General features: G+C 40.6%; 1 protein-coding gene across 1 annotated transcript; it reads right to left on the minus strand.

Annotated features, from left to right (window-relative positions):
- Positions 1–2,423: 2,423 nt before the first annotated feature.
- On the minus strand, positions 2,424–40,506 carry LOC136876911 (MAD2L1-binding protein). The gene is made up of 4 exons (XM_067150665.2): positions 39,959–40,506; positions 27,957–28,040; positions 20,778–20,947; positions 2,424–3,111 (listed from the first exon to the last, which is right to left on the minus strand). The coding sequence occupies exons 1-4, from the start codon at positions 40,136–40,138 to the stop codon at positions 2,694–2,696; spliced, it is 852 nt and encodes a 283-aa protein (XP_067006766.1). The 5' UTR covers positions 40,139–40,506; the 3' UTR covers positions 2,424–2,693.
- Positions 40,507–72,089: the final 31,583 nt, after the last annotated feature.

The following is a 72,089-nucleotide window of genomic DNA, read 5'->3' on the forward strand; positions in this document are numbered from 1 at the left end:
CGAGTCCCGTTCATAGTTTTTTTAACAATGGTCATATTCTTTCATATATACACCATTCAAAAAAATTAGGGGAACATGTTTTTGAATGTATGCCATGCTCCACAAAACAATACCTTACACACAGGTATATTACCAACCAAAGCTTTATTCTTTACCGTTGAATTATATGAGAGAACATCAATGGATTTGCGTTCATTTTCAGAACACAAACGGAAATATCCAAATAAGGGCGAAAACAAAGTGGTAACAGTCCTCCAGGGTGGATTTTTATCACTGTTGGACAGCTGCAGTATGGTGTATGTCCTCCATGAGCATTTATCACAGCTAGGCACCAACGTGGCATGTTCCGTATAAGTCGACAGAGGTCACGTTGCGGTATCAGGTCCCATTCTTCCATGAGAGCCAGTTCGAGGTCTTGGAGAGTCTGTGGTGGAACAGGATGCCTACGAACACGTCTGTCAAGCCTATCCCACACATGCTCGATGGGATCAAGATCGGGACTCACTGCTGGCCATTCCATCTCTTGAATGTCCAGTTCTCGCAAGACAGCTCTGGTGATGAGTGCTACATGAGCCCTGGCATTGTCGTGCATGAGTACGAATTCAGAGCCAACACCGTATGCAGCAACCAACACATGCTGTAGCAGTATCTGCTCGATGTACCCCGCAGCGGTAAGATTACCACGGACGATGCCAAGATCCGTACGGCCATCAATACTGATGCAACCCCTCACCATCAGAGAACCTTGTCCGAATCGGTCGCCTTCCTGGATAACATTTGGCAGGTACTGCCTACCACAGCATCTCCATACACGTTGATGTCTATTACGTTGTGTCAGGGGAAATCTGAACTCGTCTGTGAACAACAAAGGTCTCCATTGGCGAAGTTGCCAGCTGACGTGGGTACGGGCAAACAGAAGGCGAGTTGCGCGATGTTGCTGGACTAAACGAGGCACTCGAAGAGGACGTCTGGGTCATAATGACACTTCTCTTAATCTGTTCCTTACTGTCTGGTCAGACATCGTTACTTCAGTGACCCTCCTGAGGTCTTGTTGCAGTTCTCTGTCAGTTGCTGAACGACGCCGCAATGCACAGATGGTCAGATATTGGTCAACCTGTGGGGTTGTCATGCGTCCATGACCTTGTCCAAACCTCCTTGTGAACTGGCCTATCTCACTGTAGCGATTCCACAAGCGGCGAATAACTGAAGGAGATACATTGACATCCAGAGCAACACAACGTGAAGTCCACCCTTCCTGGGTCGGTGACGGCCCTTGTGACTTGAACCTCATTAAGATGTCTCATTGGATGTGCTGGTTGACGTACAATGTGCTCAAATGGCCGCAGTAGTCTGTGTACCTCACAATTACACACTGCTATTCACTTTGTTTTGAGTGGTCACCTGACAGTTTAAAGCATGGCTACGCCTACAGATGGAGTATAACTTCGATTTGACATACCTGAGTAGCTTAGGTCTCAAGGTATGCTGTACAACCATTGGAACCCCATCTACCAAATTAACGTTCACATACCAAACGTTACAAAACATGTTTCCCTAATTTTTTTGAACTGTGTATTATGTGTATTTGCATGAATTTCCAATTTTATGTGGCTATTTACCAATTTTTTTTCTCTCTTTCTTAATCCGTTTACCCTCCAGGTTGGATTTTCCCTCAGACTCAGCGAGGAATCCCACCTCTGCAACCTTAAGGGCACTGTCATGGATCGTGCATCATGACATTTGACCTCAATTTTTTTGAAAACGAAAGTGTATTGACTTAAACCCTTATTACACAAGTTACTTTTGAGTGTTCCCCAATAGGTACACTGATGCTCATTGAAATCGGTTGGATGCAGTGTCTGGCCTCTCCTCATTAGATAGCATACTCTCACATTTCGTGATCATACTACCAAAGCCAGTTGATTGGTTTCTTCCTTTCTTCTTTCTAAATACAGCTGTCCCCATCTCCTCACTACAGCATTAGACATAGCATGAAATGACTTTGATCTGAAAAATACAGATCCTATTCTCACTCCAGTCACATTCCATTTTCAGTTCTGAATTCTTCAAAACTGCTATACAGTAGGCTATTTTGCTCCTTTCTTTTCCACAAAATATCAGCAAATGCCTGCAACGTTTCCATCACAATGAATTGCTCCCCGTCATTTCATGTCTTTTAGTCTTGGAGATACTGATTATCATACCATACATACTGCATTTAAAGGTCAAATGTATTACAACACGAAGTTTCAACAAAGTTTGTTGTTATACCCAATTCATTAACAAGTCTACAGTATTTCCATCTAACTGAGTCCTTCTCCTCAGTTTCATAGCTTTTAGTAAAAATTCATGTTAACCATAAACAATAAGGGAGTAGGATTATAGGATTCTTTAACTTCTCTCCCACATGGGTTTAAAAATTGTATTCTGATGCTTCTGTCAATTTAATTTACACATAATAGGGAAAACAGAAGTGTGCCTAAAATATACATATGAATTAGTAACATCTATATATTGTACAATTTCATATAAAGTGAATTATTTAATGAATCATCCTCATAAAAAGTATTAAAAAGTACCAATTGCTGATCATCAAACTGAATTGTTTACATTCTGTTTTACATAATAAAATAGAGTGGATTTAGTTTCTTTAAAACATATATTGATCATTTCATCAACCATTGTTTAATGAATTAACAGTTTTTGAATCCTTTAAAGTTTATTTTTGCTTGATACCACTGCATATTATCACCAGGTTCCTGAACAGAACATTTGCCTTCATTTGGTGCAGTATCAAGGTCACTTGAATCATTATAAACATCAAAACATGTACTGTCACTCACTGTATTGCTGTTTTCACAAGAATCGTCATAAATACGGAAACAATGACTTTCACTCACTTGACACTTCCCGCTGCACGACATTCTTCGAGGCATATTATGAGTGAAAGAGAATACAGCCTGAGAACTATGAGGAGGTATACTGTACTGATCCTTGGGAAGGAGCCATTCTGATTTCCGACCAGCTGGTTTCTTTACAAATAGAAACACATTAGTTGGACCTAAAGGCCGACTAATAAGATCATGAAATTCTTCTGACTTCAGTAAATGCCTGAAACAAATCAAAACACAAACCTTTAATAGAAGAAAACTAATGAACACAAAATTTGTACTCTTGTCCTAGAGGAAGAATGAAGAAGAGTTTGATAATTATGCTTGATCCAACAATAAAGACTGCTATTTTCCAATGAAATACATCAAATGCATCTACATGTTAAATTACAATCTAACAACATTATGTCAAACTTACTTCAAAAGTTTCCTAAACATTTTAAGCAATGGCGTTACAATCTATCAAGTATCATATGACAGATAGGATTAATGTAAATACATTTTCACATAACTTTACAGGAGTTGGTTCATCTTTTCCGTCCCTATGTCTCTCCAAAACAAACTACAACACATGAAGTAAACTTTCAATATATTCAGCCGTGTTTAGTCCATATAGTACATACAGTACCAAAGAAATGTTAAGTACAGAACAAAATGGCAATCCTGACACAAGTGGTATTCGAAATTACAACCTTCCGATTTCGCGTTGGATGCTCTTACCAAATGAGCTATAGTAGCCTAGGTCAAATTTTTTCTGTACTTAATACTTCGATACATCCTATATCTACTGAACATGACCTAACATGTGAGAAAAAAATGGAAGAGATCCGACACTTCGATAAATGAAGTACCGGACAAAGGAAAATGAGGGCCATGAAGGGCGTGAAAATAAAAGACTCCTCAGGCCTCGAATGCTCTAATACTGCCAGGGTCAGAAAAGAACAAGAGCTGACCAAGGGAGGTTGGACAGGATGGATGAATGTGAGGAGCCTGGCACAAGTAAGTGGAAGCACTGCCAGAACTCGGCTAAGAGCTCCGTGGTCACTAAGCCACGCTCCCAAATTGAGAGTCCCTGGGCCCCTTTTCCACCTCTAATGATAAGCAAGGGATACCATGGGTGTATTCTATCAGCATTTTGGCTATTTTCATAGGTGGATAGTGGGATTTTAGCCTATGTCTCCAAAGATCAACAACATTTCTGTGGGTGGGGAAGAGCTGGGTTTGACATAATCTTACCAAACTTTCAGAGTATCCAATGAAATGCCTCACAGTTCAAGTTGAATATTATTGCACGCAGGATGATGTGTAGTCAGGAGTCATCCCGAGATACTTTAGGTATGGCTTATGTTTAAGGATTGTGTGATTAAGACGCTGAGTTTGCTAGCTTATTGCTAAGACAGAAACAAGTATAGCTATGCTGTCTATTGACCTGAGGACACTTTGCTCCTACTTCTATAGCTGGAGATTATAGACTAACTTGAATAAGACAGAATCTGCTTGTTGCCATCCTCATCTGAAAGTCATTCAGTCCCAAAAACTTACTTTTTGGAAAACTGATACTACGCTCTCAAAACCTAATGAAATGACAAAATCTGTGAATCAAGAGTCAATTATATCATAGCTGGCATTTACTGCAACCGCAGTATTTTCCTGCTCTAGTATCAACTACCATATACGATCAATGAACTGGAGAGGATAGAGAAACTTGGCTGGGAGATGTTTGAAGGAAAAGAGCATTATTATGGTATATGCCACGAACAATGTCTATGTGATAAACCAACTTGTAGACAGTGGAACAGTTGACTAGGAAAGCTCTGTTACACCGAGCTCGATAGCTGCAGTCGCTTAAGTGCAGCCAGTATCCAGTATTCAGGAGATAGTGAGTTCGAACCCCACTGTCGGCAGCCCTGAAGGTGGTTTTCCATGGTTTCCCATTTTCACTCCAGGCAAATGCTGGGACTTCATCTTAATTAAGGCCATGGCCACTTCCTTCCACTCCTAGTCCTTTCCTGTCCCATTGTCGCCATAAGATGTATCTGTGTCGATGCGACGTAAAAACCTTGTTAAAAAAAAAGCTCTGTTACAAAAGCATGGTCAATCATTTGCATAAGGTAAAACGTATGCTGCAGAAAACAATATGGTAAATATTTAATAAACGCAGGTTTTTGTGGCTCACAGTCACTTATTACAATAAGTATTACATGCAGATTAAAGCCACTTTATATTGAGTCTTAAAAAAAAAAGCCGAGCTTTCAGTCAAGTTTCATTCGCTTTAGTCATAGGTAATAAATTTCATATTATTCCGTATGATGATGATGATGCTTGTTGTTTTAAGGGGCCTAACATCGAAGGTTATCGGCCCCAATTATTCCGTATTGAGGAGCAACATAATGTAAAACAAAAGCAAAAGGACCGAGCTTGATAGCTCCATTCGCTAAGTGCGGCCAGTATCCAGTATTCGGGAGATAGTGGGATCGAACCCCACTGTCTCCAGCCCTGAAGATTGCATTCCATGGTTTCCCATTTTCACACCAGGCAAAGCGGGGGGCTGTACCTTAATTAGGGCAACGGACGCTTCCTTCCCACTCCTAGCCCTTTCCTGTCACATCGTCGCCATAAGACCTATCTGTGTCAGTACGATGTAAAGCACGTTGCAAAAAAAAAAAAAACCTAAAGGTTTCCACCTAGATTCACAATTAAGTATTTATTATTTTCCACCTATTCAATACAATTTATTAAAACCTTACAAAAAGTTACATATATTTGTTGAAACCAGTTTCGGTCTTGCTACAGACCATCATCAGTCAAAATTAGTAAAAGCTAAGGCAGGACATGAATTACAGATAAAATTTATGAAGCAAGCATGTGTGTTGAAATTCAGTGCAAGACAAGTAAAGATTTGGATTTTAAACACTCATCACAATCACATGTCTTTTGTAAGTACTCAGTTTTCTTCTAATTTGAAGAATGCACTTCACAGAAGACCAGGTGAAACACTTAAAGTACTAGCACTTGAAGAATCTTCTAGAATTCAGTTCAGCTGAAACAAGTATGAACAGAATGATGTTGATGGGAAAGTGATGAGGTGTTCATTTGTTTCCAATATGGATCATGGAAAAAGATGAAACAAATTAGAAAACCTCCTTAAACCATTACATAATGATAATTCTATTCATCTTAATTATAACCATATGGCCTTAATTAAGGCATTCACCTGATGTGAAAATGGGAAAACAAGGAAAACCATCTTCAGGGCTGCCGACAGTGGGGCTCGAACCCAATATCTCCCACATGCAAGCTCACAGCGCCGAGCCCCTAACCCCATGGCCAACTGGTGAGACCCAGTCCTTTATATAGAAAATCGCAGTCCATTCAGAGATTCTTAAAAGGAAATTACCATTTTCTAGCCAACAAATTTATTACAAATGCAGAAGAACTAGTTGACAAAATCAACCTTTTTAAAATTAAACCTAACCCCTCCATCCATTCATTCAATATCGTTAGCATGTATCCCAGCATCCCCATATCAAGTCTGTAGAACAGTACCATGGGATGTTCGATCACTTAATAAATGGACTGGAAAACTGGAAGATGTCAAAAAAGGAAATGGATAGGCTTGAGATTGACATACTAGGACCACTGTTAAAAGAAGTAAAAAAAACACAATGGTTCCACCTGATTGATACAGTTTATTTGCTTCAGGCAATAATTATACAATATGCCTAAACATATGTAGCTGAAGATGTTTGCAAAGTAGACGAAACATGTTCTACAGTTTTTAATTTGCCTTAGGCAAATAAACAGAATGGATCAGGTGGAACCGTTGTGTTTTTTTACTTCTTTTAACAGTGTGCAACATCGATATGGAAAATGTGGATGATTCCTTGCAACTTAAATGCCAACTGGCTGGAAAGGATGCTAACAATTACTTGAAATCAAAGGTGAAATCAGCTAGGATTTAGTTTCTTAAAGACTGCCTTTATATTAATTTATATGTACATTTTATATTAATACCAAAATTTTTACGTAGTACTCAAACGAAAAATATTTGTTCAGACCACCAATATACTACTCAGAGAAAGGTTAACCAAATCTGGCTTAAAAGGGAAATTAAGTTTATGTATCGAAAACAATTTCTGAACCACAAAATATATTTGGCCCACCTTTTTGTTTCTTCCTCAATGTTACCCTTAGAATGGGTATCTTAAGGCATTACTACGTACAATTAATGGAAAAGAAACATATCACACTGAATAACAAATTAATGTGGTTGATGAATAGTACAGATAATTGAAAATAAAAGGGGATGCCACCTCCTAGTATAACTTTGGATCTCAACAGTTATCCTTCATCCGTAAGAAAACTTACTAAGTAAGGTCACTTTGACAGAAGAAGAAACCCAAACACTCGAGCAAGGTCCCAATTATAATTGGCCAAATATTAATAGTGATACAGAGCTCATCACAACTTCAGTAGAAGCAGGAACAGTAATTCAAACTCTTCCACTTGAGTCCCAAGACGATATGTGACACAAAGTTAAAAAGAAAATTCCAACTCTCTTTAAAGGTTTTAAATCTTCTCCGAAAAAAACTAAGACCAAACAGAATTACTTAATAGTAACAAAGGCGGATAAAGGGGGATCATTAGTAATTATGGACAAAGCCGCATACATAGAAAGAAAAACAGACTTTTTAATAGCAACAAATTTAAAATTGTAGACAGACCGCATCTCATATATGCAAAAAGATCTAGAAGAGCTTCTCAAGAAAGCTTCTTTTATTTTTAATGAGCAAGAGATAAAAAAAAGTGGTTTGTATGAATCCGAAGCTCCCAACAGGTAAGGCACTACTGAAATTGCATAAAGAAAATATCCCCATTAGACCCATTACAAATTATTGAGACAGTCCTACACAGACAGTTTAACCTTTAATTATTCTCACCACAACAAGAATCCCATTAAAAATTCAGTTGATTTCTGCAAAAGAAATTTAAGATTTCAAAGTAACTCCCTTTCATACCACTTGCACCTTTAATATCAAGGACATGTATACCAACGTTCCCGTTGAAGGAATGATTAACATTTTATAGAAGAATTTGCAGGAACACAATAGGGTCAGCAAACAAGAAATTGAAGAATGTAAACATCCTTAAATTTGTACTCAAACATAACTATTTTTCTTTTAATGATGAAATTTATTGCCAAAAAACCTCCCAGTGGGAGCACCGGCTTCCGGTATCTTGGCAAATATTTATCTTGATTATCTCAGACATGCTCACATTATTGGAAAGATAGAAGGACACATTATGTGGATGATGTCCATACAGTAACAGACAGTAGAATTAATGATAGCAACAAAATCATAAACATAATATAGGTTTTTGGGCTTATGCTGTGTCAAGAAAATAAGGTGAATTTCAGGGGCTGTGAAAGCATCAATGGCAAAATCATAAATGTCATCAATTTAGATCAGAACATTAAATTCACATTAGAGAACGAAGAGGAGAGTTCCCTTAATTTTCTAGATGTAACTGTGAAAAGGGAAAGTTATAACTTTTCCTTTAAGACTGATTAAAAAAACCATGTTTGATTTAAATACCATCAAAAGATATGTTCCTTGGACCCTAAAGCTACAAAAAAAAAAAAAAATCGACCTACTTCAATTTGTTAACGGAGCATTCATGATTCCTCTCTCGAAACATGAACGGGAGAAAGAACTCAATTTCATCCGCCAACAAGCCCTTTTCAACGGATTCAATCTTAAGGATGTTAGTAAAATAATTAGTAGATTTACTATTAAACAGCAAACAAATCTTATTGTTGAATCAAAACCAACTAAGAAGTATGTGAAATTTCCTTGCAACAATCCCAATATACATGCAGTAACAAACCTGTTTAATAAACATAATTATAAAGTTGCAATTTTGACCAATGACAATACAAAACATAGGTTTTTTCAATCACAATTAGGTTAATAATTCTAAGAACGAAAAATTTCTCAACTCAGGAACCTACAGATTAACGTGCTTACGTGCGAAAAGTCATACAATGGGCAGTCTGGATGCAGCTTTATGATTAGATACCAAGAGCATGTCAATGCAACAACGCATAGTAGATTTTCTGCAATGGGAGCTCATAAAACGCAAAAGGTCACAAATTCGTTAGTACTAAGCAAAATCTCTAAATTAAAAAAAGCCTGAATAAGGGCAGGCTAATGAATAATTATGAGAGTTTCCACATACATTTAGATAAACTTTTCAATTTATTTATCGTATCATAAGCACTAATATACACATATAAATACAAACTGCACAACCAAAAGACAAACATATAAAAACATAACATAAATGAAAAAATGTGAGATCTGAACTATACTGGTGACTTCCTGTCGAGTACGGTGTTTATAAAAGTAGACGCTGCATTGGTTCCTTAATACGAAGACCTTCTTTAGAAATGACGACCCACAATGGAAGGGTGTAAGAAGACCACAGAGCCAGAAGAAAAAACTTATATGGTTGCTGACCAATAGTCAGCCACTTTCAGGGACTCAGGTGTTGCTTGCATGAGGTCTTCAACAGTACATGAAGTTGGACACAATTTGCATTGGAGAAGATGAGGCATTGCCTGTGGAGAACCACAATCACATAACGGTGAGTCTACATAAAACCCCACTTCAACAGGTTAGATTTGCATCTTATAACACCTGAGCACAATCTATTGAGAGATCTCCATGTTAGCCAACCTTCTGTATGACCAGGAAGGAGTTCTTCAATTGGAGTCAGCCATTCTTCTGAGCATTTGAACTTCCCTCCCCATTTATAAATTTGGGCTTGGTGTGCAGGCCCAAAGAGAGCCTCCATTGTTCTGAGCAAATTTTTTCTTGAAGTCAAACGTGGACAAGCTGGCTGGTGACCATACAAAGGGTGAGATTCCGATATATCAATTTTTTTCTTCTCGCTCTTTGCCAGTATTTCCCGACAGATGTCAGGAGGTGCAATCCCAGCAAGGCAGTCCAATTTTTCCAAACAAGTAGGGCGTAGGCAAGCAGTGATAATTCGACAAGTCTTGTTAAGAGCGACGTCCCCCTGTTTGGTATGACCAGATCTATAACCACACTGAGCACGCATATTCGGCAGCAGAATAACACAACGTGACGGAAAATGTCCTCAGGGTGCTTGGCTATGCACCCCTTGTGGTACTTGTCAGCTTCCGCACCATATTGTTCCGAGCTGACACCTTCTGCTTGATATTAAGCAGTGCTTCTAAACGGTGCGAGCACGATCTAAGCTCACTTCCAAGTATGGGTATTTAGGGATTGCACAGTGATCAAGAGTGACTCCTTCCCAGGAGATATGGAGTGGTGGTATAGTACCTCTCTGTTCTAAGATGAAAAACACAGACTTGAGTCTTGTTAGGATCTGGATTCAACTGATTCTCCCTGTATAGTAAGTTCTTCCAGAGCATCAGACAGCTTTTGCTCAACAATCTCAAACTAGCTAGCTTGTGCAGTAATAGCATGATCATCTGCACAGATGAAACGTTACCTCCTTTTTTTTTTTTTTTTTTTTTTTTTTTTTTTTTTTTTTTTTTTGGATAGAGGCTGGTCATTGGTGCAAACATTAAATAGGAATGGTGCACGGACAATTCCTTGAGGTAACCCATTCTTCTGGAATCTCCATTTACTTCCTTTCCCCTGAAATTCAACAAAATGTCTTCTATTTTGAAAAAGATTCCGTACCATGCAGGTGAATTGATAATCTCTAGTGATATCATAGAGTTTTTGGAGGAGAAGTCTGTAGTTGACTAAACCATAAGCCGCAGACAAGTCGACGAATATCACCTCCGTGATTTGTCGCCTCTCAAAACCGTCTCCAATGTGTTGTGTCAGTTTCAGGACTTGTGATGTGCAGCTTTCTCCCTGTCCTGAATCGAACTTGCTGAGGTGTAACAAAGAGGCACTAGTATTCCTGTTAGTCAGTGAAGTCCCTCTAGCACCCTAAAGAGATGGCATAACAAGGATATACTGTAGATTGATAACCTTTACGGTCATCCTGATCTTTGCCTGGTTTATTAACGGCAATGACTCTAGGGTAACTCCAGATTTTCAGAAGTTTATGGGACTGAACAGAATTATTCATTAGCTCAGTTAGCATATAATTGTTACAGGGCCAAAGTTCTTAATTTGTTTAACTCTTATATCATCCAAACCAGCTGCTTTACCATTCATACACATCCGCAATGCTGTTTCTAATTCCAAACCAGTGAAAGGTACGGACAGAATACTCCTTTCTTGATCTAACTGTCGGACTATTTTCTTCTTCCCAGACTTACAGTAACATACCGAGGTTGTTTACCATTTAATAAGAAATAATGTGCAATTTGTTCTGCCTTCAGGTTGGCATGTGAAACAGGTTGGGTAGGATCACTGTTAAGGCGATGTAGAAGTCTCCAAGCTTCTTGACTGCTTCTGCTCACATCACACTCTGTCATAAGCTTTTCCCATAATTCTCTCTCAGAGACAGAGGACAAAACTGCATCAGCTGTACAAGATCTTTCTTCAATGAATGGATTTCCTTCATATAGGCTACTAGCAAGATACCCGTGCTTCACTACGGTATTATAATGAGATTTATAATTGAATGCTTCACGTTTTATATATAATCCGCCAAAATTTGCGATCTAACTCGTTTTCTGAGAGAATCCGCCAAAATTCGTGATCTGACTCGTTTTCTGAGAGATTACGGCAAAGTTTCTCCCATTTTTCAATCTTTCTTTCCAGCAATCGATTTCGTACTTCCCGGGCTAGGTCCAGGTATTCCACCCGGCCAGTTGGATGCCTAAATCTTTGCCGTCTTTTCCTATAAGCATTTTAATACAGGTCCAATCCTTGAGGACACCCGGCGTGGTGTCGTCTTTGGTGCCCTGGCGGTACTGAACCCGCGGCCGGACTGCAATCGTAGTCATTACCCGGCCAGGACCCGTTTCCAGTGCGATCCGCACATTTTGATGATGGTCCATAACATTATTATTATTATTATTATTATTATTATTACTACTGATGGTCTGGAACTCATAGCAAGATGCAAGACCGCTACTTGGCAGTAAATTATATCCTCTGCCATTGTCGTTGCTGACAATGTGACCAGCACCATCGTAGCCCGTAGGCAAGTGCGCGAGATTTCTGGCGGCACGAATGATATACTTCCGTGAATTATTGACCTTATTATAGAGGTGAACAATTGCGCGGTCAATATCATTCATATCTTTTATTTCAAATGTGTTTAAATTTTTATTTATATGCCGGGAGAATTTACTGTAATCTAACTTTATGTACTCCAAAGGAAAAGATGGTTCATGAAAACGAACCCAGGAAAGATTAAAAATGATCAGTTTATGATCAAAATAAGTACATTATGGACAGTAAAATCAATTGGTCTTACCTCCTTTTTCACCCCACTGTCGTTAAGTTGGTTTACCCCCCCCCCCCCCCCCCCCCCCTTAAAGGAGATTCCAAATACCAATTTTTTTAGTAACAAGTAACTTGTAACAAGTTGTAGTGAAATGGAACACAATATTTTGTCTATCGCCCAACAAATTTAAGGACTCCACAACTGCTTGATCATAAGAATATCATTTAACCAATGAACTTTTATAATATGACTGACTAGCAAGTCTTTTACTTGTCATAATAGTTTTTAATGAGTTAAGGTTTTAATTATAGATTTAACTGGATTTCATGCCAAACATTTTAAGACATGTCATGAATTTTAAGGTTGCCTATTTTCTGAAAAAGCTGAAGATGACGCAAATCCGCGTCGAAACTAGTCCTGTGAAATTTAATATGTTGTAATTGTATAACAGCATTAAAATTGTATTGAATAGGTGGAAATATCAAGTTTATTTATTGTAATTCTTGGTAAATACGGAAAAATGAAATTTCTTACGTTAACCACACGTGTTTATGCACTTCTTCCCAATTGCAGAACTGATTGCAAGCCACTATCTAAATTTTCCAGCAGTCAAATACTAGGACCAAGCAAAGTGAGATGGCCAAACAGTGAAGGCTTTAGGAGTGGTGACTTAAGAATTATTTATACAGGCGAGGTAAAAGGAACAGGTGGTACTGAATTCACATTAAAATGAAAACTAGCATATCATGTCGAAAGAATATTGGGATTTGGTGAAAGAAGAGCCTAAGGATACAGTATTAGCCTAGATATATATGCCGACATCTTGACACTCTGATGATGAAGTAGAAGATACGAATAAACAACTGGAGGAAGTATTAATCGAAGTTAAAGACGATGATAATCTAGTCATCATAGGGGCTGAAATATTGTAGTAGGTGAGGGCAGAGTTGACAACTGTGTGGGAAAGTATGACCACAGAAACAGGAATGAAAGAGGGAACATGCTAAGGGAGTTACGTAAAATAAAATATGACCTGCTACATGGCAATGGAAATTTTTCAGCAGAGCTAAACGACAGTGTCTAGGGTGTAAAAATTGCATTTCGATGTTTTGACTTCTTGCATTACCCATGGGTCTTCTTAACAAACCAATTCGATTCGCCACTCGATGTCATGGAAACTTTGTACAACTGGTAAGAAAATTTGTGAAAGCGGTAATTATGTTTTTCACAAACTAGTTTTCTTAATACCAACAATCAATAATTAATATCTTCTGAAGTATTACATCTAGAGGCATGAACTCTTTTTTAAATGCTCAGTATCTAGGCCAATTTTAAAACTACAAAAAGCTCAAAAATGTAAAACGCGATTTTTAGGTCCTTTTCTGCATAAAGGGTTACATATGCTAGTGATTGCAAATGCATGCTTTCAATAGCCAAAAAAAAGAGGAAGATACATCTGGATCATGCCAGGCAATGGAGAAAGATACCCGATAGATTATACAATGATGACAGACTGCTATATAAAACAAAAATAAACCATGTAAAAGCTGCGCAGGTGCAAATGTGAACATGGACGACAATCTGATATTAATGAAGAGCCAACTGTGTTTTAGAAGAAAACAACCATGTAAAAGATGGAACATAAGCAAGGTAAAAAGTGACAAGCAAGCTTTAACTGAATTCACAGAAAAAATAACTGATGAAAGAATTGACCTCAAGCAGATGTCAGTAACACACAGCAGAAATGGAACAAGGCAAAAAAAGGAAATAACTGAAATGCCTAATGCATGTTTAGGAAGGCAAGAAAAGAGTCTGCAAACATTCGATCACTGAAGATATACTGGAATTAATGGAAAAATGTAGAATGTGCAAAATGAGAGGGAACCCAGAAGAATATGCAAAACTGTAGAACAAGATAAACAGAGAAGTAAGGAGAGTAAGAAAAGAATGGCATGAAAAGAAGTGCAAGATATAGACGAATATATGAAGAAAGGTAATAGCAAGAGAGCATTGCAGAAATATGAGGACAATTTGGAACAAGAAAGAAAGTGCTGAACATCATAGAGAGTAAGAATGGCAAAGCCTTAAAATGAAAGAAATATAGTAGCGCTATGTTGGAAGGAGCACACAGAAAAACTCTACCAAGGATTTCTGGATGTACAGATGTACTAAAAAGTGAGGACCAAGGGACCAAGTAGAAGCTGATAAGCTAGCACCACCAAAACTCAGAGAAGAATTTGACAAAACTCTCAAGGGATTAAAACACAGAAGAAATACAGAACCAGATGAAATCCCCACAAAGATCTTACAGACCCTAGGAAATAAAGCCAAAGACAGTCTATATAAGCTAATAAATGAAATTTACATAACAGGTGGTGTCCAGAAAGACTTCATGTAAACTATCTTTATTCCTATCCCAAAAAAGCATACAACACAGATCTGTGAATATCATAGACTGTTCAGCCTTCTCTTCCATGCCTCTAAAATCCTAACTCAAATTATCTGCCACTGGATAGAGAGGAAAATAGACGTCAATATTTCAGAAGAACAGTTTGGACTTCGAAAGTGAAGAGGCACATGAGAAACCATCTCAAGTCTTAGACCCATTATCGAAAAATCCCTAGAAAAAGGCAGACCAGTGGTAATTGAATTCATTGATACAGAGAAAGCCTTTGATAACGTAAACTTGAATATGCTACTTGAAATCCTACAAGAGCTAAAACTAGACTACAAGGACTGGAGAATACTCTACCACCTTTACAAAAACCAGATGGCATTAATTGGCAAACAAAGAGTGGAAGCAAAAATCAGTAAGGGTGTAAGACAAGGATGTGGACTATCACTACTGTTATTTAGCATCAATACAGAAGAAGCCATTAAGAAATTTTTAGCTACCAACAATCATGGTGCACAAGTTAATGGCAAACTGTACAGTACCATATGATTTGCAGATGGTAAAACATTGATAACTGAGAATGAAAGAGATACGGAGAAGGCACTAAATCACATGAACAAATTTATAAAAGGGAGGTGCAGTACAAGAATATTTTTTGCTAGTTGCTTTACGTTGCACTGACACAGATAGGTCTTATGGCGACGATGGGACAAGGAAGGGCTAGGAATGGGAAGGAAGCGGCTGTGGCCTTATAAGGTACAGCCCCAGCATTTGCTTGGTGTGAAAATGGGAAACCACAGAAAACCATTTTCAGGGCTGTCGACAGTGGGGTTCGAACCTACTATCTCCCGAATACTGGCCGCACTTAAGTGACTGCAGCTATCGAGCTCGGTAGTACAAGAATAGACAAAAAGAAGACCAAGATGATAATGTGTACAAGAAATGAATGACCAAATCTGTGCTGATGAAAAAAAAAAAAAAAAAAAAAAAAGAACCACCTACATCACGTAAAGAAATTTACATATCTAGAAAGTCTGATCACATCTGATGGAAAATGTACCAGACAAGTAGACGCCCTAATAGCACCGGCAAATGAAGCTTTCTAAAAAGTTTCTATTAACATCTAAGTCCAGCTCCGTGGTTAAATGATTAGCGTGCTTGCCTTTGGTCCAGAGGGTCCCAGGTTCAATTCCCGGCTGGGTCGGGGATTTTAACCTTAATTGGTTAATTCCAATGGCTCGGGGGCTAGGTGTGTGTGGCGTATTCAGCATTAGAAATCATCCTAGGTAGGGCCCTCATCTTCACAGACATGCAGGTCACCTAATACCCGCACCAGGCCTCTCCAGAGGCCATACACCATTATTATTTATTAACATCTAAGACCATGAACATGGGGGTAAGAAAGCACTATGTGAAAAGTTTTGTATGGAGTGTCGTAAACTATGGGTCAGAAACATGAACACTGAAAAAGTGTAAGTATTGACAATCAGAGCATTTGAGATGGGGTGCTGACATCAATTCATAACAATATCTTGGAGTGATAAGAGTCGCAAACGAGAACGTCCTCAAAAGGGCAAATGAGACATGCACTTTGGTTGAAACCTTAAAGTGGAGAAGAAACAGCTTAGTTTGCCACTTGCTCCGTCATTCTGCCTGGTGCACCACCCTGTTTGAAGGGAAGCTGGAAGATAGAAGGAGCAAAGGAAGACAGAGAGTAGAATTTGTAGGCATTAAAGGCAAGCACACCTACTGCCACTGGAAGAAGTTGGCCAAAGAGAGAAAACACTTAGAAGACATGCATGTTACCCACCAACCTTAGGGCTGAGGACTAGACGACAAAGAAATCTGTATGCGATTGCGTAGCAATTTCTATGTGATATTATTTATAATGAAATATGTTGTGAATTTTAGAGTAACCATGCTGTAATTATGTTACATTACTGTCTAAGACAGGGAAGAAGTGATTCATGTAAATGCCATCTTAACTCATCTTCATATTCACGTGACGATTATGAGACAAAATGTCATGAATAGCGTTTTATGTCACCTTACTGAATTAGTGCCCAGAATATTGTGCTCCATAACTTAAGTTGTGAAAGGAACAAAACGATTTCCTACATCACTTACTTGTACACTATATTCTTAGTGAATACATCACCCCTTCCACTAAGCAAATCAACTTGATTTGATCCATCAAAGATTTCAACTTCATCACCACATTGCACGCAGGTTCTAGACGTGTGTTTCTTTCTTATCGTTTTCTAGCAAACAAAATTTCTCTTTAGTATTTTCTGAAAAACTTGTTGTGCGTTTCCTAAAACAATCTCTGCCTCAAAATTTCATAACTTTGGCATACCCCAGATTTTCTTTTTTTTATTATTTTGCAGAGGTGCCAACCTTTGAAGTGGATTATCAGTAATCGCCCTTTGCCCCGGAGAAAAATTTCGAGTCAAGTCCAAAGCGTGCTCCTCCCTTCTCGATAATGGCACACTTTTTGTCCCTCCCTCTAGCAATCCATTCGAAAGTATATCATATTACACAATAACATTTGCACACAACCTGTTAGTTCTGTTATAAAACATTCCTTGTACCTTGTTTCTCACGAAGCAGCTGATTTTCAGTGTAGTTTTTCTTGAGACATCCTTCACACTGTGACGACATTTTCGTCTTCTGAACCATAAGCGATTCCACTGCAGATGTGCTTAATGTAGGCCTCACTTCTTTCTGTCAACTGTCAAGTACACTTAACACAGCAAATACAACATCATTGAAGGATTTATAGAAGAACATTATTTTTTCTTATAATGTCAGCTTTTCCGTAGTAATTTTCCCTTTGTCCGTAAATCCGTAATCGTGAGGTGAACTCCGTAATCATTACGGACAATCCATAATAGTTGGCATCTCTAATTTTGCAATGGTTTCCTTCACTGATTCTATACCTATCCCAGGGGATCGTTGTACGGATCAATCAAGATGTTAAGCTCAGTTGCAATGAACTGTATACGTCAAAAAACATATTTCGTAGATGAATTCTTGATTCAGAATAGCTGTTATTCCCAAAAGTTAGATTTCCCTTGTGTGCTTCTGATGTCACAGAAGCAATTAGGACAACTCTGCAGTCATTAGACTATTGCTGACCTCAGAGCTGATAAATATAATCTCTATTTCAGTGAAACCTTTCTTAGATTGGAACTGTTATAGACATAAATGACATGATTATCAAAGTAGGCCTAATTTGTCTCAAGCCATAACAGGCATCAGTGCTGACCTTCAGTGACTTAAATTCCCTCCTCCTTAACCCCTTCAAGACACAAACAATCATTATTGGCTCTCAAAAATTGTTGACTACACTATGATATGAAACTATTACTCCAGTTATACTGAATGGCAGAGTTATTCCATTCAGCCAAACTGTGAGAAATCTTGGAATGACAATGAACGAAACTTTAAATTGGTCTGACTATATTAAAAGTGCTTGTAAAAAAATATTTTCGATATTTCATCAGTTAAAAGAAACAGCAATATTTTGCCTTGTAATGTGAGAGTCAAACTCGTACAAACACTAATACTTCTCGTCCTTGACTACTGTGACGTCATTCTTGCGAGACGCAACAAAAGAGCAGACTTCGGAACTTCAGCGAGTGCTTAATTGTTGCCTTAGATTTATTTACAGACTGAGTTATGATACACATGTCACACCATACTGTCACATTATTTCATGGTTGAAACCTGATTAACGATGAACGTATCACATACTGATACAGATATACCTACTGCTCACTGAACGCAGACCACTATACATTTCATCCCAGCTTAAGTATTTGTCCTCCTTTCAGAGCTGTAATACCTGCTCTGGTTCCCTTCCTTTCTATTCATGTTAACCGATCCTCTATGTATAACCACCTTTGTGTTGTGATGGGTTCCAGACTTCGGAATTCCCTACCTGTCAGAGTCAGAAATACCACCTCATTACTTAAATTTAAGGCCACTTACCGAACTACATGCTGAATGCAGCTGACTAACTTGTATGACTGGATGAGTGAATGAATGCAAGTTAGAAAAGTGTAATGTATTATGTGGAGATTATTATTTACTATATATTATTAATTACTCTTAAGCTCCGCTTCCAATGATGTATCGCTGCAGTGGTTATGTGTAAGAGAGGGCCAGGTGCCCTAACTTCACCACCTACAAAACCATAATAAATAAAAGTTTAAAAATAAATGTGTCCAATGTGTTTTATCTGCCTGAGTTGGATTTTCCTGAAGATTTGAATGTGAGGTCTATTGACTGATGTAACAAATTCAAAAGCACTAATGAGAAATATGCTTTGTGACCTGTCATTTGCATACATGGCTGATATTCCACTAAAAATGATACAATCTCATCAGTTCATCAAGCAACAGTCATCCATTACAATAAGCAAATGGGTAGCAGACAAAATGGTGAACTCTTGACATTTCAAATGCACATTCTTTAGTTCTTTTATTTTTATACGACATGCCTAGCCTCCAGTCAATTATTCTACACCTCTTTGAAACTCTTCATAACCATTCTCCTCACCTCCATCACTGTAATAGTACCCTCAGTTACAGACACTTATTTATAAAATACAAAAACAAAACAAAAACAAAAAATACTGACCTTATATCAACCTTATACACTTTGAGTTAGTTACTCCTCACCTCAGAGGCAAAGATCATTAAGCAGGTATATGTGCCTCTATGTCCAGTATGATTTGCTGCATGTTACATGTTATGTGTTGTGTTGTGTTAGACGACGATGATAGTTGGGTACGGAGAGGGTGAAACCTGGTTTTCAGTGAACAGCCTACTCCTGTAGAATAGAACTAAGGGGTCTGCTCAGTAATGAAATAAAAACTGTACAATCAGAACTATAAAGGATAAACTTTACAGCTAAGAGCTCGAGGCAAATATTATTAAGTGTGTATATGTGTTTTTATGCCTGTATGATTGCTACATCTTATGGGTTGTGTAGTGTTAGACAACGAAGATAGTGTGGTACAAAGAGGGTGAAACCTGGTTGTTGGTGAGCAGCCTACTCCTGGCAAATAAAATCAAAGGGCCTGCTCAAAGATTAACATCCCCGTTCAATGGACAAATCATCACCAACAACAGTGTCATATGCCCTCACTCCATATGAGCGCTGCGGGTGGGTTCAAAATTGAACTTTTAGGCTTTCAGCACGCAATCTAGTAATTATAATTTGTACACTACCAACTCTGTTATACCCTGCCAGCTAACTTTCAGATGCTATAATAAATTTCAATTGATGGAACTCGAACCAGCTGACCACCATGTCAGGCCATACAGACTCAACACCATAATGATAATGGTCATCAGGTGGGCATGAACCACTTGTATACAAGCAAGACAGACTCAGAGGGAACCGAGATATAAAATTATACCCAGACCTTTTTCTTATTATTTTAAGAATTTCTGTGAGGATTTCAGATGTTTTCATTATTTTGAGAAAAACTACAATGTAGAAAGAATAAGTACACTAACTTTGAACTTCCTACATCATGAAGAAGTCTGTAATCTAATGACGACAAGCCCACAGCTGGACAGAAAGCATGATGGATTTTATGTCGGAGAATAATTTAAGTTATTTTCTGTAAATTTCATATGAATTTTTCAAGATTGCTTTTTATTATTATGTTACACTACTGGTACTTGTAAGTAAATTTTAAATATGTACCTATTTACTTTTTTTCAATCCTTGCTCTCCCTAGATTATTTCGCAATTTCTTAAGAGTCAACATGCGATGTGCAGTCGGCCCTGTTTTATGGCCAGATGGCCTTCCCGACACCAACCCTGTGTGTTTGCCATTGTGTGATTCTGCAGTAGTTGGTAGTGTGATAAGATGTGTGTACATAAATAGAAGTGTATTAAGACAAATACAAACACACAATCCCAGACCCATAGGAATGAATAACTTTAATGCACTTGTTAATAAAATATTAATAATAATAATAATAATAATAATAATAATAATAATAATAAAAATAAATTTTGTTGACAGGCAACAGAGGTGCATAAATACTTTAAAAAAGACTTACCTTATAAAGCCACAGGAAAGATATTTTGATGATGTCTGCTTGATGCTACAAATTGATGGAGGTAACTGAATTCTGTAGATCTCCTTAGGACTGACAGGTGTGGAACCAAGAAGGATCATCACTTCCTCTACACCTCCACTATTGCAACTTTCCAACTCAGCAGTGAGATGCTAGATACCAACACAAAAATATTCAGCCAGATTTTGGATCATATTTATTTTTCATCATAATGTTCACTTCTTAAGGTACTTTTCTATCATTTTAAGATATGTTTTTATTCTATTAGTTATATCTTGTCCTAATGTAACTGGAGCAAGATAAGTTTTTACCTCACATAGTTCTTGAGAACATATGAGAGAAATGTTCACACTCAGTAAGTCGATAAAATTTTAAAACTGATAACAATAACTTATCTCTAACAGAAAGAACTTAAGACAAAAACCAAAAAAAAAAAAAGGGAACACACAAAAAATACAGCAGTCTCTACATGTCAAAAGTAACAAAATTTAGCATATTATTTCAAAACAGTTAAGCATGTTGCACGTTTACATAATTCCCCATAAGTTTTCCTAAAGCTATTTTCCTTCAGCTCTGTGTCCCTAACAATCAGTTTTTTTTATGATCAACTGCCCTGAAATAACTTTTTCCAAAATCTCATTTCTCCTAAGAAAATGGTAGTTTTCTAAATACAGTAGAACCTCAATTACTCATCATAATCTAGGGAGGAACGCATTATCAGAAAATATGGACAAGCCATTCTAGTTGCTCTCACCATATTTGTATGTTCTTTTGAAGACATTTGTAACATTCTTCTGAATTTTACTATCAGCAATTTCCTTTCCGATGTTCATTCTAATTCCCGGGAGTAAATAATGTCCGAGAATTGCTCCATATACTGCATGAGGGTTTCTATTGATTCAAGTGCATTTTTGTAGAGGAATATAGGTTAAAGGTCACTGTCCACAGCCACCAATTCATGTTCTTTTTAATCTTTTAATTTTTCTAACTTTTCTCGAAATAAACTTTCAATTTATTGGGTCGTGTTAGGTACATATAGTGCATATCGAAGAGATGTTAAGTAAAAAACAAAAGTGGCCGGACACCAGTGGGATACGAACCCGCAACTATTTGATTTTGCGTCAGATGCCGTTTCCAATTGAGCTTTGGTGGCCTAAGCCATATTTGTTCTGTTGGAAAGGTTCTAAGTTACTACTGCCATCACAACTGTAGAGTGCAAAGAAGTAGCCCATTATTCAAAAGTTTAAATTAGTCGAAGATCTGATACATACTGCACTACATGTTCTGAACATAACCTAATACGTTGAAAGTTTATTTCGAGTACAATGCGGCCATGTAACTGTTCGTTATTTTAATTTTTTTTTTCAATGTACAACACTTCACATTTTCTCTTATTAGCCTACTTCAAAGACATTGTGTTGCAGTAAATATTTATGCTCAAAGACAAGGTTGTCTTATAGTGACAAGTTCTGTACTTTCTTCTCAACAAGAGTGAATAAAGCTCCCAGTAACCCAGTGAATGACAACTACAGTCTCACACAGGGTCTCTTCTTGGGCACTTTACTGTATATCTTATCTTTGTAAGAAATATTATGCAACAACAAATTAATCACTATAGGAAATAACACAAAAAAAGGAGCCTCAAATTATCCTTTGAGAAAACAGACATCATGTTAACCAACCCACCACTCGCAAAGAAAATCGAAATAGAACAGGAAATCAAAATCGTAGACAAATTTAAATACTTAGGTGAAATTATAACATACAACCTTAACGAAAAACAAACATGGCATAACAGAATAAACAAATTAACAAAATACAACAAAAAAGACCTCACAATAGCCTCAAAGTTAAAGCATTAAAAAACAAACCAGAAATTTAACATACGCTAGTGAAACCACTTTCAATACAACTAATACTGCAGCAATAGACAGATTACTCAAAACAGAATGAAGAATAAGCAGAAAATGTATAAATAAAAAATGCCACAAAAATAGACAATGGAGACTGGTTTCTAATGAAACATTCCACAAAGAAATAGAACTGGTAGAGAGCACTACCAGAAGAAAATGAATCTCATTCTTTGGTCACCTAATTAGAACACCCGAAAATAGAATCAGCAGGATAACAGAAAAATTGTGGAACAGTAAGAGTAATATTAAGTGGACCACAGAAATCAAAGAAGATATGAAGGAACTACAAATCACAGTAGAGGATCTAAAAATCTAAAAAACAAAACCCACAAAATCAAGACACACAAAAACAGACACCAGACTACAGACCAAGACCAATAGACAAACCATGGGAAGAATGATTGCAGACGAGGAGAAAAAATCAAGATCCAAGAGAATGAAGTACTGGGCTGAAAAAAAAAATTGGAAAATCCATTGTATAATTGACTAAAGTGGTCCAATGAAGGCCATAAAATGTAAAATAAATAAATTATATTCTAGTAAGCACAACAAAATTTGCCACTGATATAGATATAGATTTTGATTCTCATAGGGAACCTGAAATATTTTTTCCTGAATGAGTAAATTCGTAATTCCAATATAACTGATCCATTATTGGAAATTATGCATTTTCCAGCTGACTCATTCTTGGCTGCCAGCGTTTCACCTAAGCGTGCCAATTTGGGCTCATCAGTTGGTAATCAGCAAACCTACCAAGATGCATGGTTAGTACATATTGGACACCACTGCATAGGCTACCTGGAGCCACAGGCAGTGCCAATACACTATTAGAGACTTGGTATCTTTTACAAAAAATTATGCCTGCTACACCATCAGAGGATATAGATTTCAATTTCCATTATGTCGGTTTGACTTCTTGAAAGCTCTAGCAAATTAGCTAAATGAGCCATATACTGTATTAATGAAGGATTACAGAATTGACTACTCATCAGTCAATGGAACTGAAGTTCTGAAAAAGCCACATTCAAAGTCCAGCGGTTAATTTCATTTACAGTGTTCTTCATCCCATTTGTTTGTTGAATATTTAGCTCAAAGTTTCGTTTGATCCTCAACAGTTCTGTTATCAGCTGTTGTAGGCCTAGGCATCACTGAAGAGGTACAGGGCACTGAAATAAATGCACCTACTAACACTATGAGCGAAATTCTTGCACCATTCACAACAGGAACTGGCTGCATAAAGAATGGCAATTTCTTTCTATTATAACCTGCTTTATGTTGCACTGACATAGATAGATCTTACGATGGGATAGGGAATAGCTAGGAGTGTGAAGAAAGCGACCATGGCTTTAATTAGGATACAGCCCCAACATTTGCCTGATGTGAAAATGGGAAATCACGGAAAACCATCTTCGGGGCTGCCGAGAGTAGGGTTCAAACCCGCTATCTGCCGAATGCAAGCCGATAGCTATGTGACCCAAACTGCACAGCCACTTGCTCGTTAAGGAATGGCATTACTAGCATCGATCATACCGTAGTCACATCCATGATGTCAAAGCTAAGGGAAGACTGAGACAGGTGAATGAAAGTAAAAAATGGGTCCAGCCCCTACCAGGTCCTGCCATCAAAGAATGGCATTAATTTCCTCTCATGTTTCAATTTGCTTGGATGCAGTAGTGGTTGACAACAAACATTTTTAACTCCTGCCGTTGTTTATGAAGATACATATGAAAATGTTATTAGCATTATATCATAGTATAGCAGGCTAACAGGACAGCAGTGTAATAAAAAAAATTTGAAACAACAGAGTTACCTAAATAAACCCAGTGGCAATACTGCCCACAATGCAATCTATGCAATAGAAACGTCACAACACAGTTTTAGTGTTCATATAGGCTAGAAAGAGCGATGTCAGTACGGAATTTACAATAGAAGTTTGTGATAAAAGCAGATATTTTGTACTGGTCTATCTAAATTGAATTTAAGGGTTCCACTTTTTCAATACAATTCTGTTACACAGGATTATGTTACATGTTTATTGTGGTAGCCTACCAGTTCCGACATTTTTTAATGTCATCATCAGCCTATCACATAAACCGAGCAAGAGGACAAAAATATATAAACAACAATATACACACATTGACACAATTCATGTAGGCCTAATGAAAATTCACACTTAAAAGTAAAAATCATATCTAAAACAGGTAGCAGTGTTTACAATGCATTTTTTTACTATTGTTTTTACAGTAAACAAAGTTGTATTCCTCTTTGAGACTCATTTTACCATGTCACAACGAGTCAACAATCAAGATTTTAATATGTTTATCAAGTTTTTAACTCACATTCAATCATAAACTCAACATTATGAATGAGTGTTTCCAACAAGTTTAAATAAGACTATTATGCTGCTAACGCGTTGTAAACACTGCTACCTGTTTTAGATAGAATTTTTACTTTTAAGTATGAATTTTCGTTACCTGAATTGGATCAATGTGTGTACTGTTGTATATATATATATATATACTAGCAAGATACCCGTGCTTCGCTACGGTATTATACTGAAATTTATAATTGAATGCTTATTGTTTTAGATATATAATCCCCCGAAATTCGCGAACTGACTCGTTTTCTGCGAGAATCCACCAAAATTCCCGATCTGACTGGTTTTCTATTATTTCACGGCACGTTTCCTCCCATTTTTCAATCTTCCTTTCCAGCAATCGATTTCGTACTTCCCGGGCTAGGCTCAGATATTCCTCCCGGTCAGTTGGGTCCGTAAATCTTTGCCATCTTTTCCTATAATCATTTTTAATATGGATAAAATCCTTCAGGAGATCCGGCGTGGTGTCATATTGGGTGCCTTGGCGGCACTGAACCCGCGGCCGGGCTGCATTCTTAGTCATTTGTCCAGGAGCCGTTACCAGCGCGGTCCGCACATTTGACGACGGTCCGGAATATTATTATTATTATTATTATTATTATTATTATTATTATTATTATTATTATTATGTGTTGCTGGAATGGCTGATGACAGGGAAAACCGGAGTATCCGGAGAAAAACCTGTCCCGCCTCCGTTTTGTCCAGCACGAATGTCACATGGAGTGACCGGGATTTGAACCATGGCACCCAGCTGTGAGAGGCCGGCGCGCTGCCGCCTGAGCAACGGAGGATACTTATAAGTACATTAATAACAGTAAAATCAATTGGATACACCTCCTTCTACACCCCAACGCCGTTAAGTTTATTTACCGCCACCCCCCCTAAAAATATTAAAATAATGCTTGTTTCTTTATATTTAAAGGAGATTCCAAACACCAATGTTCACGTCTATTACCTTCAGTTTTGAAATATAAGTATCACATAAAAATAATTTACTTTTTTCACTTCATTTCACAATACTCCCCCCCCCCCCCCCCCGAAGTGAATTTTCCCCTCAAAAAATACTTGTTTCTTTAATAGTAAAGGATCTTCTAAATACCAATTATCACGACTCTAACTTCTTCAGAGTTTTTGATTTATGTGTCCTCATGAAAGGAATTCAACTCCTTTACACTCCCGCCCTCCAAGATGGTTTCCCCACCAAATGCGTTTTTCTTTGTTTTTAAAGGAGATCAAAATACGAATTTTCACGTCTGTGACAACTTTATATTTATTAGATGTATGTATTCTCATAGAATTAAGTCAATTAATTTTTCAATTCTTTCACCCCCCCCCCCACGCCTTCAAGGGATTTTCAGAGAATACGTGTTTCTTTACTTTTAAAGCAGATTGCAAATATCAAATTTCACGTCTGTAACATCTTCATTTTTGAGATTTCAGTAGCCTAATTAAAAGAATTCAACACCATTTTCAGTCACTTTTACCCCCCCCCCTTCCACCCGAGTGGTATTTCCGAAAACTAAAAATACACGTTTCTTTATGTTTAATAGAGATAAAAATACCATTTTTCACTTCTATAACATGTTAAGTTTTTTTAGATATACTGTAAAAATTCTCATTTTAAAATTTCACCCCTTTTGAGTTCCCCTTAAGCGGAGTTTCCAAAAACAAATCCTATGTTTCTTTACATTTACAGGAGATTCCAAACACCCACTTTTTACATCTGTAACATTTTACGTTTCCAAGATATTCTGTAGATATATTCTTTCAAAAAATTCACCCCAATTTGTCACTCCTGTTTAACCGCCATTAATTGGATTTTCCAAAAACTAAAAAATACGTGTTTCTTTATTTTTAAAGGAGATCCCAAACACCAATTTTCAGGTCTGTAATATCTTCAGTTTCTGAGATATAAGTAGCCTCATTAAAGGCATTCAACCCCTTTTTCACCCCTTTTCACTCCTCCTATTGCGATTTTCCGAAAACAAAAAAAATACGTGTTTATTTTTAATGAAGATTCTAAATACCAATTTTTACATCTCCAAACTTTAAAAGTTTGGAGATATAGAATCACTCATTTTAAAAATCACCCCCATTTTCACCCTCCCATTAATTGGATTTTCCAAAAACAAAAAAATACGTGTTTCTTTATTTTTAAAAGAGATCAAAAGTACCAATTTTCAGGTTTGTAATATCTTCAGTTTCTGAGATATAAGTACCGGTATCCTGATTAAAGGCATTCAACCCATTTTCCCCCATTTTCACCCTTTTTCACCCCTCCTATTGGGATTTTCTGAAAACAAAAAAATACGTGTTTCTTTAATTTTAAAGAAGATTCTAAATACCAATTTTTACATCTGTAAACTTTTAAAGTTTTGAGATATGGCTACACTCATTTTAAAATTTCACCCCCCTTTTCACCCCCTTAGCGACGGAATATCCAAAAATCCTCTCTTAGCGAGCACCTACATCTTAGTATGAATATATCCCCAAAATTTCATTTCTTTATGTCCAGTAGTTTTGGCTCGGCGATGATGAATCAGTCAGTCAGTCAGTCAGTCAGTCAGTCAGTCAGTCAGTCAGTCAGGACAAGTTATTTTATATATATAGATATATTTTTTTTTTTTTTTGTCCTCTTGCTCGGTTTATGTGGTAGGCAGACGATGACACTAAAAAATGTGTCAAAACCGGTACCACAATAAACATGATGTAACATAATCCTGTGCAACAGAATTGTATTGTATTGAAAAGGTGGAACCCTTGAATTCAATTCAATTTACCTTTGTGATTCTCAGTTCAATACAGAATAACTATGAAGTTTTTAACTGTGACTGGTCTATCTTACAAGAAACTTTCTTAATATAGACAAACCTTAAAAATCTCCTCCAGAGCTTCAAAAGCTTCAGATGCCTTGTTGTGAAGTCGTGCTTTCTTGGCACGTGATGCAGAAGTTTCCTGAAATAGAGAATGCAAGTAATATTAATTTTAAATTTGGCTTCCGAATTTCTAAGATAATTTGTTCCCCCATGGCAAACTGGCGAAAGTGACAAACTAGGGAATTAGTTCATATTTTTGGTCTAGATCTTATTATGTATATGTCTACCCTTTGACAAAGTCTCACATCTGCAGCTCATTCTGTATGGCTAACACATAAAACCAATAATTAAATATAAAAATTGATTTGACATGAATCACAACTTCTTTCAAATCTCGTAATTTTTTGACAATTTGCACATTCGTTAGTTTGCCAAAGGAGGGACGATATGATATATCAAAGATGAACATTATTTCTAAGATTTATTTCTGTTATCACTGTACCAGTAAGCTATAGAGGAATAATATAGAGGGTATAACGAATAATACAAAATGTTTAACATCATCCTATTAATTTTGAAACAAATAAGGAACTTTCAAAAAAGTATCACGATTCATATTAAAGGTTATGAAATGCACTCTCTTGAATGTCAAATGCAAGTTTAATATTTTGTTCTACAAGTCACTTAATGCTACCATCAATAACAAGCATATGATAAGGTGATGATGATGATGATGATAATGATGCTTGTTCTTTAAAGGGGCCTAACACTGAGGTCATCGGCTCCTAATAGTATGAAATGAAATGACAAACAAAAAGCTCAAAATCATCCACTTACCAAAATAAAATAAAATGTTATGAAGAATGAAGGACATGGACCCAAAAAACAAAAACAGTGGATCCGACTCAAAAAAAGATCATAAATAATAGTATTACTGACCAAAGGACCACTTATAAAGCAATATCCTGAATCGAGGATGCTTGATGTCCAAAGGGGTCCAAAATCCAGGTCAAAGGCCCCTCAGAATGGTACTTATCGCTACTAAAGTAGAACTAAGGTATTTGTCATGTTCGGGTACTAATCAAAAGTAGCGAAGACTCATGGTGTTCCACACATGATGGTACTACTCACAAGTATTGTATGTTGTACAGGTAACGCAGACCTATTGTGTTTCTCACACAATGGCGCCACTCATAGCCAACGCAAACCGATGAGGTTCCTCACCTAAGTGTACTAGTCACGGGCGCCGGTATTCCCATGGTGTTCTTCACATAGTGGGTACTAATCACTGGCAACGCAGACCGACGGTGTCGCTCATATAGTGGTACAACTCACAGGCAACGGCCAGACCCGCAGTGTTGCTCACATGGGTACGACTCACGGATACTGGAAACCCACAGGGGAACCACTCTCTGCTGATACAAATCACAAACCTATTTCGTACCTAATATAGTGGTACTACTCGCAAGTAAAGGCGACCCATGGTGTTTGCCACGTGATGGTACTAATCAAAAGTAGTTTCATGGTTCTAAGACAATCATCCCTTGGTCGCCCCTTTTAGTCGCCTCTCACAACAGGCAGGGGATACCGTGGGGGTATTTTTCGTCTGCGTCCCCCACCCACAAGGGGTAGAAAGAGAGAAAAAAGAAGGAGAAAGAAGGGATCCGTCACTTCGAAAAATGAAGTACCAGACGAAGAAAGGCAAGGGCCAAGAAAGGCGTGAAAATGAAGGACTCCCTAGGCCTCGAATGCTCTAATACCGTTGGGATCAGAAAAGAACAAGAGTTGACCAAGGGAGGTCGAACAGGATAGATGAAAGTGAGGAGCCTGGCACAAGTAAGTGGAAGTATTGCCAAGACTCAGCTAATGGCCCCATGGTCGCCAATCCACACTTCCAAGATGAGACCCCCTTGGGCCCCTTTTAGTTGCCTCTTACGACAGGCAGGGGATACCGCGGGTATATTCTACATGTGCGTTCCCCATCAGCAGGGGGTAGTGTGTTTGGTCCGCAAGAGGTATTTTATTTCCCTCAAGTACGCCGGCAAGCCGGACCTCCCTATCCGCTACCTGGGATGCGCCACATGGGAGTATCACCTCTCCCCCTGCTACACCAGCGTAGTAGGTTCGTGGCATATGATAAGGAATAGCCTAAGTGTTAGTCAAGAATAGTTTGGTAATATGGTGTGATGCAGAAGCAGAAATAGGTAGGTCTCGAGATGAAACTAAATGACTGAGTGACATGTTTAAAGAATTCAATATCAAAATAACCTGCCCAAAAACAGTTGTGCTGTCAATCAGTAAAAAAGTCGAATAAACATCATCCTGGATGATGAAAACTTTGACAAAGTGGATCATTTCAGATATCTTGACAGTGTGGTCACAGAACATAATTGATACCATGCAGAGATCGCTAGTAAAGTCAATAAAGGAGCACACTTATATTGGATTCCCAAATTCTACAAGAACCAAAATAAAAATTTACAACAGTTTCCTTACACCCATCGTCACGTACAGCCTTGAAACCTGTACTTTCACCAGCATAGTTGTAACAAGCTCCAAGCAGAGGAAAGGAATAGGGCATCACAACAATGGTGCAAGAAACAAAATACAAGATCAAAAAACAAGTACTGTATATATCAACAGACAGTTAAACCAAGACAGACTCCAATCCTCAGACCTTAATGCTACTCTCGATCGTTCAAAGATGGCGAATCGAGTAGCCAGAAATGTGGGTTTGTTTTGGTTTGTTGTTATCGTATGGTGTGTGTGTAATTTCATAAAATTTGATAATACATATTAGTTTCTTTGGAGAATATAAGTGTGCGAATGGATTTGTATGAGTCAGTGGACACTTAGGATCTGTAATTATATGCAGTATTGTGGGAATGTACTTGTTTTGATTGTGTTGTGGACCAGGTTTTTGTCTAACTATGGCATTGCCTCTCATACAACTATTCTTAAGTTTCCTACGGAATAAAACATTAAAAGGAAGTGGTTTAGGAATATACATTGTGATTATTTTGAAGTCGATGACAAAACTGTAGTGTGCATACATCATTTTGAGAATAAGTCTGAGGTTAGGGAAGACTTTTCTCTAATTCCAAACTATTTGTGTTCCTCGAAAAATAATTTAGATAGAATATAATTGATATTGTAATATTCCGTCAGTGCCTATGTGCTTCAGAGTGTCGAGTGATTTAGATGCGCGTGTATTTTACAATAATCTGTGCTTACATGCGGAAATGTTTGGCTGGATCTTGGAGTATAACAAAACTTATAAGTGTGATAGATGGAGCAATGACTTGACTTGGAAGGTTTAGGTGGGTTTGTAACGCAGGATTTTACACTACCAAAACCTTCCGTTCATGCTTGTGGTTATCTGTTTAAGCAGACTACACCGAACTGAAGCTCGTCCATGTGGTTAAAAATCAATGTTTAGAGTCAATAGAGATTTTGCACTCATGTTCTGTAATGGGTAAAAAAATATTTTATCTTTAGTGCCAAACATTTCATTACTAAAGTTACCATCATTGTGTGAAGTGCTGCTAAGCCATATGTCAACATTATGTTGACATTACCAGGGCCTTCATTGGTTTAACAATCATTTTGGGTGTACTTGGGCTGAGTGGTTCAGACGCTTAAGGCGCTGGTCTTCTGACCCCAAGTTGGCAGGTTCGATCCTGGCTCAGCCCTGTGGTATTTGAAGGTGCTTAAATACGTCAGCCCCATGTTGGTAGATTTACTAGCACATAAAAGAACTACTGCAGGACTAAATTCTGGCACCATGACGTCTCCAAAAACTGTAAAAGAAGTAGTTAGTGGGACGTAAAGCCAATAACATTATTATTTCGGGTGTCCTTCCCTTTCATTTGGGTGCTGAATATAACAAACTGTCCATCACTTCAAAATTAAGGCAACAAATTATGTTTCACAGTTCTCATGAGAGCGAATAAATTGAGGAATTTTGCACCTTAATTTATTTTGAAACATTAAAAAAGACATTATAAATATAATTTTAACAGTTTTATCATGTATATTCTTCTAGCCAACGAAGTGAAATGTAAGAGACAATGTTATGTGACTAATTGAAATTTATAAGTAAGCTTGTTTTTCTCTTTTATAGTAGAATGTATGCAATGATAGTTGATTATATGTGGTGTGTACTTGTTGGCGAAACATTTTTGTACATGAAAAAAGCGATTTTCAGTATGATGTTACATTTAACATGATAAATTACTGCCATTTATATAATATGTTCGTGATATTTTCATGTTAGCCAATACCAGCAATCCGGCTACTTCGGCTGCCGTTTTTTATTTTTTATATTACGGTCTGAGGATTGGAGTCGGTCTTGGTTAAACAGTCACTGAACAAAACCTAATCTAAGGCCATGTTAAGCTGGTTTTGTCATTAAAAACAGATGGAACTAAGAAGAACTGCAAAAAGGTGGCTGAAAAGTGTGGATGAAATGAAGAGGTTATGTAAGTCTCTAGTAAGACCTCACCAGGAATATTTGATACGAGAACAGGAAAAGATCCAAAGGAAAAGCAGCATGACTTGTTCTGGGTGATATCTGACAAAAGTGTAGTGTTACGCAAATGTGGCAGACTTTGGGCTGGGAAGACTTGGGAGCAAGGAGATGAGCTATTCAACTAAGTGTTATGTTCCAAGCTGTCAGTGAAGCGATGACATGGAATAATATTAGTAGACAAATAAGGTTGAGTGGAGCTTTTAGAGGTAGGAATTGGATTCATTTATCAAGGGATATGTTCGATAAATATTCAAGTTCATTGAAATCATTTTAAAAAAGACAAGGCAAACAGGAGGTAGGGAATCTGTCACCTGGGTGATAGCCCTAAACTCAGATCAATAATGACTGAGTGATGCCATCGAATTCAATAGCTGCCACTGATGACAAAGAGGAAAATACAGAAAGCTCATACCATTGATCAACAATAACATTAGGTAAACTGACCATTGTTTGTTGTGATGTGCTTTGTGTGTCTGTTGCCACTCATCTCCGATAGATGGGATTACTGCTGTATACCGATTTTTTTTTAAAATTTGCTTTACGGTGCGCCAACACATATAGGACTCGTGGCAAAGATGGGGTATGAAAGGGCTAGGAGTGTGAAGGAAGCGACCCTGACGGTAATTACGTTACAGCCCCAGCATTTTCCTGGTGTGAAAATGGGAGACCATGGAAAACCATTTTCAGGTCTGTCGACAGTGGAGTTCGAACCCACTACCTGCCAGATGCAAGCTCTCAGCTGCGCGCCCCTAACCACACAGCCACCTCACCCGGTCGTACCGAGAATTACACCCTGCCTGTATATTGGCGGGAAGTAGCTGGAGAGATGAATAACTTTCTGATACTACTGATATGTAACAAACTGATTCATCATAGCATTCGAGCCATTCAATTCCTACTCTGAGGCACCGACTGGAATGTGCAGTGTGCACATTTAACGGAATAATGACAGAGAAATGTTCATGACTGTCTGCGGTCTGGTCATTCCAGCACTGGAACTTTGGACTGTTAGATCAGCACTGCATAACTCTTTCTTAAAAGTGAGAAAATGTGTGTTTTTTTTATTTGATCAAGTATTTTATATGATAACATTACTTCTAATCGCTACATTCCTACTGATGACTTCAGGTAGGAAAACCACAAACACAGTCTTTCTGAGAATCCCGTAGCGAAGTACAGGTACATCAGCTAGTTAGGTTATTAAAGTAAATGTACATCTGGGGGCGAGATGGTGGGTTCCTAGACATCGCAATGAACACTCTCTCCTCTAGAAGGAATTCCAAGTAAGATTTGGATTATTTGCATTTCCTTATAATGTTATAAACATTGGGCTGCGGGATGTAAAGTTATATCCAGAACTCGTCACAGGAATATGAGACACGCTCTAGTCAGGATACAGAACTCCTATGCCGGGAAGATAGCATGTCAGGGACAAGGAAGATGACAAACTTCTGTGGGTTTCTTATTTTCAACACAGATGGCAGCCATGTGGCCACACATGATGCAAGCTCTAATGGCAAGAACATGAATAGCCTATTTCCTTCGTCACAGCTGCCAATAGAAACAAAGAAAATGGTTGCATTTTCTGATTTTACACTGTCTCACTTTTGATTTTTCTATATACCTAAGTAAGAACACTTCCTGCGGCAGGCTGGTGGGTCTCTAGCAAGCATAAAGGAAGGATCTCTCCCCTCAGCTACTTCAGGGAGGGTAGGCCTATAGTAAAACATTATTTTTCTATGATTCCAATCATGTGGGTCCAAAGCACCACCGGGAAATGATCTAGACTCTGGTGCTTCTGTCATGGAGGATAAATCCACAACTACCACAGTAACAAAATGAAAATTCTAAACTTTGTTCCATCAGGCCTGTTACTGAAGCAAAAAAAAAAAAAGCACAAAAGCCAGTAATAACCACGAAGATCTCAACAAATAAGGCTTATACAAGGACCTACCTAGAAAGACACAAGAAGATTCCATCGAGCAAAAGGCAGCCAAGATGGTAGGAAGAACAAAGAGGGACCCTTACCTAGTATTAAGACCTCAGAAAGTACAAAGAGCTGTGAAAGTATACACTGGCAGACAAGAAAAGTGGATCACTTAAAAAAAAAAAAAACCATAATAAATTGTTAAACACCAATTATTAGAGGGAACTGTTCCATTAACTACATTAATTTTTACATTAAGGCAGTTTCTAATGTGCAGAGGTTTGAAGAATAATATGATGTTTAGATATCACTTTTCACCCCTAATTTTATTGCATCGACTAGCAATAAAGACCTTTTAAGTTTTACGATACTTTGGTGGAAGCTATTAATGGATTATCAGTGTGTGACACAATATTTGCCACAAAGGAACATTTCCCTTTAGTTTCTCTTTCACATTTGACAAGTTAAGATGCCTCTTGGCCCAGAAGACATTGCAAGAGCAGTGGCGTTGGTGGATGATGGACGCAGCATTCGTTGATGCGGCTTATGCCATTGGTGCATCATATGGAAGCGTCCATTGACGATTTCATGAACTCAGTACCGGTACATACTACAGGCGACCTGAATCAGTCTGTCGGAACTCTACATCTACTACAGATGATAGGTTCCTGGCCATCCAAGCCGGAAACCGACTCGAGGCAGTAAGCAATGTCACTCACCACGAGGACTCCGAGAAGCCAATTTTACCACAAGACCACCTGTTAAATTGGTTCACAACTTACCCCCGTCCCAACACAGAGCAGCTTGATTACAGTTTGCGCATCAACATTGGAATTGGACTAAGGAGCAGTGGCCAATGGTAGCCTACTGCTCACAGAAGAGTCACGATTATGTCTCTGGTCACCTAATGGTAGAAAGTAAAAGAGAGAGTGTAGAGAAGGCATGGGGAGCAATATTCACCTTGCAACATCTTCAAGAGGTCACCATTTGGTGGTGGTTCCACCATGGTATGGGCCGGTATCAGTTTTGAGGCCTGGACGGAACTTTGTTTAATCGATGGAGGTGCTTTGTTTGCACACAGTTTCGTCGTAGAGGTGTTAGCAGTGCACGTAATCCTCTTTGCTACCTTATTTGGTAAAATTTCATCCTGATACATGATAATGCATGCCCCCATATCGCTCGCTGTCTGGTGGAATATCTATGCAACTTCAGGATACAAACCCTTGACTGGCCAGCTCGCAATCCAGGCTTCAATCCCCGAGAGAACCTGTGGAATATGAATGTTTGGCGTCGCAACTTCGACACCCTCAATGAAATGCAGGCAATGCTACTGGAAGAATAGGCGTTCATCCCCCAGGAAATGATCCAGGACCTTCTAGGTAGCATGCCGCGAAAAACGGAGGCCATAACCATCGCGAGAGGCAGTAACGCCCTATACAAAGGCAAGATAAGTGTAGTGTCATCAAGAAAACTTTCAGTGGTATATTCGTAAGTTTGCTCAGTGAAATGCAATGTTAATTTAAGGTAAGGACATTTAATTTACATAAATGATAGCATCAAAGAACTTCTTGGATAACCTTTAAAAAAAAAAAAAAAAAAAAAAAGAACTTCAATAATCAGTATGAAGTACGCAGAGCACTAGTTAACTTCATTTTATATTAATATGTTGTAGGAATGAAAAAAAAAAAAGCGACGCATACAATAAATAGGCCTAAATACAGTTTTTGGACTTAAATTAAAGTGATCTAATTAAAGTGTCCGCCAGTGTAGGAACATTCCTATACCTTGAACCGAAAGAAATTCACAGCAGCATAGGCCTATCAAATAGCCTAAATATCACTGCACCAGACCACACCAGCACTAGCTTGTTCACAGCAAAAGAGGTTGAAAGCACCCTATCAAGGATGAAAAACAGGGCGGTAGCAGGGCCAGATAGCATTTTCAGCGAACATCTCAAATAATCAGTTAAAACTCCATTCCCACCTTTTACAGATATCTTAAACTTGTGATTAGGAATCATTCAAATGATGCAGAAAACATCTAAAATAAGGATGCTTTATAAAAGGGAAGGAGGCCTGTACGACCCAAACATTCACAGGGGGATCACCCTGGAAAATAACCTATTAAAGTTACTTGCAAGACTAGTGACAAAAAGACTCACTGAAGAAAATAACAAAATCCCAAAAGAGGTAACATATTCTACTTCAGAAGAGGGAGATACACAATCCAAGCAATAAGAAACCTCACAGATGACACTGAGAACACTCATAGGCTACCGCACGGCAAATTTCACACTATGGTCATCGACTTCTTGACAGCATGCCACTGTCTAAACAGAAATATAGGCTAATTTCCTCAAATCGTCAAAACTAGAGTTGATAGGGGAAGAAAATGAACAGCTCACAGGCCTCTGAGAAACAATAGTCCTAATTTGATATTGGTTGCTGCTCCTGCAGGATGCTTAGCAAGATTCTTCACAGTCCCTGAGCATTAATCAGCATTTGCTATTTTATATATATTTTTTGAAAATATTTTCTGGACGAGGTCCACTAGACTCCATTGTCCAGTCCGTGTCACATTAATAAAAGTGGACTGTGGAAGGGTTTAAAACAGCAATGCAATTGCTTAGGGTACATACATGACTACGAGCAGCAGCTATGAGGGCCATAGGCCTATATAACATCAAAACGCTCACCAGACTTGCATCTCAGATCCCCTGAGCAATCTATTGATCAATGTTGCTAAATATGGTCGTGTTCAGGCAATAAGAGGTGATGATTTATATATATTACATATATACATACGCAGATGGCATGGCTGTGGCGTCGCACAATACTAAAGGAGTATAACAGACAATCAACACACTGAAGAAACAGGCAGGCAAAAACAAACTAAAGGTCAACGCAGAAAACAGTGAGCATATGATCTTCAGGAAGGAGTAGCATCCATGAAAGAATGTTTCATAAGTACAAGCTGCTGCACATTGCAGATAAATTTAAATACCTAGAAAAATCAAAGTTTCCTTAAAGCAGCTCTCAAAGTATTTAAATATACACGTTCAAGACTGGTTTTCGAGCTTGTTGGAGAGCACAATTCAATGGCAGAAGTAGGATATAAGTTCACTCTGTTATACATGGACAACTTGGAAAACGGAGAGATGAAGAGGAAGAAAATTTCACCAGTCACTCGACAGCGGTTAGGATGAATGAAAATCATGGGTCGTCACAAACCAGGACCTTCCACATTTTGTAACTCTCTGGCAGTGTATGACTATCACCATAAAATTTTCAAGCTGAAATTTTACCACGAACCCAACCCTAACTGCATAACTGCATGTGTGAAATCTGTGACTGCTACCATGTTGTTAAGTATGCAAACTGTGAATTATATGTTCCAGATTACTTAGGGCCTACACTAATATAATAGAGTTTGAGGGATGTTCCACCATTCAACACATTGTAAAATATATTAAATTTATTGGGTGAAGACCGGTTTTGACTCCCTTAGAGTCATCATCACTTCTTGTTGAATATGAAATCGAGAGGAATCTGATAACAATCATCATTAGGGTTGCCTACATACAACTCGATTGGTTGACATAAGACAGCATAAAAAAAAATTGTACACATAATGATGATTGCCTAAAAACACATCAATGGGTTGCAAAACATAGCCTACACCTTGAATTGTAACATACACATGGTATGCAATACTTGGAACTTAAAAAGTTCTTAGTTCTGGTTTAAACTGTCGTGTGTTCATGGAACAGGGAACACTGGAAACATATGCACTGGTTGAAAATATATATAAATCTACATGAAACACATATAATGATATGAAACACATGGCACTTTAAGAATGTTCTTGGACTTGATTGTCTAGTTTCTATCTAATTAAAATGGATGAAATATACAGGCCTACATACATTGAAATGAAATGCATACAAAGACATAAACTACTTGGCACTTAAAAAGTTTTTAGTTCTGGTTTAAAAACTGTTGTGTATTCGTGGAACACTGAATAGACTTCTTGATCTTGTTTCATTCTATTGGAAACAAATGCATTAGTTGAAAATATATACACTGTCACGAAAATTTATAGCTAGGGCCTACATTGATATGAAACACATGACACTTTAATGCTCTTGGATTTGGGTTGAAAAATACTGTTGTACGTTTGTATAACTCAGCATAGACTTATCAATCAGTCTTGCCACAATCATCTGAAAACATGTGAACCTTTTGAAACAAAACTTAATGACTAATTATACCACACAATTACATGAAACATTTGGTAATTTACGAAAGTTCTTGGATCTGGGCTAAAACACCGCATGTGTGCTTGAAATACGCAGAATAGACTTGTTCGACCTTTCATCTACTTGCATAAATGAATCACCCGAATATATATACACTGGCTTGAAATGCTTGATATCTTAAGAAAGTTCTTAGATCTGATTTAAAATTATTTCCGTGCGTTTGTGGGAAACGGAACATAATCATTGGTCCTGTTTCAATCAACTTAAATATATGATATAGTTGAAATGAAATACGTTTGACATTGAAGCATTTAATAAATGTAGAAAATGCTTGTTTTAGTTTGCATAATCTTGCAGTGCTTTAGAATAATATGGAATAAACTTATTGGTAAATTTAAATTGGCTGAAGAGATGGGGGAACATCCTTCATTATGGAACACTTGCTTATGCAGTTGTAACTGTCTTTGTGTGCATTTCATTTCAATATGTATGTATTTCATCCAATTTAATTAGACAGAAACTAGACCATCAAGTCCAAGAACATTCTTAAAGCACCATGTGTTTCATATAGATTTGTATATATTTTCAACCAGTGCATATGTTTCCAGTGTTCCATGTTCCATAAACACACGACAGTTTAAACCAGGACTAAGAACTTTTTAAAGTTCCAAGTATTGCATACTATGTGTATGTCACAATTCAAGGTGTATGTTTTGCAACCCATTGATGTGTTTTTAGGCAATCGCCATTAAGTGTACAATTTTTTATTATGATGTCTTATGTCAACCAATTGAGTTGTATGTAAGCAACCCCAATGATGATTGTTATCAGATTCCCCTTGATTTGATATTCAACAAGAACTGATGATGATTCCAAAGGAGTCGAAACCGGTCTTCGCCCAATAAATTTAATATATTTTACAATGTGTTGAATGGTGGAACATCCCTCAAACTCTATTAGTTATACGTCAATACGGAAATGAAAATAATAACCTACGATAGGGCCTACACATCGAACTCTACCTTATTAAATATTAGCCACAAAGAAGGAACAGATCAAATATAGGTACAAGCACCAATAATATTATTAACAGAACTTTGGCTAGCAATGAAAGAAAAGTTTACATAACTAGAAAGTCAGTACAGGTAAAAAATTAACTAAGAAAGACTGAAATACCGGCGAAAAGTAGAATTTTCTCCACAATTCCAGTAAAAAATATACATGATGAACGAATAAATAAAAATTAAAAATCGGGAAACACGAAGAGTTCCTCATATCTAAATATCACATGTCAGATTTAACCTATAGGCCTATGTGTGATACAAGATTCCAGCCACTCACCTCACACTGGCTCCCTTTCTTGCTTGCGACGAACTTCAAGTAGTCATACGGGTATGGTATTTGCTTTTGACAAGCGATATATTTTATAATTCTAATAACAATTTCAGTGTAAGTTCTAGGCAGTTCCTTCTCTGACATTTCATAGTTTATGATTACAGGAACATTTCTTTTTGCTGCCATGTTCAAAATCAAACAAACTGTGATCTGAAAACGGCACGACTAAGCGAGACCACAGAACAGATTGACTGAATAACACAATCACATAAACCAGCAGAAACTTGTTTAAATCAGCACCCAAAAATAACATCTATACTCTGACAACACAACACATCTCATTTCGAAAGAAGTTAGCTACCGGCTGTTGAAGTATACAAACAATGCCGCCAAACAACTGTGAATATCGTAGAAGTCGTACACTACAAAGTGAGAAAGGCTTAGGGCAAAAATAAGTATTACGGGCCAATAAATTTGTACTCGAATTTAAAGGTTACAATAAATTGCCGTGGAAATGGACTTAAAAGTCACTAAGTTAACTCATAGAACCTCTACTCCATGTTCTTGGGATTGTTATATTGGCATCACTTGTTAAAGTGATACTGACTCAGAACGCCAACACAACAAATGTTAAATTCTTCCCGGTTAATAATTTCACTAATGTAAAACCGTAGGTAGCTATCTCCAAGAGTCCATGACCTTGAAGGCCTTTGGAGTAGTGGAAGGTAAAGGATTAGGCTTATGTCTTCTGGTATGGGCTGGAACAAATTCGTTACTTTCATTTAACTGTCTCAATCTCACCCTTGACTTTGAGCCTTTGACACTGTGAATGTAAGTGAGGTATGAATGATGCTAGTCAGCGCCTCTAGGAGGCGCTGGATGCTAGTATTGCCAATCCCTGTCATGGTTGGTATGACGTCGACCCACTGCCGGATTAAACCCTACTTGGGCCCATAGGCAGTTGATTTCTTCTGGGAGTCCCTTGATAAATACTTACCGGTAGTAAATTTTAATAAAACAGCTAATAAATCCCAACATTATCAAATCATTAAAGTTACATTAACATTCCAGTTACCTTAGAGGAAAACAGTATTACCATAATTTTGACATGGCTAAGCAATATAATATGAAAAATGAACCCAAAAATATTTTAAAATAAAATGTGTCCCTACCCTCCCCCTTCTCCCCTACCAAACAGAAAAGAACATGTTAAATCTAAACAAACTAACATCGCTTTAAACATTTTCTTCCTTACTTTGTGTTGGTTTTTTTTTTTTTTTGTTTTTTTGTTTTTTTGCTTTACGTCGCACCGACATAGATAGGTCTTATGGCGATACTTTGTTTAATAGGTACATCATTTAGATTATTCAGTTTAAATAATAGCAAGAGAGTTTAATTGTTATTGTGCCACTGAAGTTCACTGATAACCAGTAGAGGCGATTGGTGGTTAGATGTGGGAGAGGGGCAGAAATTGGACAGACAAACAAACGTACCCGAGTTTGTGAGATAGCGTACGGGGTGGGGAGCTTGCAGGTGAGGGTGATATACATCACAACTGGGGAAGAAACTACAAAATGGTAAGATTTTGAAGCTCTCTAAGCGAATTTCGACAGTGAGGTAAAGGTTGACAGTTTACCAGAAGTGCGGCGATAATAGATTTTTGAGACTTTGATTCAATATTATACAATAAAACTTTCACCAAAGTGAAAATAATTACACATGTATTATAATTAAATAGAAGCACTGTGTTGTTATACAATTAAAGATCATTTAGTATATGACTACACACTAAGAAACTAACGGACACCAAAGAGACGCGCGGCAAGTTGCTGAATCATACCGCAGTGTCCATGAACTTGGCAAAAAATATACCCCTGTTACCCTTCTGCACAACATATCCAAAATCTCCACTACTTGCTGTGGCACTATACAAATCGGTTTGCCACGTCATTTTGTGCATATTTCCGCTAATAATTGCTTTCTTTTTAAACGATTCCTATAATTATTACTAGTTTCGGCCGGTTAAAATTAATGTTTTCTCTACAAAGTGAGGGTCCCCCCTCGCCCCCCTCCCACTAATCGCCGTTACTGATGGCAACATTTAAGTAGTTTTAACTGAAAAATGTCCGTTCAACAGAAGAATCTCGTACAAATCTTCAATGCGGTCATAACATTTCCATATATTAATTGTCCTTTGTTTTAAAACATGTGTCGAGCTGCATGCTTTTTTCCCTTCATGTCTACACGTCATGAGTATGAAACACAAGTGCTATTTGAACGACAACCATTATTTTAAAGAAACTCAGCGCTCGCCATGGCAATTCAGAAACTACTCGAAAATGTGTTCGTAAACTTATCCGCAGTTCACACAACTACATAATTTACTACATGGGATCTAAATCTGATCTGCTGTCTTGTGGCCCCTAGCAGCGCGTGGCCCATAGGCAGCAGCCTATTCTGCCTATTGGGTAATCCGGCACTGCGTCGACCGTGGTGTGACAATGTCGCTCATGGGGTGCGTTGGTGCATGTATTTCAGTGGGCTTGACAATAAATATGTAATAGCAACATCTGGCTCGATGAGGAAAGCAACAGGAAACTACTTCACTCGGCATTTCTCTTGGCCGGGCTGTTTGGCTCAGACGGTTGAGGCGCTGGCCTTCTGGCCCCAACTTGGCAGGTTCGAACCTGGCTCAGTCCGGCGGTATTTGAAGGGGCTCAAATACGTCAGCCTCGTGTCGGCAGATTTACTGGCACGTAAAAGAATTCCTGTGGGACTAAATTGTAGCGCCTCGGCGTCTCCGAAAACCGTAAAAGTAGTTAGTGGGACGTAAAGCAAATAACATTATTGTCATTTTCCTTAGTGGTGGTGGTTATTGTTTTAAGAGAAAGTACAACTTGGCAACCATCTATGTATATAAAATAAGAGTTTTGTCTGTACATTGCTCAGAATTTGAAAATAATGATATTTCTGTATCGATCATGTCCACAGTAACAAGGAAATCCATATTTTACTTTTCCGTAATTTCTGTCTGTCTGTCTGTCTGTCTGTCTGTCTGTCTGTCTGTCTGTCTGTCTGTCTGTCTGTCTGTCTGTCTGTCTGTCTGTCTGTCTGTCTGTCTGTCTGTACACGTATCACGAGTAAACGACTGAAGATAATGAAAATCGGAATGTAAAGTCGGGGGATGAGCCACTACAATCTAGGCTATAAATCATTCTCTTCACACTGAGTGAAATGGTAGTTTAGGGGAAGGCCTAAAAATGTAATTCTCAAATATTTATGTTAGTGGTTCTGTCGATAAATAGTACATAACTTAAGTTATATAGAATTAAATTTCTGATCATTTATGTCTTATACAATTTACTGAACCGACTATGATAGCACAGATATTCATGAATTTGTATTTTTATTTCTGAGTCCATATCAACGCCGAGCCACGAGAAAATGGGTTAAGAGAATTTAATGAAAATCGGTAGGCCTATATATAGTCAGGGAATAAAAAAATACAGTCTGAACTAAAAACAATTATATTCACTCTGGATGAAACTGTAGTTTAGGGGAAGGTGCCTAAAATTTAATTATTAAATACCTAGGTTAGTGGTCCTATCGAAAAGTACTACATAGCAAAAGTTATAGAGAATACAATTCCGACCATTTATGTTTTATTCAGTTTTACTGTACCGACTATGACATGAGTGGTATTTCAGAGTGTGAAGAAAACTAAATGTGAAGGCCTACAATATCGAAAGCGCATAACATTGATCAACAATAACATTACATTGACCATTGTTTGTTGTGATGTCCTTTGTCTCTTATGCTGCCAGCCAACCCCGATAAATGGCATTACTGCTGCGGACCGAGTATAACAGCCTAACTGAATATTGGCAGGAAATAAATGGGGGGCTAGAAAACTTTCTTCTTTAGTATGCTATTCCTCTGGTTCATACATTTTCTGATACTGCTGGTATGTAACACACTGGTTAATCATAGTATTCCAGCTATTCGATCCCTACTCTGACGCGCTGTTTTGAATGAGCAGTGCACACAAGTAAGGCAGAAGCTCACTTAGTAGTAGTAGTAGTAGTAGTAGTAGTAGTAGTAGTAGTATGACCTGGTCTAGAATTACAATGTAGGCCTATTCCAAATTATAGCATGACAATTCACTAAATAACTCAAAATTCAATCCTGAAAAGAGCCTTTTCTTAAAAAAAAGTTATTCCTCTTCACTTTTATTAAATTCTATATTCATTTTATTCCAAATTAGCAGTGAAGAAGGGGTTTCTCTTCTAGCTTGGAGGGAAAATTTGCCAGCAAGTCGGATAGATTTTTTCGCCGCCAGTGTAGTGAATTGACATTTTCCGACTCATCGGGTACTCCTAGGAAACATATTAGTAAAAGAGCACATCTTTTGCCCTGGGACTCTCCACTATTACAACCCCTCCTCCCGCCGAATAAAGACGAAGAATGTTCACGGATCACGGTTGCCTGCGGCTTGGTCTTTCCAGCTCTGGAATTTTGACTGTTATATCAGCAGCATAGTAATGTTTGTTAAAAGTGAGAAAATGTGTGGTTTTCATTTGGTCGAGTATTTCATATGAAAGCATTGTTGTTAATCGCGCCATTCCTACTGGCGTTATTGTAATGACCTATGTTCATTTAAGTTGGGAAAACAGGGGTTCTCAACCTTTTTAAACCAGAGAGCACATTTGCCACTTTGGTTTAGTTGATGAGCACCACGAGAACTTCGCCACTACCCCATCCCCTAATTAATATTATTTTCCTTACCCCGCAATCCCATTTCGATTTACTGGGACATATATGGGATGACGCGATTTCCAAGTGATGTTTTACGGCCGGATGCCCTTCCTGACGCCACCCTCAGAAAGGGATAAATGAGAGATGAAATGAGATATAAAGTATTTTACTGGAATGAAATTAACAGGAGGTAACCAGAGTAGCCTATCTGGAGAAAACCTGTCCCACCTCCGCTTTATCGCAGCTCAAGTCTTACATGGATTGACCGGGATTCGAGCTCTGGTCCCACAGGTAAAAAGCCAGCAACTTATCACTTTCGCAACGGAAGGACCTTATTATTTTCAAATTAATATTGAAAATAGCAAAGATCACTACTGCACAATATGTTAGGGATAATAAGTACTATTGGAATTTACTCCATTATTGTATTGAAGCTCCTACAACCACACCTCTCCAAACCAAACCAAACCAAACCCCATGGCACCACAGCCCTTGAAGGGCCTTGGCCTACCAAGCGACCGCTGCTCAGCCCGAAGGCCTGCAGATTACGAGGTGTCGTGTGGTCAGCACAACGAATCCTCTCGGCCGTTATTCTTGGCGTTCTAGACCGGGGCCGCTATCTCACCGTCAGATAGCTCCTCAATTCTTATCATGTAGGCTGAGTGGACCTCGAACCAGCCCACAGGTCCAGGTAAAAATCCCTGACCTGGCCGGGAATCGAACCCGGGGCCTTCGGGTAAGAGGCAGGGATGCTACCCCTACACCACGGGGCCGGCTCCACACCTCTCCTGTTCTCTTATTTTCAACAGCACCGTATTCTCCACCATCTGTCACCATGTTACTGTGCATTGGTTTGCCGTCACTACTCGTCCGCCTCTGTGGTGTAGTGGTTAGCGTGATTAGCTGCTACCCCGGGAGGCCCGGGTTCGATTCCCGGCTCTGCCACAAAATTTCAAAAGTGGTATGAGGGCTGGAACGGGGTCCACTCAGCCTCAGGAGGTCAACTGAGTAGAGATGGGTTCGATTCCCACCACAGCCATCCTGGAAGTGGTTTTCCGTGGTTTCTCACTTCTCCTCCAGGCAAATTCCGGGATGGTACCTAACTTCCCCCTTCCATGGCTCTCCCTTTTCCATGCCTCTCCCTTCTAAACTCCCCATCCCCCCACAAGGCCCCTGTTCAGCACAGCAGGTGAGGCCACCTGAGCGAGGTACTTGTCCTCCTCCTCAGTTGTATCCCCCGACCTGATATATCACGCTCCAGGACACGGTAGAGGTGGGATCCCTCGCTGAGTCCAAGGGAAAAACCAACAGATTAAGAAAAAAAAGAAAGTATTTACTCGACCCCATGCCTCAGCTTTTGAAGCAATCTCGGTAATTCACAGCGGGCACGAACCCACTGTCTCCCGAATACTGGATACTGGATACGTTTTGTGTTACTTGTTCCCCAAAATAGTGTGAAGTTTTCACTATTTGAAATCTAGCGAGGACTGCAGATCGATCAGTTCCATCTCGGCGTGGGTTAAATTACACTGCTGTATTAACTGTATGTTTCTGAGTGAGTTTACGGGGAATTGAAATGGACTTAACACAATGTTGAATAACGTTTCACTTAATTCTAAATAAAATGCAAAAACATGCCTAAAAATCTTTCAGTAATTCCTGCAAAAGTCAGAAGGACCTTTTTTTTACACTCAGATTGGGGACGGTTGAGACTGAGTGGCGTACTAGTTTTGCGCGAAAAGAAAATAGTTTTCTGTAAGTTCACAAACTGTACTTTGTTGATCTTGAAGCCGCGTGTTCAGTTCATTCAGATATTGAAACAGGTCTACGACGACAGCGAGGTTGGTTATTAAATCATCCTTAAACTCCGGAAATTTTGAGATGTGATTGTTAAAAGGAATAAATTATTTGATTTCTTCAAAGAGCTCCCAGACTCTAGAAATTGGCTAGGGCTACCCGTGACTATACCAACGAACATCTGCGTGAATGATCAGTTCAGAATGAGGCTTGTGAATAAGGTGCTGATAAGTCATTCGTTTACCCGCGGCTTTGCACGCGTGAAATTCTTAAGAATTTTAACCAGCAACAACTTGCACGTGTTTCGCCTTGAGGTAAAATAAATTCGAAGAAGTCCGGCCCTTGCTGAGGCAGGTTACCTTACAAGTCGTGTCTCGCCTCCCGTGTCTAGCCTCCTTACCCGGTGTCGTCCCATTTGCAGTCACTAGTGATGTGCGCGAGTGACGCTTGGACTCGCGAGAATCGAGTCTGGCGAGTCCAAGCCTCGCCGAGTAACCCGTGCGAAGTACTCGAGTCTCCACTGTGACGTCATGATTCGTAACTGCGACCTGTTGCCGAGCAGTCGGAAGAAATGCCCCAATCATTAAGTACTATTACAACAGCTACGTAAATGATGACCATAACGTGAAACACGCGAGTGTAAGACCGTAACATAATTGTTTCGAAATGCCATTCGTTCAGTTTGTCACACAATGATATTCTTCCTTTTCTCCTTCGTCTATATTTAGTTGGGCACGTTCATCACCGCGCCTCTGTAGCGTAACGGTTAGTCTTATTAACTCCCACCCGTGGAAGCCTGGGTTCGATTCCCGGTACCGCCAGATATTTTAGAATGTCAGGAAGGCTGGTATGTGATCGAAATGGTACATGCAGCTCACCTGCAATGGGGGTTTTCCCGAAAGGAGCTGCACCCCCTCGGGATGAGGATATGAGTTTGCATACTTGCATTATATCGCCCAGTAGGTTAGCCTTTGGTAACTTGAGATACGGAGTAAAGATTAGGAACATAATTTAACTATTCATTGTAGGCTTCCTTCCCTCTTCCTTGTCTATCCATTCCAATCTTCCCATCCCCCACCAAAGCCTCTGTTCAGCATAACAGGTGGCGGCGCCTGGGCAAGGTACTGGTCATTCTCCCCAGTTGTATCCCCCGACCCAATGTCTCACGCTCCAGGACACTGCCCTTGAGGTGGCAGAGGTGGGATCCCTGGCTGAATCCGAGGGAAAAACCAACCCTGGAGGGTAAGCAGATTAAGAAAGAAAGATAGCAATCTAGCTGTATCCCTATTTTACATTAAAAATATCTTAACACAGTCGCTAGTTACGTAGATTCATCTGAACACACTGCAGACAATTGACAGTGCGAGACGCAAGGTTGGGTAAGGGGCGCAATGTTCACACAATGATTGTAGAGATCAGATATACCACACACAGCTTTAACAGCTTTGCGGTCAGGTATTCTTTGTATGTGTATGTATGTTGGGTAATCAGCCCGAAGGCTGGTTTGATCCTCTGCAGCTTCGCCAACAGCTGTCATAAACAGCCTAGGCGTCACTGAAGAGGCGTACTAGGGAAACGAGGAGTGAGGTAGTTTCCCGTTGCTTTCCTCACCGAGCCAGCAGTTGCTCTTACATATCAGTCTGCCAAGCCCACTGAAATGTATGCACCAACTGACCCTATGAGCGATATTTTCACACCATTCATAACAGGGACTGGCTGCATAAAGAATGGTATTACTAGCATCACTCATACCTCAGTCACTTTCATATTGTCAAAGCCAAGGATGAGACTGTGACAGGTCAATGAAAGTAACAAATTTGATATAGCCCATACCAGAAGACATAGTGCACTGTAAACACTACATCTCGCCAGCAAAGGCATATTCTTTGTATATATAATATAAATAGATTAGTCGAAAATGTACGTTTCTGATCTCTACAATTTCATACTGTCCACGGTAAAATGAAATGGCGTATGGCTTTTAGTGCTGGGAGTGTCCGATGACATGTTCGGCTCGCCAGATGCAGGTCTTTCGATTTGACACCCGTAAGCGCCCTGCGCATCATAATGAGGATGAAATGATGATAAAGACAACACACACACCTACCCCCGTGTGGGCAAAATTAACCAATGATGGTTAAAACCCGCGACCCCTGTGACCAAAGGCCAGCACGCTAACCATTTAGCCATGGAGCCGGACTGTAGCTAATAAGCATCTGTGTCCACACATTCCTTAGTTTACGTTACAATATGGTTTTGTTGTGTAGGCCTATACATGCATGTAAATACGGCATAATGTACATCAGTTTGTACATTATATCACTGTGCATTATTGGGAAACGGACCCAATACTTGTCCTTGGTCTACCTAAAATATTAAGCATCGTGTTGTTTCCATACACGGCTCGCAGATAACGCTGCCAGCGTCCTCGGCCTCGAGTCCGGACTCGAGTACCTCGAGTTTTACGACCCCAGACTCGAGTCTTCGCGAGTCCATTCGCAGCCCATCACTAGCAGTCACTCAGGTAGAATACAAAAATAAACTAGTTTTGACGGGTGAGACATTGTCCCATTTGCGATCACTCTTATCAGTGGGGATATGGAATTCCCTACTCAAGGACTGGTATATACAGGCAGACAGCCTTTTAAATAACTGGCGACAGCTGCGTGCTAGGATTCGGATGCTGAAACTCATTAAATTAATTATGTTTACCGCTTGAGTACGATGCGTTAATATCGGGACAAGAAGACTAAATAGGACTTATTTGTACCTTTTATTTAGGGTTAGCAGATGGTTATGGGTGTAATCAAAAGATTTTTGAAATGCAGGACAAAAGCAGGGCGTATTAAACCGTTAGTTAAACTTCTTCAAATTCAAAATAAATGTTTTGCTGTAACACTCTACTTCCTCGACATTGCGACCCTTTTTGGGTTGTGTCTTGATTGCGGACAAGGCAAAAACCGTCCAGATTCCGAACAACTAAATATACCCTGTCCAGATTGCGAACAAGAGATTAGTGTTTACGTGGGATACATAAAACAGATACAATTTTCAAAACAGTCTCATATGAAATTTTTGTTCTAGTAATAGTAACATTAACTGGTACATTGGGATGTTTTAGATAACCCAACAATATTTATAAAAATATTTTTCTTATTGAAAATGTTTAATAATTTAGTTTGGGGTAATCTTATGATTTAGAATATCCTTTTTATTGTGTAACATAACTAGAGGGGCATTTGTTTATGGTGGATTAGTGAGAGTTGTATTATTAATAGATTATTATTATTATTATTATTATTATTATTATTATTATTATTATTATTATTATTATTATTATTATCTTTTTGTGTTACTAGGTCTTATGGTGACGATGGGATAGGAAAGGCCTAGGAGTTGGAAGGAAGCGGTCGTGGCCTTAATTAAGGTACAGCCCCAGCATTTGCCCCGTGTGAAAATGGGAAACCACGGAAAATCATCTTCAGGGCTGCCGACAGCCGAACCCTTAAGCTGCCTGTTCATGGAATTCGGACGAAACGCTACTCGGGCGCTTCGACACCTCAACACGCGCACAGCTATGAAGATAGGTGTATTTGCTAAAATACGCTCCTTTTGTAGACCATTGGCAGCGTCTGTCTTCGGATCCCATGTAAAAATTATTTGGTGATACATTTAGGGTTACCGAGCGAGTTGGCGTGCGGTTAGAGGCGCGCAGGTGTGAGCTTACATCCGGGAGATAGTAGGTTCGAACCCCACTGTCAGCAGCCCTGAAGATGGTTTACCGTGACTTCCCAATTTCATACCATCGTTCCTATCCCATCGTCGCCATAAGACCTATCGGTGTCGGTACGACGTAAAGCAGATCCTAAAAGTAAAATAAGTCTTTCTTTCTTTCTTTCTTTCTTTCTTTCTTTCTTTCTTTCTTTCTTTCTCTCTTTCTTAATCCGTTTACAGTCCAGGGTTGTTTTTTCCGTCGGACTCAGCGAGGGATCCCACCTCTACCGTCTCAAGGGCAGTGTCCTGGAGAGCGAGACTTTGGGTCGGGGATACAACTGCGGAGGATGACCAGTACCTCGCCTTGGTGCCCTCACCTCCTATGCTGAACAGAGGCTTGTGGGGGGGGGGATGGGAAGATTGCAAGGGATAGGCAAGGAAGAGGGAAGGAGGCGGCCGTGGCCTTAAGTTAGGTACCGTCGCGGCATTTGCCTGGAGGAGAAGTGGAAAACCATGGAAAACCACTTTGAGGGTGGTTGAGGAGGGAACCGAAACCCCCTCTACTCAGTTGACCTCCGGAGGCTGTGTGGACCCCGTTCCAGCCCTCGTACCCTCAATTTTCGTGGCAGACCGGGGATTCGAAATCGGGCCTCCTGGGGTGGCAACTTATCACACTAACCACTACACCACAGAGGCGGACCATGTAGTGTTTATCCGACATAATTTAAAAAAAAATCAGCCATAGATCGCCCTTGAGAGGTTTCTTTACCTTCTGGCAGAGTAACATGTAACGTCAGGATTACACTCAAGCATCCTAATTAGCATCAAATCAGAATGTCTGCGCATGATAGTTGAGACCGTACTACTATTATTATTATTATTATTATTATTATTATTATTATTATTATTATTATTATTATTATTATTATTTTATATTTTATTTATTTTCCTCAAATTGTAGGTACAATTAAGGGACGGTGAATGGCGAAAGGTCATAGCCCCACATACACGAATGTGCCTCCATCCCCACTTAAAATTACAATATTAAAATATGCAATTATATTCTACATAGTGTGCTTATATACAGTTACCGTATTTCCATAGACATATATTTACATAATATTCACAAGACCTGTTCAACAGTGTATTATTGTTCCAAAGCATACCGTTGTGAATATTTTGCATCAACAGGGGCTGCTTAACTGAGGCGGTAAAGGCGTGCTCCTTTCACGCAAAAGGACATGGTTCGATTCTCCGTCAGGAAGTCGAAAAATGTAGAGGCGAGATGTTCACTTCTGGAGAGGCACACTTTGCTGGGATTTACTCAGCTCACACTAAAAGTGAGTACGAAGTAGATTCTTGGGGGAGAACGGCTGCCGGGTATAGAGTTAACAATTTACTCCCGATTTCACGAATAGTAGAAGTCTTTATCTTCCACTACTCCAAGTCCTTCTTGGTCTGAACGGTGATAGATTTGCTTTGCAATATTTTTTATGATGAATGCCGCCTCCTCTCCCCCCCCCCCCCGCTCCAATGCATTTGGCACTTTCCCATTATACATTAAATAACGCATGATAGATTGTACACGAAGTAATTTAGGACTGCGTATACTGACCCCAATTCTGTTCGCAATCAGGACGACACTCCTTTTTGAAGCAATTGTAGCTCATCTCCAACTTAGCAGTAAAATTACACTTCCTTCTCCCCATTATACAATAAGGGACACTTTTTCTTTCTTTCGTTTTTTCTTTTTTGCAAGCTGCTTTACTTCGCGCCGACACAGATAGGACTTAATGCTACGATGGGATAGGAAAGGCCTAGGAATGGGAAGGAAGCGGCCGTGGCCTTAATTAAGGTACAGCCTCAGCATTTGCCTGGTGTGAAAATGGGAAACCACGGAAAACCATCTTCAGGGCTGCCGACAGTGAGGTTCGAACCCTCTATCTCCCGGATACAAGCTCACAGCTGCGTGCCCCTAACCGCACGGCGAACTTGCCAGGTGGAAGTGATTTTCAGATTTTAATTTTATTTTTATTTTGATAGAGCTATCCAAGACTCACGATTTGAAACCTTTTTGGGCCTTTTAGCTCTTTAACTTTCGGCACAATTGAGTAAATTGCTGCATTTTACGTTTTTCGTAGTACATTGCCCGCTAGGAAATGTTTTCAATATTAATAAGTAGTTAGAAGACGTAAAATCAATCACATTATATTCCTGCGAATAGAACTACGGGGAGGGGTTGGGAGAATCCCTGAGTCTAGCCTAATTAGCAGTCTCCCTGCTGCATGGACGTTGGAAAACCCTGCTGATAACTTTAAAGTGATAGCAAATGGGACACGAGCTGGTCTTTCTTCGCATTCCTTTTTTATTCCGAACTGGAAGTGACCGCAAATGGGACAAATTTTGCTGTGACCGCAAATGGGACTGACCGCAAAAGGGACACAACCTCTTACCCACACGCAAGAGAGCTGAATCCAGTAGCCGCGATTAGGGGCTAGGGGGAGGGGGCAGTCGCTTCCCAACTTTGTGGAGAAAACATGACATTTTAGCAGGCTGAAACTAGGAATTACAGGAATGATTTAAAAAAAGTAATTTATACAATCCCTGTTGTCCTACCAGCAAATTCTTTCCTTTATTTTCTTTATTTATTATTATTATTATTATTATTATTATTGAAATGTCGTATGGCTTCTTTTTTTAGTGCCGGGATATCCCAGGACGGGTTCGGCTCGCCAGGTACAGGTATTTCTAGTTGACTCCTTTAGGCGACCTGCGGTCGTGATGAGGATGAAATTATGATGAAGACAACACATATACCCAGCCCCCGTGCCATTGGAATTAACCAATTATAGTTAAAATCCCCGACCCGACCGAAAATCGAACCCGGGACCCTCTGAACCGAAGGCCAGTACGCTGACCGTTCAGCCAACGAGTCGGACTTTAAAATTATTATTATTATTATTATTATTATTATTATTATTAATGTTATTTGCTTTACATCCCACTAACTACTTTTACGATTTTCGGAGACGCCGAGGTGCACGAATTTAGTCCCACAGGAATTATTTTACGTGCCAGTAAATCTACTGACGCGAGACTGACGTATCTGAGCACCTTCAAATACCAACGGACTGAGCCAGGTTCGAACCTGCCAAAATGGGGTCAGAAGAGCTAGCGCCTCAACCTTCTGAGCCACTCAGCTCGGCTTTGTTTTCTTTAATTATGAACTAAATTATTAGAGGAAATATGCAAAAAAGAAAAAAGTATTTCCTCGCGGCTAACCGATTCGTACAGCGCCACAGGAAGAAGTGGAGACTTTGCATGTGTTTTGAGGAAGAGTAGCAGGCGTATATTTTTTGCCAAGGTCACGGACACAGAGGTATGATTCACCGCTTGCCGCGTGCATTCGTCTGTTTGGCAGTCTCTTTAGTGTCTTAGCGTGCAGTCAAATACAAAATTATTTTTAATTGTGTAATCACACCGTATTTCGAGTTTAGGACTATAGTTAATGCCTTTTACCTACAGCTTTTCCTACTCCACGCTGGACGTGTGTGTGTGCACCCTCGACCGCATGCCCGAATTGCTCCTTTAACACGCAAAAAGGACAGGCAAAAAGGCAAATCGTTCGGAACGAAGAAAGCACATAATGTAGACATTTTGTATAGGACACTTTGAATTTGACTGTATAGTACTGAAGCAAAATCTCAAAAAACTATTATTACCACACTTAAGTTGTTAAACTGTCAACCTTTACCCCTCTGTCGAAATTCGCTGAGAGAACATAACAAACCTACCATTTTGTAGCCTTTTTATTTTGATGTACTGTATATACACCCCCACCCCCATCCCGCCCGCTATATCCCACAAACCGGGGTACGTTTTGTTATCTGCACATTATTTCCCCCACCCCTCCACCCCACTTCTAATTCCCAATCGCGGCTACTGGCTGAATCTGTCGTAGAAGAAGCGTGTGCGATTTCTTTCAACACAAGCGATACTACTAATCGTAAGTAAATATTGTAGCATTGTATTATTGCCTGTTATCCAATTCTATTCCTTACTTTGTAGTTCATTTTCAGGAGATCTTGGAGGCTTTTACAACAATGGCCCATGCATCTTGTCTACAGCTTTCCCTACTCCACGCTGAACGTGTGTGTGATCATCCTCGACCGCATCCCCGAATTGCTCCTTTAACATGTAAAGAGGACAATTTTCTGACAAATCGTTAGATATGAAGAAAACACATACGGTAATGTGAATATTTGTAGAGGACACATCCTGTATGAATGATAATAATAATAATAATAATAATAATAATAATAATAATAATAATAATAATAATAATAATAATAATAATAATAATAATAATAATTGTACCGGGCGGTACACCTCCACGCCGCTTATTTAAACTTTGCGCCAGTTGAAACTCCTCTACTGGAAGAAGTCTGAACTTTGTCTTATGTGTTAATTTTCAAGTTACCCTGAAGATGCCACTACTTGGAAATTTTGAAGTTTCTGAACTGTGTTGTTTTCGATGTAATTTTGTTTTGCTTGTAGTAAGAAGTTTGAACTTTCTCTTCTAGAGGACACTATTGAAGAACTACAACGGTGCACCCTAGTGCGAAGTGAAAGAACTGTTTTTTTTTTGGAGAAAATTTAATTTCAAAAGTTTGTTCTTTGCTAAATTTCTTTCTGTCATTGTTTAAGTTGGCAATATTAACCCTTTCTTTCCCCTTGTTTTGAATTTAGCCAATCCCGAATTTCTTTAATTAATTTTCCACCAATAATGTGTTTCTTCTTCATATTGTGTAGGGGGTTTCTTTATCCACCAATAAAATGATTGTGGGCGGGTGTTTTCCTTCCTGAAACGCCTCGAACTTTCCGCGAGAGTATATAAACTGCTGATTTTAGGGTCTCTGCGCCACTTCAGTACCATCTTTCAGTGTGTAAAGTACATAGCAGGGGGCGGGAGGCGCCTCTTTCTTCGGGGAGCAGTTCTACACCGAGGTAATAGCCTTTTAATAACTTCTTTTCTTGCTAGCTCAGCAGTTTAACTCTCGGGGCGGGTCCGAAGCGTTTCTACCATGTAACTTTCCCTAAAATGTAAAGACTCTTAGCATCTATTCTCTTTTAAAGCTACATATTGGGATAGAGAGTGCTTAACCCTCTCGAGCTCCCACTCATATTGTTTTGAGGTGAACTTATTTCTCACAACCGATTCTCCCTTAATGTAATGTAAATTGTTCTTTTCTAAGTCACCTCTGTAGTATGGGATTAGCCCTTGCATTAACGGCCTAGAGCCAGATTAGGTTTTAAACAAATGTATTAGGAGTGCTGTTCGCCTCCTCTCAAATTGTTATTTTAGAGGTCATGTACTTAACCTTTTTCTCACTTAATAGACCTCAGTAGGTTGGGTATGTTACCCCTGTGTATATGTCCTTAGAGGACAACTTGAAGGCGGAGTTTGGTGTGGCCTTTGATAGGCTTAAAGTTGAGAGCGAGTGGCTCTTTTTCGAAAATTGAGTGTTGTATGCCTCGAGGAGGCTTTACTGTGTAATCTGGAGCAAGTGCTCCTGGGCTTGATTGGGGTCTTCTGCCCCTTTGTTGAATTCTATATATCGTAAAGTTGGGCTAATTGCTCAAGAATTGTGTGTCTGGCTCTCGGAGCCCTAATCATGTAATTGTACATTCTCGATTAGTGGTTTTGCTACTCTGTACCTGCCATTATTGTTATTTCTTGTTTTTGCTAAGAAAATATAACCTTGTTAAATTTTATCTTAACTTTAATTTCGTATTTTGAGGCCCGTTCACCCCCGCACCTTCTTTCACCTCTGCTGTTCCACAGATACCTCGGAACAATAATAATAATAGAGACAAACACAACTTTTCAGAAATCTGAGTATTTTGTTGAAATATGTCTAACTTCCTTTATCGCACTTGACGCACACAGCTCGTGACTTCTTCCTCTGTTATCGAGAGCTATATACAACTCATCGTCTTCCTAATTTGCCTGACAAAAGATTTACGCCATACACGTGAATATTCATGTTAATTTCCAAAGCACTCAGCACTCAGAGATTCAGTTATACTGGAGTAGAGCTGGAGCCTTGTCACTTTATTTCCATTATAGTTTTCTAAATACAACAAATACGAATTTAAGACCATTCTCGAAATTATTGAATGCAGGTTTTTTCCAGAATTTATAAGCCATACGTGCATCTAAAACAAATTACACCATCGTGTCATTCCATCAATTCCCCACCACCACCATATAACTATTATAATACACGATCGAATTTGATTTTCTCTTGGTTTGATTTCTGTTTCCAGAAGTTGAAGTCACTTTCAGTTACCTGCAGACACGCTAGACAGCTCTCTGCACTCTGCAAAGAAAATGAAGGGGTTCGGGCTGTGGAATCTGTTCTGTGATTTAGCCGTCTTGGTCATTAAAGGCTCCGTTCAAATTGTTAGAAATCACCTCTATTGTAACCGTACAAGAGGGTTACAGATTCCATTCAGTATTTATTATTATTATTATTATTATTATTATTATTATTATTATTATTATTATTATTATTGTTATCATTATTAACCCGATTCATTAGATTTTATATGCTGTTTCTCATCACTTAGACTGTAATAATTAGGTATCACGTATATTATTGTATTTAATCATAGGTTAAGTGAAATTTGTTTCTAATTATTCTGTATTGTAGTAAGTGAGATTTGTTGGTTTCATATAGTCAGGCTGTGGCTTGTAACTCTAGGCAGATGTGTTGGCAGAGTATTTTGCAATCGAGGCTATGTTTAATTGAGAATGTTATGTGCAAGTAGATTTCCCGGTGACGCATGGAACTTAGTCATCTGCAATCCGCTTGGGCACGCTTAGACAACACTTGACTGACGACATCAGTGCGTGGGCACGTGATTGCGACCGAGTGTCAGTATTCGCCAGCTACTGTATGTTGAAGTGGTAGGGATGAACAGAGAGTAGGGAGATGAGTCGTCATCGCGAGGTTATATAAAGTCGATGGACGGTGGCGAGAGGTAAGGAGCAGCTGACTGTCGTAGCGAGAGGTCGTACGTGCCTGTCGCTCCACTTTCTCTCTCCTTGCCAGGCGCTCAGTACTTTCAAGTGCTAACCAGGCAGCTGTACTTATTAGTACGACTTCGAAAGAGCTTTTGTCTGAGCTGAGCACTTCTCAGTGCTCGCTTATTCTTATTCTCTTTCAGGAGGACCAGGATGAAGAAGACGGACGTGTGGCGATCGTCGGACTATTGCTGGGCAGCGGAGGACTTCGAGTCGCCTGCACCCGAGCCGGAGCCGCAGCAGGGGGAGCCGGATATCGAGGTGGAGACGGAGCCGTACAGGGACGGGTGCGACCCCCCTGATGGCTTTTTCTTCTCCGAAGGCCACACCGATCCGGAGTACGAGGCGCTGCTCGTATACTACAGGCCGGGGCGCCCTGTAACTTCTGAACGGGGCCTCGTCCTGGACAGAATGCGGCGCCCTCGCCGAGGAGGCAGGATCATCTCGACAACCATGGCCATCGAGAGCTTCCTACCAGGAGGCTTCATTATCAGGCATCACGACCAGGAGCGGATGCGCGACGCAGAGAAGGAGCTTTCTACTCTGTTCCAGGTCATCCGTCTACCAGGGAGGGACGGCGTGCCAGGGATGAACACCGGCGCAGTCAGGGCCGCGACGGAGACCAGGGAGACGCCGAGGAGGCTAAGGAATAGGGCGGTTAATACCGACCTAGTCCTGGCCACCCAGCCGGCGACCAGCGACGCCATCACGGAGGTGGGGCATGACGCCCCCTGGCGCCACGACTGTGCGACTTCAGTGGAGGAGGACGCCCCCTGGCGTTCTGAGGCTGCTGTCCAGGCCCAGCCTGACAGCACGTCTGTCGAGCTGCAGACCTCGATGTGCGCCCCACAGGACAGGGAATGCACTCAGGCGTTAGCACCGACCGACGCCGCCGCCGCCAGCCAGGAGAAGGAAGAAGACGGCGACGCAGCGGAGCCATCAGCTACCCTGGGGTCACCAGGCCGGGAGGAGGGCCACCAGGACGAGGCCTCTTCCCCCGCCGAGAAGCAACCCCCGGGACCGACCGACGCCGCCGCTGCCGCCAGCCAGGCGAAAGAAGAAGATGGCGACGCAGCGCAGCCACCAGCTACCCCGCTGTCACCAGGCCGGGAGGAGGGCCACCAGGACGAGGCCTCTTCCCCCGCCGAGAAGCAACCCCCGGGAAGAAGAAGAAGACGACGCCACACCAGGAAGCGGAAGGCGTCGCTGGCTCACCAGGAGAGGACCGCCAAGCCGCAACCCAGCACTGCTCCCAGGACAGCAGTCAACCGAGGAGCCAATCAGGAGAGGACCTCAGCGGGTAGCGGCAGTCAGGTGAGAGTAAAACGTCCCCCTCAGCAGCTCTTGCAGTGTTTCCGCTGCCTGAGGTGGGGCCACCGTCAGGTCAGCTGTGGGCTCGAGGTGAGGTGCAACCGTTGTGGTGGTGATCACCACTACACGTCCTGCGCAGCACTTAGAGACGCGCCGGTGTGCGCCAACTGCTCGGGGGGCCACCCGGCCTCCCATCGCAGTTGCCCTGTCTACCGGGCCATGGCGCGGGCAGAGAGGAAGGAGGCCCGGCGCCATGACCCACCCCCTTCCAGGAGGCCCCCGCCTCGGCGGGCTTGGCCTCACTCTCCGGGATCGGAGACTGGGTACGAGGTACCCCAAGGAGGTGGAGTCGTGCGACAGGCCCTAGTGGTACTCGACGCATGGCTCCGCAGCCGGCAAGGACCGTGCTAGTCACAGCAGTGCCCAGGCGGACTGATCCCCAGACGATGGAATGGCGAGGAATTGGTTTATGTTTTGTGCATGTTACCTGTTCCTAACTAACATAACCTCTGGTCTTTTTCCAGCCCACATCCTTGCATGTGCTATCAAAAGATGTCAGGTTTTACATGTAGGCTCTTTCTTCTTTCTGCCTATGTGTTTTTTCCCTGACCCTTCAATACCAAACTTCAACACCATATACCTAATACAATATCGCCTGGTAGCGTGTTTGACATGGAAACAGGCAGATACTCCTTGTATCACTTCCCACTCTTCCCTGCTATCTCTTTCTTCTTCTTAGAAATAATAGCATATCGGAGGCCATGTAAATTGAGTCGTTGGTCACGCGGGGGGAGCGGGCTTCAGGGGCCCCCCGAAGAAAAAAAAAGGTGGTGAGAGGTGAGAGCGACACACACGACACTCACAGCCACTGGGATTCAGCCACCAGCCAGACACTGACTCCCAGCCAGGACACGAGCGAGCACCCTGTCAGCCGCTAGGTCGCCCGCGTCTCCCGACAACCTGCTCAGCTGCGGCACGCTAGTACCGCAATCCAGCCGCTTGGAGCGCTCCACCGGACTGCCTGCCAGCGCGTGCCCCGGCTCGCTCGCCGCCAGCTACACCGAGGGTCGACCGGCAACGGCCGCCATCTTGGAATTTACAGCGCGGTCCGATCTTCTGGATACCGTCCTGGAGCCACCTTTCCGCCTCCACTACCTCCCGTACCACACATCCATAAATCAACCCAAGCATTATGTCAACCCGATACCACTCCTAGTCAAACCGGACAACCATCACAACAGTCACAAACCATTCCTACTCCGCCGCCACTACCTCCCGTACCACACATTCATAAATCAAACCAACCAATATGCCAACCAAATACCACTCCTACTCAAACCGAACAACCACCACAACAACCAGCTACGTCAAGGAAAAATCAGCCAGCTCCCCACCCTTCCCTAACAATCCTTTGCTATAACTGCCTTAAGCTAAACCACCATGCGGCAAGCTGCCGTAACGCAACCCGATGTAACAGGTGCGGTGGCCCCCACCGCCACACCGAATGCAAGGTTCCTAAGCGCCAGGCGAAGTGTGCCAACTGCCAGGGCGGACACGCGGCCTCGTTCCCTGGATGCCCTTATTTTAAAAAGGCAGTCATAGCAAAAACAAAGTCTCAACAGAAAAACTTGCTCAGAAAGAACCCCATAAATCCCAACCCCAATCCCCAGCCAAGTTTCCAAGCACCTATCCCACCTCTCAATAACCAAGTTCAAAACACAATATTACAACTCCTCATCACCCTCCTCAACAACCAAGTAAACCCTCTACAGGGCTCCCTCAGTGGATTGAGTAGCTGAGGTCCCTGAAAACCCCCAGCCAAGTATCAATCACCACTACACCAAGATAAAATCCCCATCCTCCAAGAAGAACCTAGACCTCACTTCCTTTTGCGCCAATAATGGCCATAACACCACAAACTTAGCACAAGATGAAGCACTGGTCGCAGGAGACGAGGCGGTGCACCTACATATGCTGCCAATGACGATGCTTTCGCAAAATTACAACATCTGCTATTAAATTTATTTCGGATAAATTAGCGAAATATATACGTCATAGCCCTTGCAATTCCGAAAGCAAACCGGGCACGGCTAAATCCAGCCATATGACGTATCTCAAGAAACGACCTGTGTCACCTAATCCGGGAGAATAAAGTGAATTTCACTGAAAACTACCCCTAAAATAACGTTTCACACCGCAAATTACATTACTAAAATTATACTAAACCCGCAAAATTATTATTAAATTCGCAAACTTAGCTTACACAGTTAAGCAACATTGGGCGTGGTCACCCACTGGATGGGTGACCACAAACTATAAGAAACCCGCAAAAGTAACTACTAACCTATTAATCAATACATTAACCTAAATCAATTCTTTTTTCGCTGCATCCAAATCGCAAAATTAACCAATCTTAAATAATGACCGACAGAGGAGCGCTAAAGCGCACCGGTATCGGTATCTCTTACACCAGCTATCTCTTCGGAGATAGGTGGCTCATACGTAAAATCAGGGAGCTGCTCCGCCGTCCGGAAGTCCAGCCCAGCCGCCAGCCTGCCACTGTGCGGGCAAACAGAGAAGACAGCAATTTGTCAGTAGCGCTCAGTGTAGTCCCCTGCTCGGCTCTTGTCACGTTGAGATACGTTATCTATACCTGAGCCGACAGAACTCACTGAGTTGCGCCAAGTAACTAGCCGGTCCTCCAAAGAGTTTGACCGTTCCAGTGTTTTTCTCCTTACCCCATACCACCTGAACCATGACAGACCTACCACCCAGGAATATGGACAACCTCAGTGGACCGAGTAGCTGGGGCCCATACTCCAATGCCACCTTCAGCTCTCCCCTCACCGCTACTTTCAACCTGACTGACCCCTACAACGAATTTAACTATATCCGTATCCCTCCGCCAGTCAAAGTACGTGAAGCTCTACGGCTGCGCCTGCGCTACAGTCAGCGACAGACGGTTCAAATTCTACTACAGCGCCACAGACAACAAATAGCCTCAGCCCTGTACCAGTCAACCCACCTAATCCATAGTGTAGTTGAAACGCCAAACTATTGCATTTACCTCATACCCAACAGCCCTTCCGACAACCAAACACTCCTCAAAATCCTACAGAAACACAAAATATCTCACATTCTCATGCAAACCTCTCCCAGCTACCCTTCCACTCTTCCGTTTAGTTCCATTCCAATAACACCTCCAAGCAACGAGGCAGAAGAGGGGGAAGAAGAAGAAGAATCCCACTCACCAGCTACTCCAAAGGAAGTGGACGAAGTACAACGCGAAAAAGACTGTTCGTTTGAACATCCCTTCCACTACACCAGGAAAAACACCCAATTTCCCATAGCCCAGAAATGCAACTTCCTCATCATACCGCTCTCGAACCCAGGACCCGTACCGCTCACTCGCAAAATGGTCATTGAAACAATCCAGCCAATAATCAGCCGACATATAGCCATTATAGAAGAAACCCACAATCACCACCTAATCATCACTCCAGTAGGAAATAAATCCATACCCACCATCCTTAACAAACTCCTGCATACCGGCATCCCCTCCCCAATCAAAATCAACCCTGTTATAAACTCATCCAATCAACGTGAACAGTCACCCTCAATCATCCCAACGGTAGAAACCGGCACCCAAACCAAACCCCAAACCAACGACCCAAGAATAACAAAATATACCCAAACCAAGCCTACGCCGAAATAAAAAACCCGCAACCAGAATGTTCAAACCACCCCTAATATCTCAACCGCCACAGAACAAGCCAACCCACTGCCACCCTCATCTGTCACTCCTACCCCTCCTCCCAACCCCTCATGCCGTCAAGCAGCCCAGCAGTGACTGAAGCCAGGAAGGAGGCCGTACTATCGTCGTCACCAAACCAGGCTCCAGCTACGCAAGCTACGCAAGACACATTCACTCAGACCAGGAGGAGGCGGAAAAACCATCCTCCGCAGCCTCAACTACGATCGCAACCTACCCACAGTCCCAACTCAGTAACAAACACCCAGTTACCTCCCCGGTCCACCCTGGTCACCCAATGCTATAATTGCCTCCACCTATACCATTCTGCAGCTAGCTGCACAGGATCAACACGCTGTAACAGATGTGGTGGTTCTCATCATCACTCCGTCTGCAAGGTGCCACGAGAACAGCCTAAATGCGCAAACTGCCAAGGCAAGCATGCGGCTTCGTATCCCGGCTGTCCCTACCTAAAGGAGGCCATCAAGAAGCATTACCGACAGCAGCGCCACCTCAGCCAGGCGCCCATGGTGAACCCAGTACCCCGAACCCCACCGCCACCTAACCTAACCCAAGATCCCAATAACTTACTCCACCTATTATTACTACTCCTCACTACCCAGAATCGGTCAGCCCAGTCAACCACGTACTAAACCCAGCACATCCCAGTACGCTCCTCTCTCCCGGGCAATCGCCTTGCAACTCCTCTTGCTAATGACTAAAGGCTTCTTCTTCTGAAAGCAAAGAACACCTCTGCTTCCTCTCCCTCAAAAGCACTGGAACATAAGCTGTTACAGACAGTTAAGCAACATCGGGCGTGGCCACTCACTGGATGGGTGACCGCTATCCGTACGTTTGTTTCGCCTCTTCCGCACCGTTACCTAATGTTCAAAGCACCCACAGCGCACATGATTGGAAGTGCGCCCGGTCACACTCTGGCCAGTGAATGAGCACAAGGTTTCACGTATCCCAATCCTACAACCAAACTAACGAAATGGGATCACTTGAATGACATGGCACTCAAGACCAATAAGGTCGATGGGCCAAAAGTTCTCGCATTGAGCCTACGGCTCAATGCATCGAACATGGAGATGGCATGGCATGGCATGGTGAGAGGTGAAGGAGCAGCTGACTGTCGCAGCGAGAGGTCGTACGTGCCTGTCGCTCCACTTTCTCTCTCCTTGCCAGGCGCTCAGTACTTTCAAGTGCTAACCAGGCAGCTGTACTTATTAGTACGACTTCGAAAGAGCTTTTGTCTGAGCTGAGCACTTCTCAGTGCTCGCTTATTCTTATTCTCTTTCAGGAGGACCAGGATGAAGAAGACGGACGTGTGGCGATCGCCGCACTACTGCTGGGCAGCGGAGGACAACGAGATGACTACGGCGGACAACGAGTCGCCTGCACCCGAGCCGGAGCCGCACCAGGGGGAGCCGGAGATCGAGGTGTAGACGGAGCCGTACAGGGACGGGTGCGACCCACCTGATGGCTTTTTCTTCTCCGAAGGCCACACCGATCCGGAGTACGAGGCGCTGCTCGTATACTACAGGCCGGGGCGCCCTGTAACTTCTGAACGGGGCCTCGTCCTGGACAGAATGCGGCGCCCTCGCCGAGGAGGCAGGATCATCTCGACAACCATGGCCATCGAGAGCTTCCTACCAGGAGGCCTCATTATCCGCATTACGACCAGGAGCGGATGCGCGACGCAGAGAAGGAGCTTTCTACTCTGTTCCAGGTCATCCGTCTACCAGGGAGGGACGGCGTGCCAGGGATGAACACCGGCGCAGTCAGGGCTGCGACGGAGACCAGGGAGACGCCGAGGAGGCTAAGGAATAGGGCAGTTAACACCGACCTAGTCCTGGCCACCCAGCCGGCGACCAGCGACGCCACCACGGAGGTGGGGCATGACGCCCTCTGGCGCCGCGACTGTGCGACTTCAGTGGAGGAGGACGCCCCCTGGCGTTCTGAGGCTGCTGTCCGGGCCCAGCCTGCCAGCACGTCTATCGAGCTGCAGACCTCGATGTGCGCCCCACAGGACAGGGAACGCAGTCATTCGTTAGCACCGACCGACGCCGCCGCCGCCGCCGCCAGCCAGGAGAAGAAAGAAGACGGCGACGCAGCGGAGCCATCAGCTACCCTGGGGTCACCAGGCCGGGAGGAGGGCCACCAGGACGAGGCCTCTTCCCCTACCGAGAAGACACGCCCGGGAAGAAGAAGAAGACGACGCCGGACCATGAAGCAGAAGGCGACGCCGGCCCACCAGGAGAGGGCCGCCCAGCCGCAACCCAAAACTGCTCCCAGGACAGCAGTCAACCGAGGAGCCAATCAGGAGAGGACCTCAGCGGGTAGCGGCAGTCAGGTGAGAGTAAAACGTCCCCCTCAGCAGCTCTTGCAGTGTTTCCGCTGCCTGAGGTGGGGCCACCGTCAGGTCAGCTGTGGGCTCGAGGTGAGGTGCAACCGCTGTGGTGGTGATCACCACTACACGGCCTGCGCAGCACTTAGAGACGCGCCGGTGTGCGCCAACTGCTCGGGGGGCCTCAAGGAGGTGGAGTCGTGCGGCGGGCCCTAGTGGTTGACGCATGGCTCCGCAGCCGGCAAGGACTGTGCTAGTCACAGCAGTGCCCAGACGGACTGATCCCCAGACGATGGAATGGCAAGGAATTGGTTTTTGTGTTGTGCATGTTACCTGTTCCTAACTAACACAACCTCTGGTCTTTCTCCAGCCCACATCCTTGCATGTGCTATCAAAAGATGTCAGGTTTTACATGTAGGCTCTTTCTTCTTTCTGCCTATGTGGTTTTTCCCTGACCCTTCAATACCAAACTTCAACACCATATACCTAATACAATATCGCCTTGTAACGTGTCTGACATGGAAACAGGCAGATACTCCTTGTATCACTTCCCACTCTTCCCTGCTATCTCTTTCTTCTTCTTAGAAATAATAGCATATCGGAGGCCATGTAGATTGAGTCGTTGGTCACGCGGGGGGAGCGGGCTTCGCCCCCCCCCCCCGAAGTAAAAAAAAAAAAGGTGGTGAGAGGTATTCAGATCATATCGTTCAGATCATATGTAACAGTCAGATGTATCAAATGGAAGAAGTGGTCTTAGAGTGATGGTCAGAGCTAAGAGTTGTGTTTTCAAGAGGTCTTGTAATAATCGAGGAGGTCTACAAGTGGTGGTTGTATCCGAGCAGAGACGGGTACTATGCTGATAAAGAAACATCATTTTCTTGTGAGGATGGACTTCACAAGATGTTTCAATAATATTTTCCAGTTACTTATAATATATTGAGTGGACGTAATTACATTGGAGCTCTCTACACGCGTACATGGTATGTAGGCCAACTCCTTGTTATATAAGAAGATAACAGCAGACGGCTCCCGACTTCAGCTCATAGGTTTTCCCAATAATTTCAAGTTCAACAGCGGTGTATGCAGACATCATGTAATTAAAGCATCAGACATGTTATGCATTCATAACATGAAGAAGAATGTAATCAGCGGCGATATCACATCTCACTTCAAGTCCATGCCTATAGCTTTTTTTGTTTAGATTAAATTTTCCTTTTATTAGTACCGCAAATCTCACTATATATTTTTTTTTGTTAAATTAAAAGACGTCAATGATTGTTCATTGTGACGTAAATTATAGTCATAAACTCAGTTTTATTTTAATTATAATAAGTGATTCCAGCTCCATGTACAATCCTCAATTGTGGAAATGCAACAGTAATTTAATATTGTCCTGATCCATATCCCTGTATATTGCCAGATATGTGAGTTTATCACCTCACGCCTTGAGATGCTCTACCGAATTTTGTTGTTTTTCTTAAAAAAGCAACTGGCGCTCAAACAAATGTTATTTATATTGTGTGGAAGATATGAAGGTATAAGATTAGTGGTTGGAGTAGCCACACTATAGTACTACATACGAGAAGGATTAACTCCAGAAAACTCTTCATTGTTTCACATACATTCATTATTCAAGTGTTATGGTGTACTTTTTCAGATTTAGGCAGCCCATCATTGTAGGAAGTACAAATAAATAATTTATATTGCAGCTCCGCGTGTACTTATAAGCACCACCTGATTTTAGGAGATTTTTCTTTTTAGATCTTACTAGCAAGATTGTCCCCTGTCAGAAATGTTTATTACAAACTAATCTAAATGGCTTTTTCAAAGCATTTCGTAGTTTCATCCTGTTTCTTCGTATAGTGCTGATAGTACATGTTCCAAATGAATATAAATGTTTTGCAATGGGGGTGATGTAAAATAATGATCCGCGTAAACGTGAAAACCTTTCATAATATAGGTCTAATTGCCTAGAGACAGAAGTTTCGTCACTACAGTGTAGAACACCCACATTTTATTTCATTTCGTTTTTGTCTTCAATGGATTTTGCTCCTCGATACGTAAAAAGCTCAACACAAAACTTACTAACTGCGTCACACAGCATCCAAAATTTTATCCCCCAACGTGTGATGGTGCTTATTCGGCATATATCGGAGTAGTAGTATATGGTATTTAGTTCCAACTAAACTTTCGCCTATGGATGGTTGCTAGTAAAGACTGTAATGATGTCTAAATAACATATTAGCATGGTCTACAAAAGGCTGAAATCGAGCACAGGGATCACAGTTTGAGGAGCCAGGAGAAGAAAGCTTACTGTTGTCAACTAATGAACATATTTTAAAAGAAACTGAAACCTGTTACTTGAAAACATTTCACCAAACCAAGGGGTAATGAAATAGTCTACAGTATTGCAGTAGGAAACAACAGTAGGCTTTCTTATCAGCATGGACGCCCATGCCCGGGAGCAAGGTGGGGACGCGCACCTCACCCTCCCCCCCCCCCCCCCGCTTAGCTCTCAGGGAAAGGAAAAATTATAATATAGTCAGGTGCTTTACTTTCAAGAAAATGATTTTAAAATCAGTATTACGTAGAAGTGGTAGGAGATACCGTGTGTGGTATTCTACCGTGGAATACAAGTCGCCATTCATCTTCCAAAATATTAAAAATACTACATACCCCCCAGGTCTAGCCCCTCCACCCCTAAAACTATCCTATGGGCGCCCATGCTTATCAGTCGCAAATTCAGGATAACAGCCGAGAATCGAACCCGGGACCCCTGTGACCAAAGGCCAGCACGCAAACCATTTTGCCATGGAGCCGGATGAAAGCTGGCATTCATCTAATTAAAACATAATTTTTCACTTGCAGGTAACGGTATATCATTTACACAGTAGTGTATTGCTGTGTGTCGTATTGCAAAAGCCAGAGTGGAAAAAGTAAATATATTTCACGAATTCCCATACGATGCAGACCAAAGACAGAAATAGCTGAAAAAACGTGTCACAGGACAATGTTGTTCCAAATTTTGAATCCAGAACATCCTTAATGTGTAGTCTATATTTTGCTGAGGCAGATTTTTTATTTTGGCATCTTATGCCAACGGTAGGTATTTTCTTTCAACTTCGTTATTTTTAGTCCGGGATTATTATACTGGACACTAACAGGACACTATAATAATCCTGGACTAAAAATAAGGAAGTTGAAAGAGAATGTTGATCCTACCGTTGGCATAAGATGCCAAAATCAAAATCAACACCGTAGAGGCGACCATTAAAGAAGCATGAACTAGGGCACTGGAAAGAAGAGGAAGAGAGACGGCAATTTCGATGATGAATGAGCTGTTTACGTTAACAATGCTAATTTCGTCACCTGACAAGTTAACGTTCGAGGCTATAATTGTGACGCGCCCATCAGAAATTAAAGAAGCTGGAAGCTGATTTGGAAATAGAGAAAGCAAATATGGATGAGATCAACAACCATTGTCATACTAATTCATTCTTACTGGACCAAATTTTAAATTACAACAAGCTGTCAGCCCGTTGGTGAGAAAACTGAATGAAACAGTGCGTTATCTGGCAATATTTCTCTCTGAAGGGTTATGCTTACGCACGAAATCATTTTCCTAAGTTGCGCTCTAGGAGCACCTACAGGAGTGACAGATCTCGACAAAGAAAGACATTGTAGAAATTGAAAGAATGAATGAGTGCACTCCCTCATTATCGATGAAATGGCAATAAAGCAGCAATTGCTATATGACAAGAAGTTGAAAATATTTTGTGGTCATAATGATATAATGAAACAACAACGCAAAATGTGGGGAGTTCTGGCAGTATGCCAATTTCAATAGGGAGCAATGGTAATGGTAAAAGCAATGGCCTTGCCAATAGTTTATTATGTTTACTTTAATGTGGCATTTCAACCTCTGAGGCTACAAACTTCACGTTTCCTATTTCTTTTCGATGAGGCTGTCTGAATTAGAACTATACAATCTGACACTGTCAGTCATAAAATAGGTTGAAACTACTTAATTTTAAGATTGGTTTCAGATAACCACAAGACAAATGTGAATATGAGACAGTAGAAAAGTACTGACATTTCATACTCCTCACCCTACCAATCAAGCAGGGACGTAGGCAGGGGTCGGGGTTACCAGGGGTTAGAATTCCCCCCACCCCCACTGTGGAATTTTTGCAAAAGAAAGTAAATTCTGATTATATTAGACATGTTTGCGAAATTAATAACTGGTTCGATAGAAGGCAGTTCGGGTTTAGGAAAGGTTATTCCCCTGAAACTCAACTTGTACGATTCCAGCAAGATATAGCAGATATCCTGGATTCAGGAGGTCAAATGGACTGTATCGCGATTGACCTGTCTAAGGCATTTCATAGAGTAGATCATGCGAGACTACTGGCAAAAATGAGTGCAACTGGACTAGACAAAAGAGTGACTGAATGGGTCGCTGTATTTCTAGAAAATAGAACTCAGAGAATCAGAGTAGGAGAATCTTTATCTGACCGTGTAATAATTAAGAGGGGAATTCCTCAAGGCAGTATTATTGGACCTTTATGTTTTCTTATATATATAAATAATAAGAATAACATAAGTGGAATCAGAGATAAGGCTTTTTGCAGACGATGTTATTCTGTACAGAGTAACAAATAAGTTACAAGATTGTGAGCAACTGCAAAATAACCTCGATAATGTTGTGAGATGGACAGTAGGCAATGGTATGATGATAAATGGGGTTTAAAGTCAGGTTGTGAGTTTTACAAATAGGAAAGGTCTTCTCAGCTTTAATTACTGCATTGATGGGGTGAAAGTTCCCTTTGGGGATCATTGCAAATACCTTGGTGTTAATACAAGGAAAGATCTTCATTTGGGGTTATCACATAAATATGATTGCAAATAAAGGGTACAGATCTCTGCACATGGTTACGAGGGTACTTAGGGGTTGTAGTAAGGATGTTAAGGAGAGGGCCATTGTTTATGTAGAATTAGACGATTCTACCTTTCGTATAAGTGATTCTAACTACGAATTATACGTGTACAAAGAGTAACATGTAGGTATTATCGAGTAATAGAGACAAATATAACATATTAAGGAAAAGAGATACGACGAAACGTCATAGGACCAACGTAGATCACTCCAAATTGAATGGAGATTGTGCCATCCGTTTTGGGGTAGGACTTATCGTTTAGCCGCGAAATACCTCGAAACGAAGGTCTGCACCGTCATTAAAATTGCCTCCATATTTCGACATTCTTCGTTGATAAAAAGGGAAAAAATTAAAGATCTTGGAAATTTTCTGCCGGTTACAGGCTAAAATGTATTATTTTGCCTAATTTCAATTTTCTAGCTCGTCTGGCAGATTGTGCCGCAATCTTGATTTTGGGTGAGGTGGGAAAACTTAGGACTTTTAGGAAACTAAAGCTAAAAATGTGCAGATGGTCATTATTACCCTTTAAACGGATAGCTGTACGAAAATTTCGAGAAAAAAAATAGTCAATGCATAGACACACGGTCGTTACGATTTTATTTCTATAGATAGATAAGGAATCTGCCCCACGTACAACACCTTTTGGGCTATGTCCGCTGGATTTAGCCTGCAAAACCGACCATTCATGATATCTCCCTTATTAATCCTCCTGTCGAAAAAATGCCCACGAGGAAAAAGTTTTAGAAATGGATTTCCATCAAGTTTGGTCGATTTACAGTCAGGTTGATCTTGTATATACTGTGGGAGTGTAAAACCACCGTTTCGGTTCCCTATAAACCCTCAGTCCATTCCGGGAATTTGAAATGGCATGGACCTTAAAACCTACCTTTCGACAGGTGGATGTTACTGTAAATATAAAGTTTGGTTGAAATATCTTCAGTCGTTTTCAAGTTATAAGAAATACGCTGTGCACGCACCCGCTCTTGAGTTAAGTCCGGTGGGACTTGTACCGATAAACGGTCCATTAATATTATCTCCTTATTAATCCTCGTATCGAAATGATGCACATGAGGAACAACAGTTTAGAAATTGATTACAATAAAGGCAGGTAGATTTCCATTAAATATGGTCGAGTATATTTTGTGGGAGTGCAAAATCACGGTTTTAGTTTCATATAAACCCCCAGTCAGTTCAGGGATTTAGAAGCAATATTGACCCTAAAACTTACCCAAGCACAGGTGGATTATAAATATAAAGTTTGGTGGAAATATATCCAGTAGTTTTCAAATTATAGACAAATAGACAAACAAACAAACAAACAGACACCAAAGCTAAAATAATATTCAGATGGTCATTATTACACCTGAAACGGATAACTGTACGGAAATTTCGCCAAAATAGTCAATGTACAGACACACGTTCGTTACGATTTTATTTATATACATTCCACCGCAGTGTTGAAACGCAGCCCTCTTGGTGCTGCGTACAAGTATAAAGATGACTTCGTGTTGCAAACTAGTCAAGCGGTCGGCGAATCAATGCCAGCCAGAGACAACTGGGTGATGTTGAGTGAATCGAGATGGCCGCCAATTTCTCATATTAGTTCCGGAAACGTTCGTGAAAGTGAAAGCCATTTTTATTCATTTTGTGAGAGTTTTGTTAAGTGTTTTTCGTGTTGCGTACACAACTTGGATGGTAGAAAACGTTTACGATAAGTGGCGCAAATTATCCGAGATTAGCAGAAGAGAAGAAAATGAAGGAAAGTGAATTGTTCTCCCAAACACCAAAATTAGACTTGTTTTTTCACAGGATCCAAACTATAACTCAAACAGCTTCCTCTCATGCAATCGACGAAAATAAAAATTATGTTACCGGCACAGAAGAATTTAATAAGTGTACACCCAGTTTTAGTTGCGTTTCCATTGGTCTGCTGTTGGAACTGTATGTGAAAATCATGAAAACAATCTAGTACCAAGTGAAGGTATTTTTAAAGCGAACGATTATTCTATTTTTTTGGCGTACGAATAATGTTACCAGAGACTACCATACCAAACGTGGAGTGAAAAAGAATCAGAACAATTTCTGTAATCCAACGTAAGCGGATATATTCAATTAGCTATTTCTGACAAAAGTGCTGTTTGAAACAAAGCTTTCAAATGGAGACATTATGAAACGTGAATATCTGGTTTATTCCTGTAGCCAAAGATCTGTTTTTATACCCTTTGTAAACACTTTGGAGGGACATTCCAAATTGGAATAAATCAGCGGTTAACAGAACATGTTTTTAATTTCCACTATTAACGTGATTACGGTTTAATGTTGAAAAAGACGGGGTAGTGAATTGTGCAGAGTTGACACCCCTCTGATCTCTCAGTTGGAATTATTATTATTATTATTATTATTATTATTATTATTATTATTATTATTATTAT

The sequence above is a fragment of the Anabrus simplex genome, chromosome 7, assembly GCF_040414725.1.
Source record: "Anabrus simplex isolate iqAnaSimp1 chromosome 7, ASM4041472v1, whole genome shotgun sequence".
NCBI lineage: Eukaryota > Metazoa > Arthropoda > Insecta > Orthoptera > Tettigoniidae > Anabrus > Anabrus simplex.

Coding starts and splice junctions, on each gene's coding strand:
- LOC136876911 (XM_067150665.2), bottom strand. CDS start 40,138: ATGGCAGCAAAAAGAAATGTTCCTGTAATCATAAACTATGAAATGTCA. Junction 20,948..27,956: donor CTCTGGAGGAGATTTTTAAG/GTTTGTCTATAT, acceptor GTTGGTATCTAG/CATCTCACTGCTGAGTTGGA. Junction 3,112..20,777: donor CTTTCCTGTGGCTTTATAAG/GTAAGTCTTTTT, acceptor GATTTGTTTCAG/GCATTTACTGAAGTCAGAAG.